General features: G+C 35.5%; 1 protein-coding gene across 2 annotated transcripts; it reads right to left on the bottom strand.

Annotated features, from left to right (window-relative positions):
- Positions 1 to 21,813: 21,813 nt before the first annotated feature.
- Positions 21,814 to 48,621, bottom strand: LOC108708445 (short stature homeobox protein). 2 transcript variants are annotated; one of them, XM_018247154.2, is made up of 5 exons: positions 47,872 to 48,621; positions 44,831 to 45,039; positions 38,086 to 38,152; positions 37,110 to 37,198; positions 21,814 to 24,131 (listed from the first exon to the last, which is right to left on the bottom strand). In XM_018247154.2, the coding sequence occupies exons 1-5, from the start codon at positions 48,155 to 48,157 to the stop codon at positions 23,886 to 23,888; spliced, it is 897 nt and encodes a 298-aa protein (XP_018102643.1). In that variant the 5' UTR covers positions 48,158 to 48,621; the 3' UTR covers positions 21,814 to 23,885. The 2 variants fall into 2 exon arrangements, with proteins under 2 accessions (XP_018102643.1, XP_018102644.1); XM_018247155.2 differs by having other exon boundaries at positions 38,095 to 38,152.
- Between the last annotated feature and the right edge of the window lie 23,468 nt (positions 48,622 to 72,089).

Below are 72,089 nucleotides of genomic sequence, written 5' to 3'. Positions count from 1 at the left end.
CCTTGAACTTGTTCTTTTCTTTGTTACTAGAAACCCTGTATTAATATTAAGCTGGATTAGATTGCTTTCGATTTTTAAAATATTTACTCTCCTGTCTCCCATTGGGGGTTTAATACAATAACAAGCCAAGAGTCTCCACATTTGTTTTCACTTTCCATTAAAGAATTAAGAAGTTGTGTTCTGTACCGATCACTGACAAAAGATTATGCATGAAAAATAAAGACATGAAAGTAAATATTACTGTCTTCAGCCGTTATTTACTGAAACAGAGAAATGTCCAGCTTTTGGTGTTAGGCTGGATATTATGTAGCATAGAATGAATCAGGGATACCTAATGCAGCAGTTTAGTTTTAAAATGAAAGTTCAAAGGGACATGTATGATTATGTGCTTTTTTCTTACTTTGCTTCATCCCTTCATAACTATAGTTTAATGAATTTTTATTAGAAAGGCATGGTAGCTCTTATGAAAAAATACATTTTCTTTGAAACCAGAAGGAGACCATGTTTTCCCTGGCATAAGCCTGTTAGTTTTTAATATTAAGTTTGCACTAAAGCTGACTCTTAAATGATTTTTCGAAGCATAAGCCAACAAGGTGGAAGCTAATAGCAAAACGATAATGTGTCCATATGGAGAAAGGAAAGATATAAAGAAATTGAACTACAGTAACACATATCTGTATGCTCTTTAACATCTGGGTTTAGATCATTTCTTTGTTTTCAGCCCAATGTGAAAAAAGAACTTGAATACATAAATATATATATATATATATATATATATATATATATATATATATATATATGTATATATATAGATATATATATTTATATTTATATATATATATTTATATATATCTATATATATATATATATATATATATATATATATATATATATATAGATAGATAGATAGATATAGATATATATATATATTTATATATATATACAAATGTTCAGAACGTACCTGCACTCAATCCTTCTGATTCGTGGTGGGTGCTGGGTCAAGTTTATGACATACAATCTTCAAAATGGATCTGCACTCCAAATAGTTCAATCAAAGTGAATTTTATTGAATCATCACTCACATGTCCAACGTTTCGGCCCACATTAGGCCCTAATGTGGGCCGAAACGTTGGACACGTGAGTGATGATTCAATAAAATTCACTTTGATTGAACTATTTGGAGTGCGGATCGATTTTGAAGATTATATATATATATATATATATATATATATATATATATATATACATGTGTCAATATCCTTTTAAAGATATCTCTTACTACTTACATACTTAAATCCCAAGTGCCTAAATATACGCTTGACATTGAATCATATCTGCCACTTAGAAACCTAGATCCCCAGATTGTTAAAATCTCCCTTTAAATGTGACATTTGCTAACTATAATTAAGTTATCATTTGCATAAAAATAAATCATTTGTATAGTATACAATTATTAGAAGTCATTATAATCTTGTTTATTGTCCCTAATATACAAACATCTAGAGGCACATTTATCAAGAGTTTTTTAAAACTCCCTTAAATTCAATTCTCAGCGGCGGCACTGAGATCTATCACTCCTCCAAATTGTTAATCCCCTAAAATTAAGGAATTTTGGGCCGGATTCAATTCATTAAAAAAAAAGGTATTTTATGGTTTATCACATATTAAGAAAATCATTTTCTTGCCTATGGTCAATAAAGTATAAATAAAACAAAAATAAGTTGTATACAGTGTGCAATTATGCACTTTTAAACCCTATCAACTAAAGAACTTGCAGCAATACATGCACCTCAACAACTTGTGCATTGCATCAATTCCCCAGTTCAGTTAACTACTGATGAATTGGGCCTGACTGGGTAAAAGGTGCAAAGTGCACCTGATGTTATCATCTGCCTTGAGTAGGTTTTACTATTATTATTATACTATTAGCATTCACCTAAACCTTCAAGTGACTTACATCTAATGAATTGCAGCTAACATTGTTTTTAATGCATCAGTCATCAGTGCATTAGAACTGACATCTCTGGATGATGTTAGTATACATAACCAAACTTCTTTAGAATTTGTCAATAAAGGATGGTTCTGAAATGATGACCAGGAACAATGTTCCCATGTAATTAGCCGAGAATCTAAAACTATTTTCCAAGATAAAGTAAAAATCTGATGAAGATTTAAAAGGAAAAGACCTACATTTCTGCAACATTGTCATGTTTATACAGGCAGAAATGAGGATGGAAATATAAATATGTAGGGATACATGAATATTATTTTTTCATTTACCACCTTTTCACATAAGGCTGCAATATGGCAAGATTACAATTAGGGGTGCATTTAAATGGGGTTACCAAAGGTGGCAAATTTATAAAGGTGTGTGAAAAAAGGGTTAAATACACAGTGCCATGGTATGCCATGTAACGTTGCATTTTTATGCAAATGTGTAGCTGAATGTAAAATTGTATCATAAAAATAGGTGGTATCAATCATACATAAAACAGGTAGAAAACTGACATAGGGCACTGTTTATTGTTGCACAGCATTTTAAACCATATATAACCATATATTCTTCACTCAACATGGGTTATACCACATCTAGAGTGATTACTCACTCCTTGTTTCGAACTTCGAGCTGGTCAAGTGGGGGCCACATTACTAGTACAGTGAGAGCTATTGAACTCTAGGTGCTAGCAGAGCTGAATTTCCATTTTAAAAACTGCAAATTCATATTTTTTCCCACCTTTGGTGGCTGGCTGCTCAATGCTGCATGGGGCAAGGTTCTCATGGCAGGAGTGGCCCTGTGAGGGATAGCATACAGTATAAAGTATAAATCATTATAAATATAAGCATTATAAATATCAACTAACATAGTAGGGCTGATTTATGTATGTAAGTGCAAGTGCAAAGTGACAGTCTGGATGCAAAAATCTAGAGCACATTGAGTCTATTCACAAAATGTTCTTGTATCCATACATGCTCCTTGCAACTTGTGGCTACTTGTGAGGATCCCCAATTTGCCCATCAACCCTGTTCTGATGAATAGTGGCAAATAAATACAGTCTGGCTGTGAATACCAACAAAACCAAAACGGTGTAAATATTATGATAGTACTAACAAAAGTATTGCTTCTCTTGTATTTACATCCCCACTTTAAGATAAATAAATAAAAAAGAAACCCTCAATTAAGTCACTCAAGTAAAACACACATCAAACAATATGCTAATGCAAAGAACCACTTTAAATCTATTAAAAATCACAAAAAAACTGGCATCACGTGACTCAGGCACTAATGCTGTTTCAACACAAATACAAAGGAAATAGTGTACTACACAACCTACTTAGGATCTATCATAACAGACATTACTTTGCATCTGTATTTGTGCATTGCATGCAAGTTGCAAGTTTTCCAACAAATGTGCTGCATTGCTTGGAAATAATGTTGCATTGTGGGTACAAATGTGTTGATTTGTGTTGGAGAATTTATGCTGTATTCATAAATATTTATTAAAAAATTTTCATTTAAAACCTGACCGGCCAGGAACCCAACATATAACAATATAAATACATAAAACGATTTTTCAAAATGATTAAGGTTGGTGGTCACTTAAAATCCCAATAATAGGAATTTTCCAAATCTCCTAGGTTGTATTGAATGATTCACCCATTTGGGAAAATTACCCCTTACTTGATCACTTGATCACTCACACCATAATACTCCCAAATTGGATTATGGTAACTCACACCAAATTTTGCTCTACATAATTGTTGTTGCAAGACTGGGGGGAATCATGAAAAAATTTTAAAGTTAAATTAAATACAGATTGATTTGGTTTCCAAATACACCTTTTAATTAATTTATTACTGTTTGTTATCCTCAAAAGGACCATGGGGATTTAAGGTGTGTTCCAGACCAATCAAATAGACTTCTCCTTAATACCACATTACCTCTATTAATTCATAAATATATATCAATATCTATTAATATCATTAAATAACCTATGTTTTAATTATATACAGTATCATTTGCTTTTATACGGGATGCTGTTTCAATTGCTTCTTTCCATGATATATACGCCACAACAAATGGCATAAATCAATTTACAAAATCCTAATGTATGAATAAATGCGGAAAAAAAATGTGTGTGCCGTTTCAGCTGCACATGGGAGCTTTTGCAGTAACGCTGAATGGCTTATAAAAATGGCTTAAAGATCAACTCAAATTCAAGTCATGTTTTTCTAGGGAAAAGTACAAATTGGAAAGCATGAGAAGCTAAACTGCTCTTTCACGCTGAATTACAGATAGAGGCAAAATAGTTTCCATTTTACTGGTTTAATGAAACTCTTCCTCCTTGCTCTTAGAAGGAAAGCATGTAAAGTGATGTGTTTAAAAAGATGTGAAGGGTTTTGCATGCCTTTAGGAAAAGAAAAGTTATTTCAACACAGTCACTAAAAACTTCACAAAGCAGCTGGTAACCATTAATAGTCCAGCACAAATACTAGCCAAAAACACAGGCACCTAAGTGGATCTTTTTTGGCTTGTTTGTAGAGAAACTTTCTTGATGTCTCAATTTAGTTAGATTTTGCATTATATTGAAGACTCGGGTAAAACTCTTTGAAAGAGTGTTCATTCAAGTCAGTCTGATCCATCTGCCTCTTGTTTATGTCAAAGTCAATCTATTAAAGCAAAAACAGCATGGAAACCATTAAGTACACCTGCCAACATAAGAAGATGTGAATTAAAACAATGTGTTTAATATTCTGGAAACAATAATTAATTTAACAATAATATCAATAGATGACCAAAAAAAAAGTGATTGCGAACCAAAAAAAAAAAAAAAAGAAAAAGGAAAATAGCATTCATTCCTTAGGATTTGATTTTTGCCCACAGAAACACACACACACATAAAATCTGTCCACCTGAAATGCAAAGCAGATTCAGCCTCCAGCTTTCTTCAAGCCCAAAATGCAAAAACCATGTGTATAGGGCAGAGCAGCATAAAATGCCAAATTCAGTAACTCATATTTACAGGAAAGACAACACCAAATGTTTGAAACAGAATTGAACAATAAAACGATTTTTAAATGAGCCATGTATAATCAATTTATTTTCCACTTTCAAATGTTAAATGATATTAATTGTATAAAGATTTCAACCACAATGTCTACACATGGGGAAGTTAAGCAACATTTCATGGCAACAACTTTGTAATTAGCTTTAATAAGTGTAATAAGATAAAATAGCAGTGTTGAGGGTGACTGTTTTTGTATATAGTTGCTCCTGTTTTTTGAATTCTGAATTCACCCCAGCTCATGAATCCAATATACTTCTCTCTTCCAGAATGCTATCAGCTTACATAAGCCTTTCTGGAATTTATTTTAATAGAAGATAGAAATGTATGAATTGTAATTTCGGATGCCTTGAAAAGCAGTGTGGTAAAGTACTAAACTGTAGTAAACAAAGATACTGAAAGCACTTTCTTTTACAGTCCCTTTTATAATTAAATCATATGTAAGCCTGCAATAGAGGAAGTAGTAGGGTTCATTTATTTAGTAGTAAAGTGTCGGGACCATTTAGGAGTTTATTATAGTTCTAATGAACTATACCAACTAGGGTGTAAAGGTGTGGTTGGTGGTAAGTAGTGATGAGCGAATCTTTCCTGTTTCGCTTCACTGAAAAATTCATAAAACAGCAGAAAAAAATCACAAAATGTTGAAATTTTGCAGACCATTTGGCCAATACGTTGGTCAACAGGTGTGTTTTCTTGTATTTTTTCCAGTGCAAAATAATGTAATTTGTACCAGTGTAGTGTAACACTACATTACATTTTCATTACTTTGAAACATTTACATTTTTTGGTGTTACTGTTTCTTTAACAGACCACTGGGCAGGTAACCATGTGTGTACAAATGCATAGGCTTCAATACGTCAAACTGCCAGTCCTCTCTCTGTGTCACTTTCAGTCAGAGCTCCTAAAAGACTGACCAGCCTGAGTTTTAGGTCTACTGATTAGTCACCTGAGGCTAATCAGAACCAGCTTGTCATCCTGTAGCACTTCACTCTGCTACAGGATCTCTACATGCCCCATAATTTAGTAATCGAATGTATATTTAGCGTCAAAAAGACTCCTGGCAATTCATATATGATATTTCATATACATTTTATTTGTTCTCTGTAGCTAGGGATATGTGACATAAGATGCTGTCAATTGCAAGCAAAAGGTGTTTCTAATATTTAATAAAACACTCAGTCTTAAGCAAAGTTTTGCAATTTGGTACAGAGAAAGAGTAATGTCAGATAGTGACTGTATGATTTATCTGTAACTAATAATAGAATTCAACTCTTCTATTACACAAAGCACATTTATTATTGTTTGCACTCACTTTACTAGCAATGAGCCCCCCCCCCTCAATTGACCTATGTGAATGAGGTAAACATGTAGGATGATGGTGGGTGGTATTGGGGCTGCTACCTCAGGCAACATCCTGGTGGTGATTTTTTTTACAGTTGGCCTGACTTTGCTATGCATATAGCCAGCTAAAAACGAATAGTGTTTGCCCATAGAAGAATACAGATCAAGGGAGGGAACTCCAATAATTGAAATATAAAGAAAATGCTATATGAGGTGCAAGTTACCCAAAAATACTCCCCACAGAGTAACCAGAATACACAATATTGCAAATACTGGATTTGCACACTCCAACAAACTACAAATACAAGGTGGCATCAAGTGTAAAAAATTCTTTATATACAGTATATATAGAGAGAGAGAAAGACAATACACTACATAAAATCCATTAGATTTCTGTCAAATATATATACAGCAATGTCAACAAGTAGAAATACATACCACACAATTGTGAAATCCTGGCAGAAAAAAACAACAATGAGCAATGAAAATGGCCCCAACATTTTGGCGTAATAGCCTTTGTCAAGGGGAAAAGTTGTCAGGAGCGCTCAGCGGCCCTCCTATCCTTTCTGACGCCACATCCAAGATGGCGGCGCCCTGGGGTGCCACATGGGTTTCAGTGCTAGCGTCAGGACATCGGCTCATAGACGCGTGACGTCATGACGCTGCACTTGGTGGGAAGATTTGAAATAAAAGTCGTTCACCATGACAGTTCAATGCCCAATTATAGGTTCATAATTCTGGCGTTCGTGTATGTACTATTATTATTCTGTTTTGATTCTGGACTTTGACCCCTGCCTTTATCCTAACCACGATCCTCTGCTGCCTGCCTTGAACTTCTGCCTGTTTCCTGACGTCGCCTCCTGATTAACCCTTTAGCTACCGCAAACTGAACTCTAGTGCTTCACCCTTGGTCCGGACTGCCCCGTTACTGGAGCCGATAGGCCCCTGACAATAGCCCATACAGAGAAGTACAATAGACTATACCTGGAAGCCATTAATCTGTGCTCAAGCACACGTCATTAAAGGGATCCTGTCATGGGGAAAACATTTTTTTTCAAAATGCATCAGTTAATAGTGCTGCTCCAGCAGAATTCTGCACTGAAATCCATTTCTCAAAAGAGCAAACAGATTTTTTCTATTCAATTTTGAAATCTGTCATGTGACTTGTGCTCTGATAAACTTCAATCACTCTTTACTGCTGTACTGCAAGTTGGAGTGATATCACCCCTCCCTTCCCCCCCCCCCCCCCAGCAGCCAAACAAAAGAAAAATGGGAAGGTGACCAGATAGCAGCTCCCTAACACAAGATAACAGCTGCCTGGTAGATCTAAGAACAATACTAAATAGTAAAAACCCATGTCCCACTGAGACACATTCAGTTACATTGAGAAGGAAAAACAGCAGCCTGCCAGAAAGCATTTCTCTCCTAAAGGGCAGGCACAAGTCACATGACCAGGGGCAACTGGGAAATTGACAAAATGTCTAGCCCCATGTCAGATTTCAAAATTGAATATAAAAATATCTGTTTGCTCTTTTGAGAAATAGATTTCAGTGCAGAATTCTGCTGGAGTAGCACTATTAACGATATGTGTTTTGAAAAAAACATGTTTTCCGATGACAGGATCCCTTTAAGAATATATTAAACAGGAAGTACTGGTTAGTAGACTATTTTACACAGCAGGAAGGTAGGCAACAGACACTGGAAAATATGACCAGACGTTCATAGTTTGGGTCACCATATGGGATTTGCTTTGACACGGTTTGGTGGCATAGCAATTTTTAGTAAACCTTTTTTATTGTATACACTTGGACCAGGCAACATGCATTGATCAACTTCTTTTTGTGTATTGTGGCTATATCAATCCAATCAGCAGCACTTTATACTTTAATTCTAAGTTAGTTAACCTGTAAGTGTTTTGACATCCCCCGTGTTTCAGAATACAGAAGTTTAATATACATTATGATGTGTAAAAATATCTTTCATATATATATATTATATTTTGTGTCTGCTCGTGCATGGTGCATGATAATTAGCTCACATTACTTGTGTTATAGCTCACAGTTGCTATCTTTGTTTCCATGATTGTTTTCAAAGATAACAGATGGTTAATATATAGAACTATAATAGTTTGTTTATGACAGGCTGTTACTTTTACTGCAAAATTCACAACTGATTTTTTTTCTAGCAATAGTAAATACAAATTTCAAGTTGAAGTTGTAAGAAAACATATTCACATTAAAAACCATGTGGTGTATTTTTTTTTCCTGATATCAATAATGGCCACTAATGACCAACATAGTAAAGGGCCCTTAGCTTTGCCCCAAGCCATCAATCCTTCCTGTAGGTCATTAACTTCTAGCTAAAGCACTGCACCGCATGTCATTATTTCTTAAGCAATGTCAAGTTTATATTCTCTCAATATTAATGCTACTGTAGTGTGACCAACAAAGCTGCAAATGCTGTAGATTTTATTATAAGGGTACAATTAAGCATTAAGGAATTTTTGTATAAATATCAATTTTTCTTGTATAGTTTAAATAGTTGACATGTGCTTTATTTTCTTTTTTACATTTATTTATTCCATCATTGTTATGTTTTCTCATCTGTTTTTATTGACTGTTTTGCATTTTATAATCTAAGTTTAAAGTCTGAAAGAAGCATTTTATTATTATCTGTTATTTAGAACAATAACAATAACTAAAAGAGGGTGTGATGTGCCCAACTTCCTAACACCGGTAATGTGTTAGTATGGCTATGTATTTAGCTAGAGTAACCAATTAGCATTCAGCTTTGTTGGCCCCCTGAAGAAAGTTACTATGGGTTCATGCAATGGTGCATGTTTTCCCACCGTTAAAGGGGAGATCCTCCTAAAGTTTTAATTATAATTTAGACATAGACCTAGGTGTAATAAAAACACGTTGGGGATCATTTATTAATGGGATGGCATGGTGTTTATTTTTTTTAAACCAGTACTACATTAAGTATACCTATTTTGAAAACTTCAGCATGCATTTTACTAACCACTAATATGATGATTTTAATTATTTTATACTATTCACCTCACAATTTAAAATGATGTGTTTAAGTGTACCATCCATTATGTGCTGGCAGAAGAACACATTCAGAAGGAACACTGCACAGAAAGCCTTGTAACTACCAGGAGACAGAACTATGCTGGCCTTGGTCTGTATAAATTAATACAGAATTACATTCCCAGCACAAAAGGGAAATTCAACCTCAAAGATACAGGGGCTCATTTATAAACTTTGAGCAGGGCAGAATGATTTGCACAGTGAAAATATTTGCCTTGCGCATGGTTATATTTATAAAGCTGGACAAGAGTGGTGTACTTGATGCTCAAACAGAATTGCGATTTTTATTTATCGTACTGCGAATGTCCATTAGAGCTTTTTAAATATGGCAAAAAAATGCAAATTGTGAATACTTGAGTTACGCCACAACTTTGGTGGCAGAGAAAATATTCACAAAACAGTTTCGCAAATTGCAAATTCAAGTTACTGTCAACGCTATTTTCGTGCACAACAACCTTGCACAATGGGGCTTATTTATAAACCTTGCTCAGGGCAGATTGGTTCGTACAGTGAATATATTTGCCCTGCACATGGTTACATTTATAAAGCTGAATAAGAGTGTGCAAACAGAATTGCGAATTTCTTTTTCACACTGCGAATGTCTGTAAGAGCTTTTTAAATATCACAAATTGTGAAAATTATCTGCACACTCTGCATCTGAATTATGCCACAACTTTGGTGGTGGAGAAAATATTCGCAAAACAGTTTTGCAAATTGTGAATTTAAGTTACCGTCAATGCTATTTTCGTGCACAATAACCATGCACAGTGGGCGCACTCACGCAAACACCTGTCTCATTTGGGAGCAATTTGCGAAAATGTATTCACAATGTGAATTCGAAAAAACAGAAAGACGGGCACAGCAGTGCAATATTTTAGCGTTCAGGAAAAAGCATCGGCAATACAACCATTTGTGAATAAATATGCGCTGTGCAAACTTTATAAATGACCGGCACAATCTATTTAGATATTTATACTCATGTTGATATTACTAGAGACGTGCTCCTTCAGCCTAACTAAGGGGTCCGTTTACTAAAGTGCGTTAAAAATATTCACACAATATATAGACAGAATTTTTGCCAAATATGTTATCGCCAAATATCGGTAAATATAAATTTACAAATTTTCTTGCGCAAGAATAATTGTTCACCAGTTATCGCATTCGCTGAAAATAACGCTACGTACACATTAACGCCTGGTTTACTAAACAGCGAAATGTGCTAAAGACAAAATTAACGCCAGAATATTTGCAAACTTTTACCGCCACCTATGTAGTGGCGTAAAAGTATTTTTTTCGCCAGAAAATTCTCAAGGGGCAGGAAATATCCCATAATACAGTTTTTTTCATTCTTTGCTGACAGGAGAGAGATCTGTAGCTATTGCTGACAGGATGTTTTGGCTTCTGCTTCTATCTGCAACAGCAGCAGTTTCAGCTCAGAGGTGTATTATTGGCAGCGGCATCACAGTCCAAGGATTCGTCAGCCTTTACACTTTTTTGGTTTCATTGTGATTGGCTACATTAAACTGTGCATTTGTATGAAGCAAAGAGATTGACAGGTATAATTTCTTGTTCCTATGATTCTATTGGCAGAAGGGTTTATATGATGCAGACATGTTTGATTGGTGTTACTCTGGTGATGTTGTTGGATGGTATAATCATCAGTCAATAAAGTTTATGAGTTTTGAAGATGCATTTCTGGCCATAAATGTCACAGTAAAAATTGCCATAATAACCGCCATAAAACAAGACTATGTTATAGCATAAATATTCGCAAAAACTTAATTTTTCGCCAGAAAATTCGCAACTCGCTAAAATTACCGCTAACGTAAGCTGGTTCCCTAACGTAGTTACCGCAAGTGAACGCAATGACTTCTGAGCGCATCGCTGTTTAGTAAACTTAGTCGCTGCTAATATTCTGGCGTAAAAATATTCTCAGCGATAACATGCGGAAACTTAAAGTCAGATTTACCGCACTTTAGTAAACGGACCTCCAAGGGTTTATTGACTGCATTAAGTTTTGTATATCAAAGGTACACTGCCCTAACTGGTTTCTGATACATGTTTCTGTACGATATAGATAGTGACACCCTATTGCACCTTCTGTGCCTGATGTGAAGATTGCTATTAACAGCCTTGTTAGGGCAACCCAGTTTTATTCATACAGTACATGTTACTGGCCAAGCCCTCTTTTTGTTATGTAATTGTAACACAAAAGGACACCTATTTCATAACTGATAGGGAGGTTTGCTACCATTCAGGCCCAGTCACTTAACCCACCATCAGCCACTAAAGCTCTATGCGACCATTGTTGCTGTTTGGATCATCAGCACTGTTCCATTTGCAGGCTGTGGATATATTGCCAAATCAACCATGGGTTGGGTCCACTTTGTAGGCCTATAATACTCTTCTATTCTATTCCATTTTTATAAGGTGCTAAGAAGAAATGCAAATACCCCTACGAGTTTGGGAATACAATGTGCCTTAAAGTGATACTGGCACTACTTTTTAAAATACGAATGTACATTAAAAGTTACCTATAGGTCATGCTGATTGTTTTTTGCTAAGAGGTCTGTTTTTGCATACCTTGCAACATTTTGGAAATCAAAACGGAACAAAAAAGTTGCTGCACGCAGCGGGGCGACTTTTTTTTTGACCGTGACCATTTTTGTGGCCACACCCCCTAATTACCATGTTCATTTTATAGAATTTGGCAGGTTATGAAAGTCTGAACATATTTCTGTGGGTTTTTTTCAGTTATTACAGTTTTGCTAATGAAAGTGAATTGCCCTTTAAGCTGTGAGTCTAACTTCTCCCAAGGAACCTGTTATCTTATATTGTTACAATTACTTAATTGCTTATCTCGAAATTGTTACAAAAGTATCTTATCTGCAGCTGTGTCTGTTCTGGGCTCTCTGCCAAAAGCCAATTAAGTTAGAAACACTGGGGGTCATTTATCAACACTGGGCAAATTTTCCCATGGGCAGTAACCCATGGCAACCAATCAGATTGATGCATACGTTGTTCTACTTGCAGCTGGCTTTAAAAAGCTAATCACTGATTGGTTGCTATAGGTAACTGCCCATGGGCAAATTTGCCCAGTGTTGATAAATGAGCCCCATTGTTTCTTTTTCTGGCTGTTCAGTGCAGAGAAAATAGTCGCTTTCCAGTACAAATGAGGGACTGCAGGTTGAACTGTTAAAAGAGGGACTGTCCCTCTGAAAAAGTTGGACAGTTGGGAGGTGAGGTTTTTGTAAATAATTGTTAGTTGAAGTTCCTAAACCTGATGTTTTGCCAACCTGACTGTCCCTTGTAAACCTGTCAGTTAGAGTTTCTAATGACTCCTCCTGCACAAATATGGCTCACAGATAGTCAGATAGGTAATGTTAAAGCATTGGGCAAATACTTTATGGCAAAATTATAAGAAGCATGCAAAGTCAATTTCATGGTAGATGTAAAAAAGGCTCAATTTCTGGTGTCTCTTTAAGGGAAAATTATACCCCCCAGAATGAATACTTTAACCAACAGATCATTTATATGCTAATAAGTGACCTATTAAATAATCTTACCACAGGAAGAAGTGTGGGAACAAATGGTAGAAAGTATATTTTTATTAATATTTATTCATGTAACTTAGTTACTATACAAGATTCTGTTTTAAGAGTGTTTAAGAGCTTTATTTATATTAGGTTTCTAGATAAGAATTTCCATGCTTGTAAAGGGACTTCAATAGATGAATTACATCTAACAATCATTAGATGAAAGTTTTATTATTTGTATATTTATCTATATGGAATTTTATGCCACTTATTACATAATCATGGAAAGATCTAAGCTTATTTGTTGTCTATTAAATGCCATACCCTAGAACTTTGTATTTTCTAAGAATGCCATTTTAAGGATCCAAGTCTTTTTTTGGCTTGTCCTGCATTTGGCATTACTCAAAGCTTATGTGCCCTTTGTTGTGACAAAGGCTGCTGTCTCCTTCTCTTCCAGTTCTTTTGATCCAGAATGTGATGACATAAAGAGCCCAAACAGCAACAACACTTTTTGTTATTCTGCCCTGGTTTATTGTCTCTATTTCTCTGTATAATATCGTTTGTTATCTGGTCTTGTATCCTGCATCAACCAGTTATCCAATCTACAGGTTCCAGCCCAGGTGTATTCTTGCAAAAGACTTTTTCTTACATCCATTATACTGCAGAATTAAAAATTGTTCTCTCTTTTCTTTGTTTTATTTGCTGTTCTTGTTTTTTTTATCACTAAAGAATGAATCAATATATTCCCTGCATACATTTTTAATGTACAGTTTTCATGCTGTTTTATCACTTAAAACATCAAGTCATAACAGTAACAATTTCCCCATGAGTATGATCTAATGTCAGAGAGTTTCAGTAAATACAAAATAACTCAACAGTCTATTCATAATGTATTATTTTGTTCTACAGAAATTAATGTATTGCTTATTTCCCAATGTTGTTAGTCATATGCTGACTTATGACACAGCCCTGCTATATAATTTATGTGGTTAGGTTCTAGATTCAACTATGGATTTCTTTGTCTTGTTTTTTACATTTGTTTCATTTTACAAGATTTTTTAAATATTTATAACTTTATTCAGATAATTTTGTGGTCCGAATAGTTTGATTTTGTTGTAACCTAAGATATATGTTTTGTATTTTTCCTTGAAAACTTAAACACATTTTGTAATTGCAAACTTAAAAGTTTTAAGCCTATTAAATTCTGTAATTGAAAATAAACTGCATTTAAGAATTAGTTGATTTCATACATGTAGCTATGCACTTACCTCATGTTTGAAGGAGTAAAAAGACTATTCACCCCAAATTTTCCATAAAATACTTGTTTACTTTTATTGCTCTTTGTACATTTTTTTTAAATTTTTTGGAGAATTTCCCATAATATAATGTTTTGGATTTGCTTGAATTGGCATCAAAGACAATTACATTTTTAAAGACAGTTACTAAACCATATCCCATGATGTTACACCGTGTGATAAGTGAATATATATACTTTATGAATTTAACATATTAAGTAATATTATAAGTAGTACATAACATGTTTAAAAGTGTGCATTATATGGAATATCAAACAACCTTAATAGCTTGTGACAACGCTATCTGAAAGAAATAGAATCTTGCAAATTAGAGAAAGAAAACTTAGATAAACAAAACTTAATATGTATCGCAAGAATTTGTCAATTTAATTATTCCTTGTTCTACCCTAATTCATACTGTAAGATATATATATGCTCATTGCTCCTTAGAAATTTCTTATGCTTGTGGTGCTAATCACAGTATCTCAGTCAACAGAAGAGGAATAGAACTATGCATACAAACAGAGGGTGTAAAGGCATTAAGCAAACTAGCCAACAACATTTATAATGTCATGAATATTAATAACCCCAATTGTAGTTGTGCTGCATGACTTATAGGCTTATTTAATAAAAATTGAATTTGTGAATTTTAGAAGTTTTTTTCAATTCAAATAACTTACATTTTAATAAAACTCAATTGTTTGCTTATTTTTTTAAACATTTAAGAATAAAGAAAACTGATCTAAATAAACCTTGAAATAAACCTTGAATGCATCTGATTGGTTGCCATGGGTTATTGCCCAGATGCTAATTTGCCCAGTCTTTATAAATAACCCCCACTGAATTCTATATGGACTTGATCTATATGGACTTTTATGTTTGATTTACTAGATTGGATGCAAGTTTTGGTTGCATAAAAAACAGGTGTACTGCCAAACAGAACCTTCAATATGCTGCCAGTGGCAGCCCATATTTGACATCCCAAGAAATTTTCATGCATGTGTTGCTCCCCAACTCTTTTATATTTGTGGCTTGTAGGTAAAAAAGTTTGGGGACCCCTGCTGTAAGCTAATTTAAAAAAAAACATTGATAGGCTTCTAGGTGACAGAACAACAGTGCAACAGTTTACCTGCATAGCAAACTCAATTAAACGATAAACCCGTTTTCATTTACAATCTACATTTTTACTTAACTTCATGTCCTCTCTAAGAGCAGATATTTTTGCAATTATTCCTCCATTTTCATCACAATGCATGCTGTGAAATTGCATGTTAAGCAGCAGCAGCCACTGCACTCAATCCATAAAAGGGTTGCTGTCCTGTCACTTTAAAACTGAGCACATATGGAATCCACTTGTTTGCAAGCTTAATCAGCACAGGTGAATGCTTTACTGCAGTCACCACATGCTTAAAAAAGTCGTGTGGAAAAGACACTGGAAGCACTCCAGTCTTCCATTAAACCTGCCTGTGTTTAGATACATTGCAAGATGCACAATGAGCACCTTCATGTGTGAAGCTTAACACACTTCAAATAACTTAAAATCCTTTACAGTTAAAGATATGATGCAAACATGTGGTTACATATGAAAATTGTCTTTTTAAATGTTTCAGTGCTAGATCTTCCAAATGTTAATGGTATGCTAAGTGCATTAAAAGAGGAGAAATATGTGTTTTTAGGTATTTAATATATGTTGAGTTTTTCTCACTTATTTCACTTTTCTCCCTTTGGACAATTGAAATATACACTATAAAAAAGCCTTTTTTTATGGAAGACAGTATTGTGAGCCAGTGACTTTCTCTGGTACAGGATAACACTAGGAGAGCACACCCTGAATTAAAGATGATAAACCAAGATGTGAGTACAATTTAAAAGTTGTCATGTTTTTCATATTCCTACAAGTAGCTAATATACTGTGTGGCTAACTAGAAATGGGTACAGTTTCCAGCATGAATCTAAAATTCTATTTTCTTTGATAATTACAGTATCTTTGCAGCACATGGATTATTTTAATGTGTTTTATGTATTATCTGTTATTTGTATAGTGCAACACATTTACACGGCTTATACATTGTTCATATTAGCCCCAGTGGAGCTTACAATCTACGGTGCCTATCTTATTCACACACACTAGGGTGTATTGTAATCATTTTATAACTAGATCAGATGTTAAGAGTGATCTAGTAACCTTGTGAGGCAACTTGGGGCGACTTTGGAAAACGAAGCCCCGCTTGTGCTTTAGTGCAGGCAAATTTTTATTATAGCGGACGGGAGGACACGCGAAGGCAATTCAGGGATATTGTCGCCCAGAAGAAGAGGCGATTAGTTGACAGGCGACTAAATCTCCCCGAATCTGACCGTGTGTCACAAGCCTAACTTGACAAGATTTAGAACAAGACTTGACAAGGTTTCACATGTCTTCATTGCTGAATAGTAATATTGGGAAGTATCGTAAAGTAAATACAGTATAGACAGTTACCCTACAAACATAGATGCTTAGGGGCTATTATCAAAGTCCAAATTTATCTCAATATTTTTTGCTACAAACTCCAATCAAATCCGCTCGGGTTTTTTACGGTTATTTATTATTCAATTTTCCTGAAAATTTGCATTGTGGGAAAAAATCAAATTTTTCTGTTTTTTTCATCTGATTTTCACGAATTTCAAAATTTTTTCAAAATTTTCACCCGAAACTATTGCATGAAACCCAGCGCACATCAAAAAATCATTGGGACTTCTCCCATTGACTTATATACAACCTCGACAGGTCTGAGTTGCCGGACTTTCAGATTCAGACTTTTCCATCCTCGGGGTTTAATAAATTCCAAAAAATGATGCCTTTGTGTGCTCAAATGTATTGGAGAATAAGAAATCAGAGGGTTAATTATAGGGTTCTATTTCATATTTATAGAAACTGAATATATACAGCACCAAACAGTCATCTGGTCTTCAAACCTGAAATGCTTAATTCAGATTTTTAACAAAAATAAAGGAATTACCTTCAGATCTTCTATTAGCCTTTCTTCTTTTAATAATCAGGCAGGGGCTGACAGAACCCCCACTGAGTCAAGGGACCATGATGTTCATGATTAAGCCCCCAGAACTTTGTCCACTATGGTAGTGAGTCAATGCGAGAAAACAAAATCACATTTTTTTAATAGGCTGTTAATTATGGGGCACTTTTTCAGTTTAGAACAACCAAGGGGCAGGTAGGGAAAGAGGAAGCAATATTTTTATTTATATTGGAATTCCAACCTGGGAGCACATATGAGTGGAGGTATAGGTAGGGCTGATAATACTTATATTACAAAGGCCCCAATCGCAACAGTCAGGGTTAGGGGAGCTAGTTAAATTAAATCATCCATCAAGGTACCAAGCTTTTCTTTCTCCTCTGTTTTTCACTATATTCCACTACATGCATATTTAAAATGGAGTATGGTTGACTTCTACTTTTTACATATGCTTTTCCCTACCCTGTTTATGCCTAATTTTAATATTGACTTTGCCAAAAATATCACTGATATCACTCTGCTAGTTCAGACCTAGTAAAAAAAATCTCATTACTGAAAATAATTAAGAGTATTCCATTTTTTTACTACTTTGACAAAATCTCTACCATAACAGGAAACCATCACTCAAGGTACTTTCTTTTAATTATTATAAATGGCCAAATTCCCAAATCAATTCTAGGGCTTTAGTATACATTCAGTGAACTTTACTACAAGGGGAAGTTGTGTTTTCTTATATTTACTAGAAAGACAGCCAACAACAAATTTGAAGCCATACCAACAAATCACCTAATACTACATAACTAGTCAATGTCATTACATGGCAGGCTGTATAGTAAAGAATGTATTTTTGTGCTAATAAAAGCATTATTTCTTACAGTATCAACACGTTTCTTCTTGTCACCTGCACCATCTGCTGGACTGTAATTTGAGGAACAGGAAAATATATCCCTGGAAAATCGAAAGGTGATAAAACACTTTTTTTTTTAAAGTATTTTGCTTATGTATTTCCCCTCTTCAGAAAATACATCCCCCAGGTTCTTCTCTTCAGATTATCCTGGTATTATGTTGTTTATCTGTCTTTGTTTTTGGTTTTTACTTATCCTGTTGTTTTCCATGCAGTAAAGCAGTAGCACTTACACTGCAAATAATTCAGTCTGCCAACAAGTGTATTTTTTGTTGTTGTAATATTGGTTTGTAGGCAGCCATCTCAGGTCATTTTGCCTGGTCATGTGCTTTCAGAAAGAGCCAGTGCTGCACTATGGAACTGCTTTCTGACAGGCTATTGTTTCTCCCTCTTAATGTAACTGAATGGAATCACAGTGGGATATGGGTTTTTACTATTGAGTGCTTTTCTTGTATGTACCAGGGAGTTGTTATCTGGTTACCTCCCTATTGTTCTGTTGATCGACTGCGGGGGGGGAGCAGGGTGATATCACTCCGACTTACATGACTAGGGGCACCTGGGAAACTGACAATATGTCTAGCCCCATGTCAGATTTTAAAATTAAATATTAAAAAAATTAATTTACTCTTTTGAAAAATGGATTTCAGTGCAGGCGTCTGCTGGAGCAGCACTATTAACTGATGCATTTAAAAAAAAAAAAAGCATGGGTTATTTTTTGGTCAAAATCTATTTTTCAAGTTACTCAAATTTTTCAAGATTTATTATACCCCTGATCTGGAGATAGCTTGAATCTGAAAATACACCATCTGAAACGTGTCTATGTCATGTAGAAGTCAATGGCAGAGGTTCCTTGAACCATTGAAGATGTTAGTCTTCATGATGTTCGACTTTTTTTTGGTGGGTTTTACCCGAAAACTCAATCAATTTTATTTCGTGCTGAAAACTTGATCGATTCAAGTTTTCCGGTTTCTCAACGTGAATTCACTTATTCCAGTTTTTAGATTAGAAACTATTCGAGATGTGAGTTCATCCGAGATCTTAAAAAGCTCACAAAGCTCTAGAATTCGACCTTTGATTAATAGCCCCCTAAAAGCTTACAACAAGGCCGTTTCGACAAATGGATGGTGTCATTTAGCTTTCTAATAAATGGCTGAATATATGATTGTTTGATACAAACATACATATCCTCTAACTTTATAAATAGCCTTCAATCACCACAGGTCATTTGACATTGCTGGCACCAATAAACCAAGCTAGACCATGTGAGAATATGTTGGAATTGAGGCTGAAATAATATGTATTTGTTGGCCTTAAATTGGTTCATTCCATATTATGTTAAACAAGTGCCCTGCTAATTAACATCTATATGTCACTTATATGTCAGTATACAAATATACAAATACAGTATAACAGTATTTTTAATAATTAAATGCCTAGGGAGACAAATGTTATTGGATTTCCACTATATTTCCATTTTCCATTTCCAAGTGCCAATTTTCCTCTGTTTGGATCTAACTTATATTTCTCATCTCTAGTAAATAACTATTCCACCCACCCTTTGTGTATTTATGTTCTTGTAAAAAATGTGTATTAGCATTATATGATTATAATCTCTAGAAACTGGTGTGCAGTAATAGCACATTTCTATAAATTGACCACCTCCTAACAATGACAGCTCAAGTCTATTAGTCAACTTATTGCCTACACTTACACTTGCTGAATTCAGGATATAAAATAATGCATTTGCCTGCCCCAAGAGCAGCACCTTAGGGGATTGATAGGTTAATGAATGACCTAGAATTTCTGCTTCTCAGGACTGGAGAGGCTAAATGTGACACAGATGTTTTGCATGTGGCAGGGGATTTCTTGTTGTTTTACTCACTAGTTATTTTTATGATAGCTGTAGCTTAGTGTCACCATGATTGCCTTTTTTTAGCTCCTTATGGCAAAAGGTAAGTATGCGAATTTAATGTTTTATATGACCAAGATAAAGCATATTAACTGACCCTTAAACAAGCAAAACCAGCTCCTCGTTATTATCATTTTAGCTTATCTTATCATAACCTTTATAGCAAAGAGCTTCTGACACCAAGCATTTGATTGTAAACTTTATTTTATAGATTGGGGGGCTAGCTGTGCCTGAAAAAAATGGGTGTATTATGTTATTAAATGAGAAAAAAACAATTAGTAATGATTATTATTAGTTTTATGCAATATATGTATTATGCTTTAAAATTCAGTTTTGACTGTAAAGCACAACAGTATAATTTAGTAATGTGCGGGTCAGGAAAAATGAAACCGTACCTGACCCTAACCCACAATGTTTGGCCAAATTTCAACCTGAATCCACCAACTGGAGGTCAACCCACGTCACCCCATGTTCTGTGTCAACTTGCACATCACTAGTTTAAGAATTTATGGAAATGATAATAATCAATGTTTACTTCAACAGAATGGCTATGTTACATCTTGTCAGTCAGGAACCTTCATTGGCAGTTGGCACTCTAGATGCACCCCTAGTACCCCTGCGAATTCCAGTGTTCACCGACACCCTTTTGTGCTTTCTGCTGCGGAACCAACAGAGGATTGTGCTCTTTGGAGAGTGAAAGTTGGTAAACGGTACCGGCAAGAATCAGAGTCAGGAGTCAAAAAAACAGGAATCAATCAAAGTAGTATGCTTTAGGCAGGATATGTAAACAGAAGGCAGCTTGGGCACTGTTACCAGAAAGAACAGGGCTTTCAAAGGAGAGTTGGCGCCAATTTAGAATCTTGCGTCACCTGATAACGTCATGACACTCGACGACAAATGTGAGCGTCATGACGCGCGAACGGCGGACGCCCGCAATGACTGGGACCACGCATCGAACGCGCATGCATCGTGGGACCCGAGGACGGATGAGCCAGTAGGTAAGAGAACCCGCCGATCTCCGTGTTACAGGCTATAAATTTATAGACATTGCACAAGTACCCTCATAGCTTTCTCATGCTACATATCTACAAAAATAAGATGTACATTAAATTATATAAACTATATTGAAATTATGACAAAAAATAAGTAAAATTCTAAAGAATATGACATCAAATTTGCTTATGCATTTTATGACGGGTTTTCACCACTATCACGGCAACATATTATATTTATTAACCAGAATGCTTGGACATGAAGTTCTCCAGATAAGGGGTATTTCGGTAATTTGGCTCTACCTTAAGTCTGATGAAAAAAATGTAAACCCAGTAGAATTGTTTTGCCACCAATATAGATTCTTGCAGATTAGTTTCCATACTAATATTACAAGGTACTGTTTTATTATTACAATTTTTAAAAAAATTTAATTATTTGCTTAAAATGCACTATATGGGAGATAACTAGTAGATTTCTGAAACACAGGTATATGTATAAGGGATCCCATATGAGCAGATACTGGATCATTGTCACTTTAAAATGCCACCACATATACCTGACACGCCACATTGACACATTTGATTTTTATTTTTGGTGTCTCCCCACAAAGTCATGAAATTACATATTTTATGAACATAATGGTTGGACCACTAAAATATTAGGTAAGTCATCTTTGCAAATATTTATAGGTTTATTCATATTCCACTTGCTGTACGGGATGTACATTCATACAATGCGATTTAACAAAATACACTCTCAAACTGAAGGTAATGTTCCGTGAACCTGTGTAAAAGCATGCTGGCATGGCATTATGGCAAGGAAAATAAAAAAATAAATGACAATTGGGTAGAAATGTTAATAGCATTTAGATTTTGACAGGCTGTTCAAATCCTTAATCCCTGAAACGCCTGTTTATTCATAAACGCTATGCAAACAGATGTAGCCTAGGTTATGACAACTTGAATATGGAAATTCTTAATGTACCTTTTTATTCAGCTGGGCCATTTCTGCATTTGTGTGAAACCAAAAAAAAAAATTAATTTTGCAACCAAGGCTGAGCCTATAACTTTCCTTTTTTGTTATTTTTTTTTTTGCAAAAGCAATGGGCTTCCAAAATATAAAAATAAATGCAAAGCATCGTAAAATTTACACTCAACATAATTAAAATATTACACATTTATAAAATTTCAAACAAAATAATAAATAAAATTTCCACATACAGCTTTACAGAGGAACAGAAAGATTTGCCTTGTCTTTTATGTACTAAATGCAAATGCCAAACTCATGATGATGAAATACTGTATTTGTGTCTATAGAGGTATACAGGACCAAGATGTTGGTTTTACCAATAACGAAATCATAACATGAATAATGGGACAAAAAATATAAAAAACCCACTTTGGTATCTGTTTTAACAGGGTCGGTTTCTACTTTTTCCCATAAAAACGTACAGTTCTGTTCTGCACTGCAGTCGTATAGCAATGATTAAATAAAAGGGCACACCTCAAAGTTGTATTTCAGTTTGTGTATTGTTTTGTCTGGTCAAATTAAAAAGGTCATCATGACGGATACTTTAGCTTAATTCTGAATTTTATGGCACATATTCACTGCACTAAAATCATGGCATCATTTTTTTTCATCCATTATAGAAGACATTAGACTATTTTATCCGTTCCTAGGCAATACACTCATTTGGCAATGTACTGCATCACACACATGAAGCACAAAGTGCTAAATCTTGGTGAATGCAAATGTATTTATCAACAGCGTCATTTTCCATTTTCAACCTTTAAATCTATAATATTTACAGTATTGCACTTTACTGCGCTTCATTGCATTTACCAACACAAATGCTATATCAATATTATTTCCTAACACCAGAGTCACATCTTCATCTCGGTATGTTGCAGGGTTGGGGCCAATTTAGCACATATGATCTGGGGGTGGTAACACATACAGGTAATTTTACAGAATGTGGTATTTTCTGATACAAAAAGTTTACATTTACTATGGAAAATCATGGATATGTTCTGTTTTCAAACCACCACTAAACGTATTGTAGCATAATTTTTCTTCAAATAAAAAAACAGTTGGAGGCCAAAATAAAATTATTGCTGCCTGCTTTTGCAAAATGTTTAATACATATAACACAGGATGTGTCTGTAACTCCTCCTGCTCTTGTGATGGAAGATTCTCGTGGCAGAGAAATAATACTATTGGCAACAAAGAAATGCCAGTTTAGAGGGGAACCAGCCCCAGAAATCTATTATTTACCATATACGCATATATATATTTATATGATTTTTCCAAATTTGTTTGCTTAGACACATGCACAGGATTTTAAAACTGAAAGCAGCTGATGATGCATTGCTGAAGTTAGAAAAAACTTTTCAGGGTATTAAAAAATTTCCACATGTCTGTCCGCAGCTGGGGTAAAGTATCTGAATCACTTTCAACTGAAATTTCCGATTCAGAAATACCATGGCCAAAAACTTGCAACAAAAATAATTCTTGATAGGTTTAACTTCAAGCTTTCAGCTTCTCTGAACCAGTTCAAATGATGCCCTGCGTAGTGAATCCTCCATGATTCTTGGTCTTCTAAAGAAACAGGTATAGCCTTATTAATGTCTGTGTATCATTTGCATACATTTGCAAAGCATTATACCAACAGATTTGGTGCTTGGAGAGTCTCTTAGAGGTCTAAAAGGGAATTCAGTACATTGGTTTTTCAATGGCTATAAGTGTCAAAGACCCAAAGCCTCAGCATGTTTCCTGGCTTTGAGTCGTAAGTCAGCAATACTAGAGTTTTTGCTGTTACTTTTGGCAGCTGCTGCTACCACAGCCGCAGCAGATGCTGTGTCTGCCAAAGATGCAATTGGAAGTCCAAAGGGTGGAGGGGGGAACATCAGGTACGGAGCATGGGCAGCCAGATGTGGGTGGAGGTGATGATGTGCATGGGCTACTCCTTCCAACTGTAACTGGGCTTGTACCTAAAATTTGAAGAAGAAAAAAAAAGCGTTAAATTTATTTTCTCTTTTTGTGTTGTTTTGTTCTATAAACTGCAACTTGCTGTAAAATTAAGGGGCCCATTTGCTTAGCTCGAGTGAAGGAATAGAAGAAAAATAGTTCGAATTTTGAATGGTTTTTTTGGCTACTTCAACCATTGAATGGGTTGCTTCGACTTTCAACTACGACCTTCGACTTCGAATCGAACGATTCGAACTAAAAATTGTTCGACTATTCGATAGTCTAAGTACTGTCTCTTTAAAAAAAATTTCGACCCCCTAGTTCGCCACCTAAAACCTACCGAGGCCGATGTTAGCCTATGGGGAAGGTCCCCATAGGCTTCCTAAGAATTTTCTGATCGAAGGAATATCCTTCGATCAATGGATTAAAATCCTTCGAATTGTTCAATTTGAAGGATTTAATCGTTCGATCGTACGATTATTCCTTCTATCGTTCAATCGTAGGAATAGCGGTAAATCCTTCGACTTCGATATTCGACCCTAGGTAAATGTGCCCCTAAGTGTTTTTTTTCTAAGGAAATATAAAATATAGAATGCGAAAACTTTAAGACATAAATGCAGGTGTTAAGGAAAAGGTCACTCCTATGCCAAATAGATTTGCTGCCATTTAGGTCAAGTAGTCCAAGGATTTTTTTTATTCTTTCATTCATTCTTTTTTGTCACAAATTGCTGGCCATTGTAGTGACTTACTATTTATATGGTCATGTACACTGGTAAAAATGTATGAGGGTGCTAAGATGTATAGATACAGTAATCATGCCAAAATGCCACTGTCTTCAAGAGAAGTCAGGAGTAAAATATCGCACAGTACTAACCAAACCCTCCTACTAAGAACAGTGAAACCTCAATTTTACATACACTGATTTTAAATTTTCTGTAATTTTACACCATTTTTTGTGGTCCAACCAATATATAATGCATAATGCAGTTCCCTTATTTTACATATCCCTGATTTTACACTATTGTTTCTAGTCCCTGAACAGTGTAAATTGAGGGTTCTACTGTATAGCATTAAATAATGGATTAATGTAAAAAAAAAAAAAGTATGGAAGGCCATTTACAAAAGGCAAATTTTAGTGGCATTAGAGCTTTTTGAAACCACTAATTTGCTCTAAATTCATAAATGCAATGAAAGTTATTAAAGTTATTAAAAAGTACAAATGAAAAGAAAAATATGAACAAGAGAAAAAAATATCAGAAAACTGCTAAAAGTCTAAATGGCTAAAGAAAGGTTTAGTAGTATCGGTGCAGCTCCCATTGAGTCCATTGACTCTCATGAACTCGAAATTTGACCCTTGATAAATCTGCCCCTTAATGATTTGGTAAAACAACCCTCATTTATTTATTATTCCTAATTGTTACAGTTTTGTTGATGGATACAGAGTAACTGAAAACTGACTTTAATTTTTGAGGTTAAATTGATACCCAATGAAAATGTGTGCATATGTAAACACCAAAAATAGTTCACAATTCCAGTTTCTAAAAATAGCCATGAACTGCATCCAGAACTACATAGAGCGACATGATAAAATAAATAATTGTGCTGAAATGAAAGATGCTTGTGCATTGTTTGATATTTAGAGAAAGTTTAAAGAAAGAAATTTTGATGTGAGTATTTACTCATCTGTAAGTTATCTCACACTGATGGAGTGGAAATACAACATATTTTGCAAGTTCCATCACCAGCTGTACATACATACTTTACACTTTAGCTTTTCACATTTTTTTTAGCCTTAGTACATAAGGTTATCATCTGACAATTCTATTACAATCTCGATCTGAAAAGTCACAGAAAATTTTTCTACATATTGAGGTTATTTATCAAAGGTCGAATTTTAGAGGTTTGTGAGGATTTTTGAACAAACTCACAACTCAAATGTTCTCTAATTTAAGAACAAACTTAAATGGAAAAAACTCGAATTAGTGAATTCCAGGAGAAAAACCTGAAAAACCTGAAAACTGAAATTAATCGAGTTTTCCCCGGAAAAAAACTTGAATCGTTTAAACGAATCTAGTGTTTGAGTAAAATCCACCGAAAAAAACCTCATGAAGGTTATTAACATCTTCAAATGGTTGAAAGGACCTCTGCCATTGACTTATACATGACCTCAACAAGGTTTTAGCTGGGGTATTTTATTTTTGGATTCAAGCTATTTCCAGCTTTGGGGAATAATAAATATAAAAACATTTGAGTTTTTATAAAAACCCGAAAATTAAAAAAAGTTTAACCCGAAGATTAAAGGTTTGAAAACTGCCCTCGAAAAACTCGGATTTTTCATGAAAACACAACTTGACCTTTTTATAAATAACCCCTAAGGCCTCTTTATCAAAATTCAAATTCGTTTTTTTTATAAAAAGCACAAATGTGCTTTTCATGGAAAAATAAAAACTCATATGTTTAGAGATTTATCATACCCCAAAGCTGCTAAATATCTGAATCTGAAAATATGCCATCTCAGATCTGTCAAGGTCATGTTGAAGTCAATGGCAGAAGTCCCTGAAGTTGTTTCTTGACATCGTGATCTGCGCTGTATTATCTGAAAAAATTTGGTGTTTTCATTCAAGAAGAGTTTTCAAGACAGAAACTAGAAAAATTGAGATTTTGGTTGGATTTGTTTTCCAAAAAATTTGATTTATTTGAGTTTCAATGTGCCCCTTAATGATTATTGAAATTTTTATGTTTTAATACCATTCTTCACATGCAAAATTTTTAGCACTAAAAAGTTTGAATTGTGAAAAAAATACGTTAATAAATCATCCAATAAATTATAACTATTTATTATGTTGCCAAAAGTATTTGATATGCTTTCTTGTCCTAAAGAAATAATGACCACCATAGCTTTTCTGGAAAATTAGAGGGGTCAGGAGAAGGGAATGTAAGGGAAAAACTATGTTTAATTATTTGAATAAATCAAATTATCAATATGATTTTGGTCATTTGCTAAAATATATTCAAATCTGATTTTCAAATTAGAATTTCTGATTCTAAGTACAAAAAACGGAAAAATTAGAATGTAAAACTTCAGAATCTAAAAGCTTTCGAGTTAATTTAGAAGTCAATAGGAGTTGTTCTAACACCATTTAAGCAATTAAGAACATTTTTTCGATGCTTTAAAACATTTTTGGAAAATCTATTGACCCATTGCAAATAATGTGTAGTATGCAAATTTGGCTACATTAGAGTTTTTTTCATGGTTTTGTGTGATTTAAGTTTTTTTAAGATTCTAATTTTTTAAATAAATAAGCACAGATTCAAGTTTATGTTTTGAACTTATTCAAATTTTAAGAAAAATTCACAAAGTCAGAATTTGATAAATTGGCCTTCCCAATTCTCTGCTTTCTGGCATTTATTAGCACATAAATCGAATTTTGTTGGTGGAGGTTTTATGGGGAAAAAACTAATTTTTAGAGGGAAAAAACTAAATTTTTTCAAGATGTATTATACCCCGAACCTGCAAAATGTTTTAATCCAAACATTTGCCATCTCAAACCTGTTAAGGCCATGTATAAGTCAATGGCAGATGTCTCTTTTATGGTTTGAAGATGTCATGGTTTGCACTGGGTTTCATCTGATAATCCGAAAAAATCTGTTTTTGTAGGGAGATAACCCGAAAAAATCAAGCAATTCAAAAGATTTTTTGAGTTATTTTATTGATAAATTAGATAAAATAATGGATGGGAGTTTGGTCAAGCTTGGTTTAATAAAATTATGATATAAATTTGAGATTTAGTAAATTACCCCAAAAGTGTTATGAATGCTCAAGCAAGATTTTTATAGATGCATAGTTTTTCTTATAAATAGATTAATAGAATAAGAATGCATGGAAAATAAATATATATTTCTTTTTTCCTTTAGTTAAATATGCAGAAAGGGAGGGGCGTGCTTTTAGTTCCTATACATTATGAAGAGTATTAACATCTTCAAATGGTTCAAGGGACCTCTGCCATTGACTTCTACATGACCTTGACAGGTTTTATATGGTGTATTTTTGGATTTGAGCTATTTCTAGGGTCGGGGTATAAAAACTATAAAAAAATTTGAGGATTTTTTTCTTAACCCGAAAAATCGATTTTTGACTCAAAAATAACCTCAAAAGCTTATATTTTTCGTGGAAAACACGACCCTCAATAAATCTGCCCCTTAATGTTTGGTGGTGTAAATATTTTCCTAGCCTTGCCTTCAAGATACATTGTGTACAGGTGTAATATATATACACATCCTGTAGCTTTCATTGCTGAGTTACCTGTGTATGTTAAAAGACAGAAAGAGTATTTTCTTAAATAAATAATTGGCATCTGATCATACCTTGTAGTACAAACATGAATCTCCTCAAATGCCTAAATGTGAGCACATACTAGTCACCTAATAAGTATTAGGCTTTTGATAATTGTTTAAAAGTGTTTTGAAAAAGATAGTTTGGAAAATACATTTAATACAATTCTCCTTTTTTTAATTAAAATCTCAGAATTAGAAAAACTGTGGGAGAAATATCATTGGTTTGATTTAAGAACAACCTTTCCTTCACATCTAAAGCACCACTGTAACTCACTTTAAATGATAAGAAAATTAAAGGAAGCAATAATTAAAGTTCAGTTGATTTAAAATAGACTGCAAAAATATTATCATCAATATTTGAAGTAGCGAAAAAATAAAATGTACTGAAGACTAGTTAGTGATGGGCGAATTTATTTGCGCGAAACGCCCGCGAAAATTTGCGGCAAAAATTCGCCGGCGTCAAGAAAAATTTTTCCGAAAAAACGGACGCCGGCGTCAAAAATGGGTAGCGGTGTCAAAAACGAGACGACGGCGCCGTTTAGCGAATTTTTCGTAATTTTGCGCGACATTTGCAAATTTTTCGGCGAAACGCCGCAAATTCGCCCATCACTACTGAAGACTGATATGAAGTCTAATTCTAAATTCAAATAAAAATATATATAATTTTTTAAATCAAATTTTCCAACAGTTCAGTAAGCAACAAGTACAAAGGCCTGTTTTCTTGGTATGTTTAAGAAAAAATATTTGGAGGGTTAAGAATTATTTAAGATCATTTTTCTAATTTAAAAAAACAATGAATTTTCACATACTTTTGGAAATTAAATACATTTAATCATCACTTTATCTTAAGAATTCTATTTACTTTTTAATGCATCATAAATTAGCACAGTGGTGAGTGAAATGCAATGGTTGTTTTATTCCATGTTTTGTAAACCAAATGTATTAAAAATATTATTTTAATATTATAATATATTTTTCTTTAGAAATGTCAAACTTTTTTATTGTGGCAGAGAATTATGCCAGAAAAGCTGGACATATATAGTACATTTTAGTTGCATTTTTATACATATGGTTTAACAAAGTTACCTGAATATTTTTACTGACATTTAGGGGCTGATTCACTAAGCTCGAGTGAAGGATTCGAATGAAAAATACTTCGAATTTCGAAGTATTTTTTGGGTACTTCGACCATCGAATGGGCTACTTCAACCTTCGACTACGACCTTCGACTTCGATTCGAACGTTTCGAACGAAAAATCGTTCGACTATTCGACCATTCGATAGTCGAAGTACTTTCCCTTTAAAAAAAACTTCGACCCCCTACTTCGGCAGATAAAACCTACCGAAGTCAATGTTAGCCTATGGGGAAGGTCCCCATAGGTTTGCTAACCTTTTTTTGATCGAAGGATTTTCCTTCGATCGTTGGATTCAAATCCTTCGAATCGTTCGATTCGAAGGATTTAATCGTTCGATCGAACGAAAAATCCTTCGATCGATCGAACGAACTTTTAGCGCTAAATCCTTCAACTTCGATATTCGAAGTCGAAGGATTTCAATTCGAGGGTCGAATTTCGAAGTATTTTTAACTTCGAAATTCGACCCTTAGTGAATCTGCCCCTTAGTGTTTTATTTACTGTCTTTGTTAGATTTCCTTCATCAAAATGTATAAAATAAATCTGTTATACTGAAGGGAATATAGACACCCCAAGACCAGTAAGTACATTTATATTTCAGCATAATCAAAATATAATATAAATATAAAATATAAACTTAAATATATATATATATATATATATATATATATATATATATATATATATATATATATATATATATATATATATATATATATATATATATACATATATATATATATATATATATATATATATATAAACTTCAGATTTTAAATTGATCCCTAATTGTTAAGAACCTTTATTTTTTTACCAAATTTTCCATACTACAGTCTATTTAAGTTATAGGGGTTATTTATTAAAGGTGGAGTTTATGAGGTTTGTGAGGTCTTTTCTATTATGAATAAACTCACAATTTAAACAAACTCTGATGTTTGCTTATCTATGAAAAATATCTGAATGTAAAAAACTCAATTGAATGCAATCGGGAATCAAACTTTTTTGGATTGAGTTTTTTAGGGAAGCTAACCTCTAAAAACTGGAATTTTTTGAGAAAACACTACTCAACCTTTAATTAATAACCCACATAGTGTTGTTTTGGCTTTAACCCCTTAAGTACCATAGAATGTACAATCTAAGGCACTTGCTCTAAAGCTACATTGGTTCTGGCAACACAATATCCCCCATATTAGGAAATGGGCACCACTCAAAGGGTTCGATATGATTTACTGTAATGTAACAAATTAAGTTACTAATCAAAATCTAATTGAATTCAAAAGATCATTCTGCCAAAATCATCGAGTACCGTTTACAGAAAGCAAACACATGATTGGTTCATTTGCTTCACTAGAAGAAAACACTGGGCCTGTCATTACATTTTTTATTCTGACATCCATTCAAACTGAATAGGCAAAATGTTATGCTGTAGTAACCCATTACAACCAGTGGGTATAATTTAATGGTCTACAGTTGGAAATAAAATATATAATGCGTAGCTCTATGTTACTAGACCAAGAACATACTGCACACTTTAAAGACATTTATCAATGTGTAGTGCATGATTAAATGATCACCAAAAACATTTTCTCTAGCTCCATATCTCCATTTGGAGACCTAGCACCAATCAGGAACTACAGTAGTTGTGGCAAGAATGTAAGTGTGCCAGAACATTCAGCTGCAATAATGGCATTTGCACGCAATACAGTTGGCACAACAAAAGGGTTACCTGTAATAACCTCCTGCTCAAGACAGGTTTAAAGTACAGTGTGTGTTTGCACCCTATTCGGCAAAGCAGGTTAAATCAGCATATTGACAAACACATTGCAAAGTATATACAAGAAGCCAGAAATACTTTACTGGATGGTGTTTGGTACAATTCTGTACCCATATTGGTGCATTGTGATCACCAATATGGGTACATTGTGATGCTATTTCATAATGCTTTGTTATAGAACTATTTAATCATATGCACTTGTTCTATCTTGTCTCTGTCATATTTCTTCTTTTGTTTATTACTAAACAAAAAGTGCAAATTGAAATATTCATCTAGCCTTGTTTTTGTTTGATATTCTTGCATTCTGTATATGCTGCTTACTGTGCTTACACTTATGAACATGTAAGTGCTTAGACTGTATTCAGAATGTATCATAGTTTAACCAAAATTCTTCCCTTTGTTTCACAATGTGTACCTAGGTCTCTACTTGAGCTTCTGACTTCATGAACATGCCACAATGATATGCTAACATCTAGCCACACAAGCAGAGAAATATTTGACCAGCTGCCCCTTGGGATGACTGGCCTAATGTAAGTTAAAGGGATACTGTCATGGGAAAACAAGTTTTTTTTCTCAAAACGCATCAGTTAATAGTGCTGCTCCAGCAGACTTAAGCACTGAAATCTGTTTTTCAAAAGAGCAAACTCTTTTTTTTATATCTAAATTTGAAATCTGACATTGGGGTAGGCATATGGTCAGTTTCCCAGGAGCCCCCAGTCATGTGACTTTTGTTCTGACGAACTTTAGTCACTCTTTACTGCTGTACTGCAAGTTTGGATGATATCACCCCTCCCCCCCGAAGCCGAACAACAGAACAATGGGAGGGTAACCAGACAGCAGGTCACTGACACAAGATAACAGCTCCCTGGTAGATCTAAGAACAGCACTCTCAATAGTACAAATCCAGGTCCCACTGCAACACCTTCCGTTACACTGAGTATGAGAAACAGCAGCCTGCCAGAAAGCAGTTCCATAGTGCAACACTGGCTCTTTCTGAAAGTACATGACCAGGCAAAATATACCTGAGATGGCTGCCTACACACCAATATTACAGCTAAAAAATACACTTACATTTTCTATGGTAGAGTGAATTATTTGCAGTGTAAACAGTGTAATTTAGAAATAAAAATGACACCATAAATATCATGACAGAATCCCTTTAAAGTTGGCCATACAACCTGAATGGACAGATTCCACTGATCCAGACAGCACTAAAAGTGGTTGTGCTTTACCAGTCACTGTTTTCCCATCCAATTAACTTTTTGAATTAATTTTGCTAATATAATTTACTTGATAAAATATGAAATATTTAGTTTAAGTTTTGCCTTTTCACCAGATTTCTAGTTAACATGAAATAGGACATATGAATGCACTATATACTAGAATATGCGAAAGGGCTTATCTTCCCTAAACCTGACCTTTTGTGCAAGAACTGACGCTTTTACTTTAGTGAAGCTAAAGTTTTATGTATCAAGAAATCATAAATGCAGACAAGTCTCAACTGTATATTATCCGCATATAGCTATACTTAGTCTTTAATTTATTACTGCTGTTTCAGTGCTTATTAGAGGTTTTTATTTGATAAATTGTTAATTGTTGGTGATACAACTAATAAAATAGAATCATCAATACAAATCATAAATTAATTCATTTTATTGATGGTGATCTTTTCTTATTTGTGTTTGATAAGTTAAAATGGAAATTATGTGTTTCAAAATTGTGTGCAAATGCATCATAATACTTTATCATTTACATTTCATAGTTGGTTAAATTATATTATTGCAGACTAGCTATTATTATTGTTATTAGAACTCTATTGTGTTGTAATAACATTTTGGTTCTATGACTTTTGCCATGCATGCACAATATGTTTAATGGCTTTGCACTGGTGTTCATCATTAATAACAGGCCTTTAAGATAACATTAGCATTGTAAATAATGACAGTTAGCTGTGACAGTAAATGAGCATGTGTAAAATAATCTGATGTACTGAGTTGATATCATTGCTAGCTGATGGACTAAGTTACCTATACTCATTAAAATTTATCAATGAAATCTATAGCTACAGCACACCACAAACAGCTGCAGCACTAATTTTAAGTAGGAAAAAATTAACATTCTATTTGAAGAGTCTGACATTTAATTATAAGGCCAGGTTATGGGTCAGAAGAGGTTTTAGAAGCATCTGTATTTGTATTTAAAAATATTATTTTAACTCATTACTGAAAGAAAATGGTAAATTATCAATCAAAATGAATTAAGCAAATCCAGGTGAATAAGTATCCTTTAGAAAAAGTGACAAATTATATTTTACTCTTGTTCATATAACCATTTCCTGCATTTATCACTGAGTATTACATTCACATTTATTGGGCTAGATTATGTTGGTAAAGGTAATTAATTGAAGGAATTGCTCATCATTACTTAAGGAAGAAACTAAAACTACTATCCAAGGCTGATGATTCCTTACTAAATAGTGTAAAATAAAAGGAAAACTATATTGTGAAATATATGACCGATAATAATATACTAATGCACTACGCAGTTTCTCTTTGACTTTTTCTAGGTTCCCTAAACGCTCTCAATAAAATGTATAGGTAAAGACAAATCACAAAATTGCCAGTTGTTCATAGCAGTTCGTTCCCAATAGCCAATGCCAAAGAAAACTTCTACATCATACGGAAAAGTAAACTAACACCCCTGCATTTAACTGTTCAAGTCCTTGCTGCTGTACAGTGAAAATGCTATAATAATATATTCCGCACAGAATACACAATATAGCATAGGGTTAAGATGTTGAGGAATTTTGCTTCCCCTTGACATAAAATATAAAAATTTAATTTTCCAAGTCTACATATGAGAAAGGCAATTAACCTCGTCTGACCACGTATAACAGTCTGGGTGGTCTGAGTTTAAAAATCGTTGATGTTTCCCAAAAACATACATGCTAAAAAAGGAATGTATGGAACTACAAGGTACAGAACTACCGTTTTACCCCTTTCCTTAGAATTATAGCTTTTTACAGTAGCTGTTATATTCTGTACTTGAAATTACCAAGGTGTAGCTCAAATGCTTTATATTTTTATTAGGTTTTTTGAACATTGAAATACTGGTATCAGTCAAATTTTTTAATTTATTTGAAAAAAAAATCTCACCTTGTGCTACATTTTATGATTTTTAGATGGAAATGTATTTTTTGTCTAACCTACTGTACTTTATTGTACCACTACTGTTTGATAAAAAATAAGTACCTTCAATTCCATTCAATAGATAACAAATTATTACTCTCCTTTCCATCGATGTGACCATTTTCCAGCAGTAAAACTTTAGTAATTCTTTCCATTCAATATAAACAATGTTTTCCCTTTTTGTAATCAATATTATTTTTAAAATCTTTTATGCCATAAATATAATCTTTAAAAATTGTATACTTATTAAGACTTTTCTAGTTGAAAGTAGTTGTTGTATTGCCTATAATAGTTAATTAAAAAACATGATAGCGCACAAAATTTTGCAAGATTTATTGCTTTTTAAGCATTTTGAAGGCCACAAAATGTAAAAGCACTACTATATATTTAATTAAAAACATGAATGGTTACAACATTTGCATCATCTTTTTGAATTGATTAGTAGCAGAAGTAGCAGAAGTATAATACTTCCCTAATAGCATTCAAATAATACCTGCACCATACAGTTGCTAATATTACAGGTGAATATGAATTAAAAAAAAGGCAAGGTATTCCTTGTCTATTAAAACAGATCTCTGACTTTATTCCTGCTCCTAAAATTAGTCATTTAAATTTAATACAAAATACATGCTTCCTTCAGCAAAAACATGTTTTATAAGAAAACAAAGTTATAAAAGGAATTTAAATGTCACCTTACAGTTCAGAGATGTTCAAAATTACTTTGATGGTGACTCCATAGAATAGCTGACACATTCCCACTAGATTTATTCAGACATGTTATTTTATGCAAGATAACATTCTCATTTAGATTATTTACATGGACTGTATATGTTATAAAACCCTTACAGTATTCTCCACCGTTTTTATTTTTTTTTTTAAAGTAAATTTATCCTACTTGTATGTGGTTAGTAACACAGCAGGGTGCAATAATTAGTATCTCACTATCACTAGCCTCTTAATAAATACATATTTTATGGTTTTATTTACTGAACAGTATCAAACATCATTAACAGTAGTTTATGAAAATTTCAACACAAAATTTCAGTATATTGGGGTTTATCTCATCATGGGTGAACATTTATAGAACGACTATAAACAGGGTGTGTTCTGTAATATTTGTAGGGAGGGATTTCTTATTGCGACCTGTTAGACATCCCTGCCTGGCAATAGGTAAAATACTCTGTGGTTTCAGGCATATCCAAAGGGACCACTAACAGGGAAGAATATTCTGTGTGAGCACATTATTCAAATGCTTGATAAGTTTGGCTCACTGGCAAAACAAAATAAATGAATAGAAATCTTTCCTCATTTCCCTGTTGGAGAATATGTTACATGCATTCAGTTATGGCAACCTTCTCCTTTATGGTGAGGAATTCTGGGAGTTGTAGTTCCATAACAACTTCAAAATATGAGAGACGATACAAAAGCCCAGTAGAAGATATCTACCTATTCATTTAAGTAAGAACTTTAAATATAAGACGTTGTAAAGCAAACATATTCACATTGTAAATATAAGCTAGCAATAACTATTTTAAGCACTAAAATATGAAAATAAGCAATGAAATATCGATCAAATGTCCATATGGCAAGAGGGGGATGTTAGATTTGTATATTCCAGCTGAAATGGACATCTGTCCAGAGACCACATGCACACTAGCTCTCTGCTTCCTCCATAGCACGGTGCGTTTAGGGCTAACAAGCAAGAGATTTATGGCCTCATTTCGGTTCACCCACAGGTCCTTCTCCTCGCAATACATTTGTGATCATTTCCATATTGAATCAGAGAGCATCTACAAAATAAAGCCTAAAGCTCTGTAGATTTCCAAATGCACTGCAATTTCACTACAGCCAGAATAACAAAATCTAATAAGAATCGAACAGTTGTCATATTATAAATAAAAATATATATAATGATTGTAATACAGCTTATCACAGAAGTGCGTTAGTATTTATCAACACATTTGTATTGCATTAAAAGTCACTTGTTCAGACCACGTTAATAATCACTTTAAAATGGAAGCTCAAAACCACAGGAAATGCATTCAATCTATTTCATGCCATTGGTCTCTCAAATACCTCTATTAGTTTCAGCACTGGCAAATGCACAAGGTCACATCCAAATAAAAAATCTTTTCATGGGCATTTTATACCAATGCAAGGCCTTGTTTACTATTAGGGATATAGATGAATGATAATAAGTTATGATAGATAGATGATAGATAGATAGATAGATAGATAGATAGATAGATAGATAGATAGATAGATAGATAGATAGATAGAAAGAAAGAAATGTACAGTATTGTACAAGTCAGTTGCTAGCATCAGACATTACTTACATGGTTTAACAAGTTGAATGTATTAACTTTCTTCCATAAAGTGCCAAATTTCACACATATTTTGTTACTGGCCCTTTTGCATTTGGCAGAGGCATTTTGACATTTGTTATGGGTCTAACATTGTGAACATACTTTTGATTAGCTACAAATTGTTTCCCCCCACCCACATCAATGCCAGTCATAAGTGGACAGAAAGAGCAAGAACATAAAGTAGTTGTTGTATGAAAATCATCACCTGCTGGAAAGGCATCCTCAGGGCTCCCATGTTCACATATGGAGCAACTCTGCAGGTTTCTAAGTGACTTCCCGTTCCCAAAATCACACCTGCAAAAGCACAAACATGTGTTATAAAAGGTTTATTTTAAAGCCATCTAGCTTTAATTAAAGTGGAAAACTAGAACTCCGCATGCATGCTTATAATACCAGCATCCTCAGTCAGTCTGTGGCTAGCTAATATTGTATTGCTCCACGGCTGCAAGTCAAAATATTCAACATCTTAGCAGTTTTGAAAATTTGCACATGCAGTCCTTGAGAGACAAAGGAACACATTTGTCCCATAATGTTCACTATTAGCGTATTATACTACTAATACTATCATGTGTCCTTCAGATAAAGTGATATATGACATCTCAACATTATAATTCCTTGTTCTAACATTACCACTCAAATACTATAAGGAATAAAGTACATTTAATAAAATGTGTAAGCATATTTTTGTTTTTTGTGCTTCATAAAAGCAAAAGGCTTGTAGGCTGGCGCAAATTTGCCACCAACTCCTTGGACACTTCATATATTTATATATATATATATATATATATATATATATATATATATATATATATATATATATATATATATATATAGATATATATACTTTGAATTTACAGCACTGTGCTAGATACTTGCAAATATAAGGGACATCTCTCATTTATAAGGACATTGTCACACTTCCCATTGGGAAGCAAAAGCTAAGACTGGTGTTAGGTTGTGTTTCATAAATATTTTGCTAGTGAGTGTCTCCTTCTGCAGCATTTAGCAAGTCGCAATGCAGTAGTGAGGCTTCACTTACTCCTTGTTTTTAAGGAATAACTATTGTCATAAATCCTCTTTTCCATATGCCCACATACGGATTAGTATCATACATCCAACATATACAGTACAGTATAAGATAATAACAAAATTGTACCTGGGTCATGTTTGGAAGTACTCACCATACCCACCTTTGTGCATTTGGTTTTCTTGCTTTCTGCATTTTGCTCTCCTATTTTGGAACCAAACCTGAAAAAAGATGGAGATTGATATACTGCATGACAGTTAAAATTTTAAAAAAATATAATCTTACATGCAATTACAATTTAAAAAAAAATTAACTGCTTTGCTTGCACATAGAAATAGTTTCTGTTAGGAACTCTTGGTGATGTCTGATGCAAGGGTTTATACATTTCAAGTCTCAACTGTCTGGAAAAGATGAGTAAGTGTGGTCTGTGGCTTAGTTTCTCTACTTGTTACATGCTAATAGTTTCATGTGGAGGATATGCATATGCTTTCTCAATGAGATACATGACAGACTGATACATAAAGAAAGAGAGAGAGAGATAGATAGATAGATAGATAGATGGATGGATGGATGGATGGATGGATGGATGGATGGATGGATGGATGGATGGATGGATGGATGGATGGATGGATGGATGGATGGATGGATGGATGGATGGATAGATAGATAGATAGATAGATAGATAGATAGATAGATAGATAGATAGATAGATAGATAGATGATAGTAGATAGATCCCAATTATGTTCATTTTATTTTAAAAAAAATAATGAAAAAAACTTAGGGCCTCTAAAATTACATTTTCAGATAAAAAGAACATGTGCAACTTTTTACTAATATATAATATATGTATTTGAAGAAATGCTGTTCTAGAGATTTAGCTTGTATGGTGATTGTGGACCCCCATGGCAATGCTTTGCAGTATAATGATCCAACTAGTCAAATGGACAGATTCCACTCCTACTTGTCAGATCTATAGCAAATGCGTGGCACAGATATGTGTGAGGCCTTAAAAAACACTCTAGCCTCAAAATGTAATTTGCTTAACTGTGCCTATATACTTAAGGTATGAAGTTTATGTTAACTGTGCAAGCAAGAATCGGGCTTCTGACTGTCTGCCTCCTCTCTATCATTATCTGCCCCACTAGTCCTGGAGACATCCCTACTGACGTTAGTCTGGGTGCCTGACACATACCACCAATCCATCTTATAAGAATAAAAATACCATACATAAATTACAATACCAGAAACGCATGGGAGAAAATAGCAAGAAATATAAGGATAAAGAACTAAATAATGTTTTTAGAAGTGCATAATACAGGAATGGGAGATTGTCTGATTCATGTCCAACTTGTCCAGCCCTTCAGCTGTTATTGAACTCCCAGTAACCCACTGACAAATGAAGGGCAGCATAATGCATTGGAAAATCTAGTTTAACAACAGCTGGGGAAATATAGGATGGGCATCCCTGCCCTATATAATTAAAAACAGAAGGCTCTTTTGCTGCATAACATGTATTTTTTCTTTGTATTAACATTTGGATCGGGAATAAAATTACAGTTGCTTTCGGACTCCTTGTTCAGTGTATGAATAGAACAGGGCAAAACAGGAGAACAGGATCCATAGTAACCAAACAATAGTAAAATTGACTAATCACCTGAAAGCAAATATACCATTGGTTGTTATGGGTTACTAGACCTAGTACCAACTTTGCCACTCTCATCTACCAACTGATGTCTCACATAGCAGAGAATTGAAGGGGTCTAACAATGTTGGTAACAGACCTGTTGGGGTACATAGATGTATAGGGGTCCTGACCTATAAAATATCTGTACAAAACAAATCATTACACACTGTTAACAAGCACAAGAAGATTTGCTTAGACAGTAATCTGCCTTTACCAAAAGGGTTAATACGAGGTTATGAACCACTAGACATGTCCCTATCGTCATCTCAAGTATCCTTACAGCCACTGTGTGCTGTGATGGGAGTCAGTGATCCTTTTTGGGCATAGGTTCTAATAGACTGAATTCATTAATGAATATTTCAGCTTTGTCTGGTGCCTTGCTGTGTAAGGAACAACTTACCCAACCAGTATTTGTTTCCACACACGTTTAAGTGCCTTGTGTGAATTGGCAGTGTCAGAGCTCACTTGAAGCAAGAAATTGCTTCCCCGTGTTGTATGTCAGATAAGCAACTTTTCCAAAGAAGTCACCCTGAACGTGGTCAGTTGACCTCTGTGGCACCAGGCATATAAAAAGGGGAAACTTAGACAACCGTGAGTCACAGGAAAGATTTGGGCAGCTCAGAAGGGTATTTGGAAACAACAGCTAAACATGCCAGGTTACTAAATACAACTGAATGTTTGGAAATTATTTAATAAAAGAAAATTGCAAATATTCACATCTTATGGGTTACTGAGATTGCCCTTCACCTGTCTGATTTTAGTGACCGCAATAGAATCACATCTGGCTGCAAACATTGCCCTGTAACACCAGCCCTGGGGTGAAACAATAGATCTAACAGATTCAGCAATTAATGGGTGGGTGTGCAGGAGTACTGGCAGGAGTACAGGCACGAGTACTGGGGGGGGCTTTCTGATGCACAAGATTCATATATAGCAGGGGATCATTATTAGGAAGTCCTAAAACTGTTTTTGTAGAACCAAGTAACTGCTAGTTATGTTACCAGTTAATATCTGAACTTTGGTTTGTCTTTTCAAACTGCTGTTTTAATCAGTGTCTGCAGGACAAGCAAAGACTACTCAGTGCTTCGGTGTGCTAGTTCTACAGAGCATGAGGGTTCTGATAGAGAGGGGAGACCTGATGGAATCATTTCCAAGAAATCCTTCCTATTGGTACACACACAATATCAGTAAGTATGTTAGTAAATGTGACACCACAGTAGAGATGTTAAATGTACAAAGTTTTGTAGGGAAATATGTAATTATTCTGCAGTCTTAATTCCTGTCATTATTATGTCAATTAACCAATTTGCATTTTGGCTTTTGAACTGCTATCTAGTTGCTACCGTCAGTGACCCTTAGCAACCCAGCCGGGTTCTGAATTATAGGCAGCTGGAACATGAATAGCAGACGACCTTCATAGAAAGTTGAATAATTTCATACAATCGCATAATAATATTGAAAAATTAACATCACAATCAATCAAACTGGTGCTTAGCAACGACCAATCCATCATTTACAAAAGAGATTAGAGAAAGGTAAATAACTTAATACATTTACAGAGTCACAAGCAATATAAACATATAAAAGTGATCTAACTTATTTCTGCCTAATAATTTTCTAGTCTCCCTGAAAATACAGAGAATCCCTGAGGTGAAGGGAAAGTACTGTGGTTCAATGATCTGATAATAAAATATGTTTGAAGTTTTTGAACAACAATTTGTTTACAGTTAAATGGGTTGGCCATGATGCTTTTTTTTTCTGGGGGTTGTGATCCACATTAAATGTATTAATATGGCAACAGAAGAGAATCCTTGGTACAAACTTGCAATAAGCCTGCCCCTTCCTCGCTCTCATGAAAGACTGAAAACAAAAAATAGAAGGGCTGCTGACTGCATGTTATTTTCATAGTACAGACATATTACCTGTTTTGTTAGAAGCAATGTGCAGTGCCTTTAAGAATCCAATTGCACATGTCTTAACTCAGTTCTCATTGAAGGGAAATGTATGCCCAAATCTATATTTTTGCTACTATAGCAACTTTGCAATAAATGTTCATTAAAGATTTCCATTGGCTCTGCAGTTATTCATTAATTAAATATGCAGGTTTTGTGACTTTTAAAATAAAGTAGCATAAGCCAGCTACTCTAAGCTTGTCTATGGGAGAGCTGCCCTGCTCCACATTTAGGCATATTATTAAATTTAATATGAATATATATACATAGATATGAAACAAGCAACACTATGAGCCTCACTGCTGATGGTGGAATGATTCACAGTCCCAGCCTTTCACATAAAGCTAAAATTATCAGTCTTTCTCTCTCTCTCTCAAGAATAATGAGGATTTGCAAACCTGCAGTTAAACAAACATCCCTAACCTTTGATTATGTTTTGCAAGTGATCACAGTTCATTTATACTAGTTCCACGTTCTCCACTGCATTTTTCCTCCCAGCCTTTCTTCCCTTGCCCCTAATGATGCTCATTTACAACGGAGTAATTAGTAGAGGAGAATTAAAAAGCATTGTGGGACATTCATCACTCCCAGCACTGTGACAGTCTCTTTGCAGCCTAATGTCACGCTATGTTGTGTCACTGAATGCCATGAATATTTCGTTTCAACTCGAAAATAATTATTGAAAGGTGGGACCTTTTACAATTCCCAGTTGGGGCAGTGATCGCACAGATTTTCGGCGCATTTATCGTCATGTTTTTCGCTCCTCTGCAGAGATGAAACTGAGCAAAATGCGCAGGGATCTTGCTGTACTGCATAATATACTCTGGGCACGTTGATATGATAAGTCATCTTATTTAGAATGTAATGCAATTATGTGATATTAGTGTATCATCATCATGTGTGTCCCTTACATCGCTCACGGTTGAAAAGACTAAAAGGCCCTCTGAACTATAAAAAAAAATAAAATAAAAGTTTAGCCTTCAGTGATGGGGGGGAAAAAACGAATAAATCGGGTTATGAGAACTAGAAGTGATGAATTAGCCAGCGAGTTAAGCAATAATAAATCAGGCTTTGGCGCTATTCGCGATCAATTCCAATTAGGCAGGAATATGCTAAGTGCAGCGCAGTACACTGGTTTAGACAGTTATTTCTTCATTAAGCGTCACTCAGTGATTTCTTTCACAAATACTCTAATCGGATTTTCTTTTGATTTCCATTAGAGACAGTGAATAATGACATTTAATTTAGCCCCTGCGCCATAAACCAAGAGATATTTCTTGTAATTGAATTACTGCCTGCTCCTCACTATGGTCTCATAACTTTCAATTACATCCCTGACAGCTGGCTGGTTTGGGGTTCCAGGACAAGCTAAAAATAAAAGGTTAATAAGGACCAGGCAGCAGAGGAACATCAATTTATTTCCAGCGAATTTCCCCACTCTAAATTGAAACTCTATCCACTCACAACAAGGACAGTGTGCTGATAGAATGGATATTAAAGTAACCAGAATGTATTAAAATATAACTGCCTGCTGCTCTCACTGATTTTATTATTTTTTTTTTACCCAGAATAGATTGCCATTTGGAAGACTGCTATTTTCTCTCAGATTATGCGCTTCCTTTTCTACAAACGACCTCCAAATATTTTTTCAGCTTTTTTTTTTTTTCCTAAAAATCCCCACCTGAATCAATAGGGCACTTTTTTTTTTGGAGCTAAGATTTCCAAGATCTGAAAGCAGTTTAAGGAGCAATTTTCTGCAACTTTGAACATCCTGTTAAGGTGCTACTCTGTAATAACGCACTGAAAGGGGGGAGAGCGGAATGAAATTATGGGTAATTTGTTTTTATAGGAAGACTACATCAAGGCACTGGAAGATATTACACATCCAGACAATCAGAGGTGGAAATTGGAGCAAAGTTGATGCCCTCAAGCAAAAATTGTTTTTTTTTTTTTTCTCCTTTTTTTTCATCAATAATCTGGATGGTATGGCTCAAATGTCCAAGTATATAGAAGTGAATTCGTTTAAAATATATTCTTATTACACGTTTAAGAGTCTGCTAATGTGAGGCTTAAAGTGGATTGGATAATTTAACAAAGAAGTGAAAGCAAATTCAATTTCAGTTGTTGTTGTTTGCGTTAAATGGTTATGGTATAACATATTTGTTTAAATACACAGCATGCAATTTCTGGTTTGTGGAAGGTGGAAGGGGGGCGTCTGTTGAATCTTTTAATAGCTTTAATCGTTGTTTATTGATTATTTTTAGATGATGTGTAACAGAGATTTAATACAATTCGTCCTGCCATAAACGCTGAAGGTTCCGCTAAAAGCTCGTAAATACATTTTACTGACTAAAGAATCATTTTCAGGATTGTGTTTCTCGCACTGTGAAAAGCAAGGAGTGAGCAGATGGGCCAGACTTTGGATACTATAAATCCATATGCCTGTCAGTAGGTCAGCTGGGGCCCCTCTACCCCCCGGCTCATGGTAATCCAGCCCCAAAGCAGCCAAGGAACCTTTAAAGAGCCCTGTTTTATTCGGAGCTGGCAGGGCCAGAAGGTGGGAAAGTGTGCTCAGATATAATCCCACTGCTGAGGGGATCTGGTGCCAGAATGGAGTAATAGCCAGTAGGATCTATTTTATTTATGAGCATCCATCTGTATGAATATGTATATTTCAGCTTTATATTCATATTGTCGGATGTGCAACGATGTATATATTTATATTTATATCTATCTATATAAATTCATACAAGCACACACACACACACATATATATACACATAGAGAGAGAGCAGAGATATACATATCTATTAAATAAAATTGCTTAGAAATTGCTACTTCCATTAAGATAAAGCCACATGTATGCAGTTACCCGTGTGTAAAATGCTGAGATTTCTACATACTAAAAAAGTATATTATCATTTATGTTATTGCATATGTCCTCAGTCCCATACCTAAGAATTTTTTTTTTTTTCCTTTTTTTATACTGACAATTTGTATTAGTTTTCAACAGTACAATTATTTTATGGTATATAATGGTTTAAAACATTGCATACTCATTACATTAGCCAAAATAATATGCACACAAACAAACAAACAAACAAACCTAAGAATCTTTAAACCTTTCAGAAATCCCTATCCCTGTTCTCCTATTGGTGCATGAATTCCAACCAACGAGGGGCCATTATGAGCTTAGTGTCACTGCTGGTGGAATGGGGTGACAATGTCACAAGCTGTCAGTGCCATTAACAGGTGGCCTTACCTGGACCCTGGCTTCAGACAGTCCCAGTCTCTGGCTCAGCTCTTCTCTCATGAAGGCATCAGGATAGTGGGTCTCATCAAACAGCCTTTCAAGCTCATTTAACTGCTCTAGTGTAAAATTAGTTCTGCTTCTCCTCTGCTTCAGCTTAGTCTGCCCATCTTCATCCTCTGACTTCACATCATCCCTCTTCTCTTTGCACTCATAGATCCCTGCCGGGGGGTAAGAAAGACAGACTTGTTAATGGCAAAGAAGCTCAGTGGGTACCGGTAAGAAAAAAACTTCCCTGGCACAGCTTTAGGCCCACAAACATTCTCATGGAATTAAAATCTCTCCTACTGCCTTATTTCTATCATGAACCAGGCTCACTTTTTTCTTCTCCTTGTGCAATAATTGCAGAGACCCTTTGATAAATGACTGCAGATATGAACTTCAATTAACAAGGTCTATTTGTCATTTATTTCCCTTCAAAGAAAAAAAAAAATGATCGATGCCATTTTGGTGTTTTACTTTAATAGGACGAAATCAGTGATCTTAATAATCACTCTTCATCCGCCATGTATTTCATGAACTACACCACTCTTAACAGATACGTCCTAATATAGCCCAAATCGATTCCTATTAGTTTCCTATTAGTCCAATGGCGGTCACACAGTGAATGCTAATATCATCTGGGTAAGATGCTGAACATTTCATCATGAGGATAAAAAGGCAATGTAATGTATTTAAAAAATTGGCATTCGGGATTTGCTTGATATATACCTCTATAGGAGTGCAGGGTCAATAAACACAATATTTTAAAAATACTCCAGCACTCGCAAATACCTGTCAAATGAATTTGCACTCAACGTTTCGGTCCACATGGGGCCTTGATAAAAAAAAGCTAATTTATTTCACAAATATTAATGGTTGCTGGTATATATATATATATATATATATATATATATATATATATATATATATATATATATATATATATATATATATATATATATATATATATATATATATATATATATCCTTGATAATAATATATGTATATAAATCATGTCATGAAGAAGTAACCACATCTATTTTATCAATTGGATTTAAAAGGATCTAGGATATAACAGCACGATGCTTATAAAATGTAATGGAAAAATAATTTTGCCATGCACTGGCTACAGTATACAGTGAACAATCAACAGCTTTTATTGATGGCTCTTCAATCAACAAAGCTAAAATGTCACTCTGGAAGTGGTTAATGGAGCCTCAATTAGGAACCCGATAGCTAAGAGCCTGTCCTTTCTCTTAATATATGAACACTCAGGTTGTTGAAGTCCATAAATATCATTTAGGAAACGCTCCTATTTATTTATAAATCACTAAACCAGAACTGCGAAGGGGGAAGAAAATATCTTTCTTTAAAACATGGTTTCATGTTGCCTTTTTTTTTTTTTAATTATAATTGCGGTTTTTAGATATGGCAATCTCTGGATAAAATGTATGCAAATTGTAAGTCTCAGCAAATTACATTTTTAACTGTTCATTATTGAAAACGCATGGGGCAAACCCCTCTCGAGTTGGTGTAATCCATTATATAAAATTAACTTTGCAAAGGTTGTAAAGAAAATGGATGGGTAATTGTTTCCATGTGTTTATAGAGTACTTCTATGAAGTTTTAATCATCGTATAATCCTTTTGTTCTTCCAGTAGACTTAACGTTTACTGCGTTTGCAGTTGGGCTGAACAGCATGTAAGGGGCTTTATGGGCCAAGACTTGCAAATGGCAGCGCACAGACAACTGGGAAATTCTGAAATTTTATTTTCTTACTCCCACCCCCTCCAAAAAAAAAAAAAAAAAAGAATTTGAAATAGGGGATCGTGTAGACAAGCTAAAAAAATGGGGTATAATTCTAGGGAACTTACATTAGATATTACAGTATTAAAAACAAGAACTATAATAGTCAGTATAGTAAAAGAGGCTGGAGATGAATTGCACCTTTCCATACGCCTAGTAACACATGTTGAGACGTTTGAGGGGTTATGTATGTAATCTCTAAACAAATACCATTGTTATTTTCAAGAAAGAGGGATAAAATTAGAACCAGAAAGACAGACAGACAGACAGATATAGGGGGTGGGGGCACATAGCACTGGTGGGTTCCCTATTCAGCTCTCACATGTTGTTATGTTTTCAGTTTAATTTCTCCTTGAGTCTGACCAGATGAAACCGTTTTGTGCAGCGCTCCCCCAGCCACATGTTGGCTCAGGCTGTTTGCAATATGTATTTTTCCCTGTTAGAACGCCTTGAAGTCAGAACAACGGTGTGAAAGAGAGAACACCTGTTTGTCCTGTTTAGAAATGGCTTGGGACTGGAGTCCTTGCCATGCGACTGGCCTTACCATGATGTGAGAGAGAGAGAGAGGGATGGGAAGAGAGTTCAGGGCACAGAGAAGAGTGCAGCATCTTTGCACTGCCAGTAGCCCTCATACCCCAGCAGTGTCCAGATAAATACATGCGCTACTAGTGCACTGCACTCATTTGCTCTGCGGCTCAATATTAAACACAGCGCGCGCACAAATAAGGCCAAGTCCTAATTTGGAGGAAGGAGGAGGGGGATGTAAATCATTTTCACCACTATTTAATTTTAGCTGTTTCATTCTAGAGCTATATTTAGAAGAATCGCACTACCTGAAATATTGAATCCGCCACCATACACAACTAGAAATGATTTGCAAGAATGAAATACAAAGATGTACAAAAGGCGAATCCTAACTGATCCGCGTAATTCGTCTATAATTACAGATAGAGAATATGATAGAATGGATTCTTTGCCTGTCCTTGGGCATCGCGGTATCGTGTCCTGAATGAGAAATCGTTTAGACAAATGAATAAAGAGGGAAGTATGAATATATATGTAAAGTTGTCACCAGACAGCAGTGTGTGTGTATATATAGTATGTGTGTATGTATGTGTATATGTGTGTATATGTGTGAGTACCAGTGTGTCTTTGGCCCTGTGTGGATTCTAAGTACCCCTGTGGTCAGCAGCAGATAACCCACCTTCCGAGACTCTGGCCGAACCGTAGTCTTTGAGTTTGTCCTTGTCGCTGTCGGCGCCGTGCTCTTTATAGAGGTGCAGCGGGCAGTGGTTGCTGGTGTCGGTGATGTCCTGGAGGTTAGTCTCAGAGTTTCCCAGCTCCCTCACCCGAGCCAAACCAGTTTCCAAAACTTCCCTGTAGGTAATTGTCTCCTTCTTGCTGCTGCCGCCGCCGCCGCCGCCTCCGCCGTTACTTTCTTTGCTTTTTTGGTCAAACGATTTGGATACAAAAGCGGTAAGTTCTTCCATAGCTGCCCAGCAGGACCGTCACACTTCCTATCCACACTGATCCCTGCGCCTTGCTGCACTGGGAGAGCGAAACGTCCCTTGGAAGCTTTTTGTTGTTTTTTTTTTCACGCCGAGGATGAACTGCATAGGGTTAGATCACTCCTGCTGTTATTTATGCCTTTCAATTTGAGATCACACTATTTATACATGGGAACCTCAGCCCAGCCCCCCAGCTCCCTGTCTCCAGCAATTACTGAGTGCTCCACACTTGCAGGCGGATTCCTAGCAGCTATCCCCCACCTCGGCCAGCAATTGGCTTCCTTCAGCATTTCATCACTCTTTGGCATCATTGCACCTTGTCTTGGGGGGAAATAAAACGCTACAAAGCAGGCAAAAAGACAGCAAAAGACAAACAGGTATCTGCTTTCTTTTTAACTCTACACAACATGTGAACAATAAACAAGCCAAAGTCAAGGAAAAACGTGTTTTCATTGTCAGGAGGGGTCTGAGCGACGCTGTGAGTAACTGGGGGTCTCAGTCTTGTGTCCTTTCATTTGGAATGGTGCGTGAGTCATGCAGGGCGATGCAGAGCTGTTGCTTAGGGGGATCTGATAGTGACCAGGGCACTTATTGACAGGGGTTGGATTAGGTGGTGCTGTCTGGGACACAGGTAGAGATCTGGCTAATTGTTTTGATGTATTCTAGTGAAGTATAGGAGTTGGTTGGACAGATTCATATTTAAGCTGTAAAGTCATTTACTTGCGGCCACTTGTCTGCACACAGTGCACTGATAATTACATATCTATTCAACCAAATGAACTAGAAATCATTTTGTGCATCTGATAAGACTGTCATTTTCACAATGATTAGCCAAACAATGACACCCTCCAGTCCACTAGTTATTCAGCTAGGATGAATATTGTTATTAGTATTATTTGTATTTATTATTATCTGCTAGCTATTGTTGTTCCTGTTCTCGTCCTAGTAAAGAGAATGGAACAGCCCTGCCTGTAGCAGTTGCTTGTGATCTCACTTGTTCCAAGACAGTGTGTGTTGTTGCCGTGATGTAACACGGTTTAATCTCCATAATCATTATTTAATCAGATGCCACCCTGTTCAGTCGCCTGCTGGAGAACAAGATGCAATTCTTTCTTTTCCTCCTTCCATGCTACAAACCAGATCAACAGTCTTGTAGTCTTGTACAATTTGTTGTTTTCCCTATTTCCCAGGGAGACCAAGAGACTGTCCAGGAGTCAATGATTTATTTAGCCAGTCACTTCTACATTTCATTTATTAATAATGAATGAGGCATTATTGATATACATGTTGATTGGACAGCTGACTCCTATCGTGTAGCTTGACTTTCAGAAAGAGCAGTTAAATCTCATTTGTTTCTTTTTTTTTGTTTTGTTTTTTGGTCCCTGAGTTTGGCTTGCTGTCATCAATGTATCTTTTGTTTGTGAAAGGGGCATACATGGCAACAATATAATCCTCTAAAAGAACGATACCAGAGTAGATAAATGTATATGACTATAATATTTTATACTTTAACATTTTATACAGCAAACGCGATTTCTTGGTGTGAAGCGACTTGGTGGCTTTATCAAGTGGCCTGTAAATGAGATGTCTACTGTAGCTCACCCCATTTCTATGCAAAGCTTGAATCCTAATCTACTACCAACACTGCACTATCATTTCCAACGTCTCTACCTAGTGAAAAATGCCGGTTGGGAATAGACGATTGTGTCGTCAATCCATTCATTGATCTGTTTCATTCAGTCAGACACTTCCCCGTACGATTTACCATACCAGGGGAAGGAGAAAGTTCATGTGATACAAACACTTCCCAAGGTGAAATCTGGCTTGGAGCAGCTCCCTATGAAAGCAAGTTTTTTATTATACATTGTGATCTCTACTATCCTTTTAGCAGATAAGGGAATACCTAGCCAGAAGCAGGAGACAAAATGACAAGGATCAAATGCTTGGATTTATGTTATATTTTATGAGATTCACAATAGCTAGGTACCAGGTTAGTGTGCATAGGAAAAACGAATGTGCATTGCTATTCAGCAATCTCTCTGAAACACGTTCTGTCGAAAATATGTCTCGATTGTGACCCTGCTGACACACATTTCTGAAAATGAATGGGGGGGATGGAAATTGACAATAAATGCCGTAGAAGTTGGTCAATATTTCTCAAGTTGCAAATTCAATTTCCCTATAGAATGATAAGCACACAATGTAAAAATCTACTAAAGTCCCATTTTTAAAAAAAAAAAATTACTAGAATTTGCGCTTAAATAAGTATATTTGTTTAATCACCAGTTGCATGTAGCGAATATTACATAATCAATCGTTTCTGTATACAAAAAAGTCTAGTATTTCATCTGAAATTGTTTCTAACATAGAAGGGATGTTTACATGTATGGAATGCTGGCATATAAATAATATATTTTAGTTTAAGGAAAGCTCAAATGTAAAGGTGGAATGTGTAATGCTTAGGTTGTATTAAAATAACCTGACACTTTCACTAACAGATTTAGGATCTGTATCAGACGTGCAACTAGTAGCAAATCTAATATAAAACTACTTCTACAGAACTTGAGGGGTACACAGACCTGTACTCTGTTATCATAAAACTGCTGTTTGTATTTAGGAAAGGATGATAATTAATATTGATACATGAAGAATATAGGCATTTGTTTAAGGTAGTCAACTATATATCTCACATAGCATGATAGCTAGTAAGTTAATGATTAACTTAAATAAAAGTATTTAAGGGTGCATGGCAAGTAATTAGTGTTAGTTGGGGATAAAAGGATAACTAGCAGCTGCTATAACCAATACCCAGCATCTAATGAAGCCTAACATATAAGGATTTGTAACAAATAACAGGTATTTGCAGTAAGGAAGTACAGACACAACCACCAATCTAACTCTTGCTTTCTCTTTGCAGCAGACTCATTAAAACTAACTGCTGATTGGTTACTATGGGCAACAACACTGTTGCAATTTAGCATCCTTGTTAGTAAATGACTGTAGCTTCCCTAATATGGCCTGCCCATTACAGTGCCCTCTAGCCTGGTCTTTGTATATAGTTAGCTGATGTGGGGTATAATCTATTTTCTGGGTAAAACGATCCAGCTATATAGATAAGTCTATGAGCATAGAGGGGGACACACAATGAGACACAACATATACAGAGCTGACAAATGCAGGGTAACTGGATGCAATATCATTTGTTGCTACCCACTGGGGCCAACATGAACTTGAGGGATCTGAATCACCCTCAGCCCCAAAGAGGGAGGGACAGGAATCCAGTCCAGGACTTATTTCTGATTGGCTTCAGTTTAATCATAAATATTAACTCATAATTGAAATATGGAGACAAACTTACCCTTTCATTAAGCATCTCTCTCTATCTAAAACCTGCCATCGATTTCCCTCAATCCACTGATTTCACTTCCAATTAATCAACTTTCTTGCTCCGCCTATGAGACAAAACCAAAGTAGTCAGATGAGTGCAATTCAGTGGGACATATAATCCCCTAAAAATTCTAATAAGTGAGAGTTGTGGTTTCAGAAGCTGTTTTTTGGTAAAACATGAGCCGTGAGACCGGTATGGATCAGTTGCAGATTTTACATATTTACTTTACAAAATAAATCACATTTATTCTGGATTGTTACTTACCTGCTGTAAGAAGAAGAGAACACATAAAGAAGCAATAGAAACAGATCACTATGAGAGCCCACCGCTAACTAGAGAATATATGTTTATTCCACTTCAAGGTGATTAGGTGGGAAATTTACTTTATTAATGAGTCCCTGAGTGGGACCATGCCTAACTTTTGAAAAAAGCAAATAGACACTGCAGTAGCAATGAAAGCAATGAGCAATGCATGGCACCTTTTATCAAAGGGGTGGTTCACCTTTAAGTAAACTTTTAGTATGTTATAGAATGGACAATTGTTAGCAACTTACTCATCTTTTATTCCTTTCCTATTGGTGTGCCATCTCTTACTCAAATCAATGCATAGTTGCTAGGGTTATTTGGACCCTGACAACCAGAGTGCTGAAACTGCAAACTGGAAAGCTGCTAAATAAAAAGCCAAAAAATCAAAAAATAAAACCAATTGCACATTTTTTTAGAATATTACTCTCTACTAGGTTAACTCAAAGGTGAACAATCCGTTTTAGTTAATTTTGCCTCAGTGCAGTAATCCACAGCAACCAGCCACTCTTTAATCACAAATGCAGATGCATGATTGGCTATTATTAAATATAGAACTGTGGGAAAGATATACCCTTTTATGAATTGTTACATTATGTTTTCATATAGTTCTAATGCAGGTGCCATCAACTTTAGGAGCCCAGTGCCATTTTTTCCAGATATGGAACCTCAAGTTCAGGCTGCCTGGTACTTTGTCCCTGCCACCCAGACTGGTTCCTACTAGGGATGCACCGAATTCACTATTTTGGATTCGGCCGAAACCCCAAATCCTTTGTGAAAGATTCGGCCAAATACCGAACCAAATCCTAATTTGCATATGCAAATTATGGATGGGAAGGGGAAAACATTTTTTACTTCCTTGCTTTGTGACAAAAAGTCACGTGATTTCCCTCCCCGCCTCTAATTTGCATAGGCAAATTAGGATTAGGTTTGGCCAGGCAGAAGGATTCGGCCGAATCCGAATCCTGCTGAAAAGGCAGAATCAGTGCCGAATCCTGAACCGAATCCTGGATTTGGTGCATCCATAGTTTCTACACATTCCAATAAGCTTGAAAGCTTGGATAGAAATATAATATGGCTTGTTTGTACTGTAAGGGACAATTGATAAAATAAAAAACAGTATTCCGGTTATTGCAGAACTGCAACCCAGAATCCAAAGACATCATGTTTATAATACTAATGGTTGTCTTTCCCTTAGGCACAGAGTTACAGACTGCCAGGATACTTAAAGGGGTTGTTCACCTTTAAGGTATCTTTGAGTATGGTGTAGAGAGTGATATTCTGACACAATTTGCAATTTGTTTTCACTTTTTATTATTGACGGTTATTGAGTTATTTAGCTTTTTATTCAGCGGCTCTTCAATTTGCATCTTAACCAATATGGTAACTACGGTCCAAATTACGCTAGCAACCATGCATTGATTTGAATAAGAGACTGGAATATGAATAGGAGAGGCCTGAATAGAAGGATCAGTAATAAAAAGTAACAATAACAATACATTTGTAGATTTACAGAGCATTTGTTTTTTAGAAGGGAGTCAGCGACACCCATTTGAAAGCTGCAAAGAGTCAGAAGAAAAAGGCAAATAACTATAAAACTATAAAAAATAAATAATGAAAACCAATTTAAAAGTTGCTTAGAATTGGCCATTCTATAACATAATAAAAGTTACCTTAAAGGTGAACCAATAATGAATAGTAATGAATATGCGTGAATAGAAGGACTGGTCTGTAATTCCAAATAGGTCCTGTCATTTCAAGTACACAAAGGCCCAAACAGCTCCCACCCAGTGTCGGACTGGACCACCGGGATACCAGGAAAACTCCCGGTGGGCCCAGGTGTCAGTGGACCTCTTGCTTCTAACCATTTAGCATATTTCATGGTCATTCCCTATTTATGGGAACAAAGAGGCTTAATAATGGAAGAATAGAGTATAGTACAGTATGTAGGGAAAAGAGAGTAGGAGAACATAGAGATTGAATGAGGAGAGGCAGTATAATAGTTTGAAAAGTGGGCCCTAAGGCCTAAGGCTTTCTGGTGGGCCTCTGGGATCCCAGTCCGACACTGCTCCCACCAGTGACTGTCAATGGGAACTTATTGCAGCCCCTCTGGCATTTGCCAGAATCCACAGATTGCCAGTCTGGGCCTGGGAATAGTAATTGGTTTCTGTAAAAGTAAATCCTTGAAAGTATGTGGCCCTTGAATGGAATCAATGGAATGGAATCAATTCAGCAGCATATCCGACTATCATTCTGCCATTAGACCCCCACCCCCATACACACACATGTAACTACATCAAGAAAATAATCCTCCATGTGGGTGGCTTGAATGAAGGAAAGGCCAGAGGGAGATTTAAAGGAACAGTAACACCAAAAATGTACTGTTTCCCTGCACTGGTAAAACTGGTGTGTTTGCTTTAGAAACATTACAAGCAAGCTGCTGTGTAGCCATGGGATCAGCCATTTAAAGCACAGGTTAAATAGCAGATAGCAGACGTATTCTGTAGAATCCCATTGTATTCTATTACAGAGCTTATTTGTCATCTGCTAAGTAACCTATGCCTTTTCTCCCTGTTTAGCTTGAATGGCAGTCCCCATGGCTACACTGTAGCCTATTTACATAAACTATAGTTGTCTTTCTAAAGTAAACACATCCATTTCACCAATGCATAGCAACAGTACATTATATTTGAATTACTTAAAAACTTTTAAAACTTTTAGTAAAAATTAAGTTCCTTTAAAGTGTTCCAGATCAATCCTTTCATAAAATCTGCATCTCTTGGTATATCCAGCCATGTTTTTGTGCACTGGATGTGCTCAGAAGTGGTTCATATCATCTAACTTTTATCCACTAAAAGTTCAATTTTCCTCCTTTTTAAACCCTAATTTTACAGTTTCTGAAAAAGAAAGAAATATCTAGATTAAGTTGGGTCTGATCCACTTTATAGGACAGACAATCACCCTCCTTCAGAATCCATCACTTTACAATGGAACAAGGTGAGAGAGGCGTTGCATTATACTGTCAGCCTAAGGGGGATGGGGTCACGGGTGACAGGCTCTATTTAGACTCATTCTGATGGGTTTATGAAAAAAAGGTGCATAACACTGCCATAAATAAATATGTTTTTTAAACAAACACACCTGATTCCATGGATTGAAATGGAACCATAATAGTGATCCTTCCCTCTCAAGGTTCATAGTGCAGCAACACCTCCCTCACCTTCTTCCATTGTGAAGTGATGAATTCTGGGACTTGAAGTCTCTGCTTTCCAGAGAATCTGTGCACTGCACTCTATGGGTTGGCATTTCCTTATTTTAAATTTTTTGAGACTTTATTTTACCAATTCTTAAAAGTGCTCAAAATAGGCTTTCTTCATTTGACAAAATTCCATAATTATACATTATGTTATGTTGTACCCATTTATTGCACTGGAAATATAGTCTGATAGAAAAAAAAAACTGGTCACTAGAGACCAGTGAATCTGTCCAGTTTCTCTTTGCCAAAAAATTAGCAAAACTGCTGGCAAATTTATAAAACACATTTCTGACTTTTTTTTTTTTTTACATCAACGGGGGTTTTCTCCCTGCTGCTTTTTTTTGCACAAAATACATTGAGTAACATACTTTTCCAATGGTTTGTCACAAACCAATGCTTGTCAAAAATATTTTGCTTATCACTACTGCTCGCCTTGTTGGTAAACTGGTCAATGTATTCACATTTTTAAGAAATGTTAAAATTATACATTTATAATGAAGAAATACTGACTTTGAATAAATCTTGACCATTAACTCTAGGATGCAAACTTCCAATTCACCTCCACAATTATATTAGTTCTCACTATTGACTGGTTGTTAGACTTTTTCCTGTTCCAACCCCTTGGAGGTCAAACATTTGGTCAGGGACCCCCTTAGCACAATAAAATATTAGATATATAGTTAAACATATGTCAGCCTTGAGACCATAACTTGTATAATATAAATGTATATATAGGCACCCATGGGCCCATGCCTAGAGTGGCAGATTTAGCCATCTGTCAGTTGTGACTTGGACAGCAGTGGATGAAGATGCATTTCTTATTTCAGCCAAAAACCCATTCATACCCCCTCACACTGCTTTAGCCTCATTTCCACAGCAATCCCCACACTTGGGACAAATCCACTAATCTTAAAAACAAGGTTTAAAATGTAGAAGAAAAAATTACTAATGGTTTAGCATTTATAACTGTGAGTGATAATCTGTGTGATAATAAATCCCACTTTACTTCTAAAACTGATATCATTCTATTACAAAAGGTTGCTCACCTTTGAGTTAACTTTTAGTATGATGTAGAAGTTGCAACTGATTTTCATTTTTTATTATTTGTGGTTTTTGAGTTATTTAGCTTTTTATTTTACAGCTCTCCAGTTTGCAATTTCAGCAACCTGGGTCCAAAATGACCTTAACAACCATGGATATGTTTGAATAGGAGACTGGAATATGAATAGGAGAGGACATGAATAGAAAGATCAGAAATAAAAAGTAATGATAACAATACATTTGTAACCTTCCAGAGCAGTTGACTTTTAGATGGGTTCAGTGACCTCCATTTGAAAGCTGGAAAGAGTCAGAAGAAGAAGGCAAATAATTCAAAAACTATAAAAAATAAATAAGGAAGATCAATTGAAAAGTTGCTTAGAATGCACCATTCTATAACATACTACTTGATGCCATTTATTACAGGTATTTGCATCTAAACACTCTCCTTGAGCTTCCATATAGTCACACTAAGCACCAATTTGCCTGCCCAGTCTGATCTGAAATTATGTGTATATTGAGGCTGGGGAAACTTGGAACTACCATAGTTACAAGGTTCCCACATTGGGTACATCAGCAGAATATTATCTGCAATGTGCACACAGTTTGCAAATTCTGGGGAAAATGCTGCACTGTGGATAAAAATGGCACTTGGAGTCTACAAATTGTATTTTGCACACTGTGTCTTATAAAATGCTCCTTTAGGTATTTAGGTAATATTATATTGAAAAAAAGAAAGTTTCATTATGTATAAGGGACCTAGCTTTCTGAAAGCACATGACCAAGGTGCAATTGCCTTTGACCAATAATGGGTGACTAAATTTCAGGATTCACTAAAGGGTGTTATGGCTGGCTTTAGTTTTTGTTTTTAATCTCACCAAACATAACTGGTAATATACTCCTAGAGATCATTTTAGAGGTAATTTCCTCTCAAAGTCAATTGGGCGCCATTATCCCAGAGATAACAGCTCATAATCTTAAATGAGCAGTCACTAGTGAATCTGGCCCAATTAATGGTTATTAGCAATGAATATATGAGACCATTAGAAACTACTCATTTTTCCTAGTGTGTTTTGTGGATATTTTCTGTATTAAAGGGATAATATCATGGGAAAACATGTTTTTTTTCAAAATGCATCAGTTAAGGGTGCTGCTCCAGCATACTTCTGCACTAAAATCAACCAGTTTTTTTTTATATTTAATTTTGAAATCTTACATGGGGCTAGACATATCGTCAGTTTACCAGGAGCCTTCAGCCATGCAACTTGTGCTCTGAAAATCTTCAGTCATTCTTTACTGCTGCACTGCAAATTGGAGTGATTTCACCCCCCTCCCTTCCCACCAGCAGCAATAATCAGAACAATGGGAAGGTAACCAAATAACAGCTCCTACAAGATAAAAGCTCCTTGGTAAACAACACTCAATAGTAAAAATCCAAGTCCCACTTCAGTTATATTGAATAGGAGAAACAGTAGCCTGTCAGAAAGCAGTTCCATAGTGCAACACTGGCTCTTTCTGAAAGCACATGACCAGGCAAATTACCTGAGATGGCTGCCTACACACAAATATTACAACTACAAGAAAATACACTCATTGGTCAATGAATGAATTTTACATGGTAGAGTAAATTATTTGCAGTGAAAACAGTGTAAAATAGAAATAAAACCTACACCATAAAAATCATGACAGAATCCCTCTAAGTTACAAGTTACAAGAGCAAAGACAGTTTCATATAAAGAAAGGAATAAAAAAGAATAAAGAAGCTCTGATTGTCTCTACCCTTCAATAAACCTGACCCAGCCACAATCTATATTTACACATGGACCCAAGTACACACGACTATAGAAGCAGTTGTTGAATAAAATTCAAGTATCTCAAAATGCACTCTATTGGGGAATTGTAGGTCAAAATAGTTGAAGAGCTACACTTTGGATGCTATTAGATTTTCTTAACCCCAACAATGTTGGCACATCCCTCACCAATTTAAAATATCATCCAATTAAAGATATTTTCTGTTTCAACGCACAGTGAAGGTCGCAAAACAGACCAATACATTATTTAATCGTTTAAATTGTAAATAGTGTATCAATATTAATCAAGTGAGTTAACATTTTTCTCACATGAGCGATTTGTATACTACTGGCAGGCTCCTATCAAAGGGCTAGTGTATCAGGCGGAAAAATCCGCGTAAAAGCGCCACACACACACGCGATTTACATTCACACCAGTCAAACACAACTATCACTTCTAAACTAATATTATTGCAAAAAATCGTTTGGAAATGACATTCTTTCTAAGGTCAAACGGTTCCATTTAGGTTTCTAGAAATGGCAGAGGGGAGGTGTGTGTGTACTGTTTAAGCCACATATTAATATCACAGATGATTTACTGTTTACTTGATATTTCCAGTAAAAATAAAAAAAAGTACAAATAAACTTGCAGTCGAGGCAAAGTCTCTGAATTATTTTATTTTTCTAAAATAGCTCTCCCCACTCCACCAAGAGATTAATTGAATAATCTCAGAAAGAATATATTGTAGTGAATGCGCAAAGGGCTCAACAAGCAATGGATATGACTTCTCTCTTTCTACATGGAATCATTCCGAAGGCGTTTTATATTAATAACAAGAAAGGATGCAATGTTAATGGTTTTCAATTTGTATTTTTTTTTTTTAACCATTAAACATTCATATTCATTGATTTGCCGGCTCAGGCATTTGCAGACGTCTCTTACTCTTAACACATTTTATGGAAAGTATTTTATTTATTTATTTTTAATTTAGCCATTCATGCTTGGCAACTGGCCTCCCTGTTATGCTCCATATTGATTTATGCACAGAATCCGTGTCTGAAACGAGACGCTAATAGATTCCACTGAATAGAAACCTGTTTAATCCCTAATTGAGAATGATTGATTTGTCCTGAACGTTTCCGTCATCCAAATAAATTACATTTTTTTTTCTGACCGGATTCTTTTAATAAGATGCTTCCATGCCCAGTTCGTATTTCTTTTTTTTTTCTCTCTCTCTCCTTTTAATTGGAAACGGGCTTACCCAAAGAAAAAGCCAAATGTTGAGGATAATAAAAAAAAATAATTAAACTAAACGTGTGAGTTTGAAAAATGACACTGGCTGAGATACAATGTTAGAGAAACCAAACAAATGATAGATTTTAGTGACCAGCAACCTTGTAAAATTAATATACAAACCCCAACAACGGTTTGTAGTGATTTACAAGGTGGGAAAATGATTGCGCCAAAAGATTATTACAGCTAACATCAAACGACCAAGGAATAAATCGTTTCTAACGTTTGAAGCGCATTTTTTCACTTCCGATTAGATAAAAAAAAATTTTGCAATCTTTTTTTTTTCCTGAATCTGTTTCATCCATAAAAAGACGTGTAATTGAGGCAATTGGCAACTAGGGACGTTGCAAACTGCGACACCAGTATTGGTTTTAATTAGGTTAGGCGTTTGAATCATTTAGTAGCATCATTTAAACATAGATGGTTCTGTGCATCAGCCAAATAAACAAATAGCGTGATAATGTTTCTTTTTTTTTTTTTTTGCCTCTTCCCATGGAATGTGCAACCCGAGGGAATTTTCATGTACAAGGAAAAAGTTAAAACGAACAGAATTAGCAACAGGCGATTGGGAACAGAAACGAATTATTATCAAGTGATCGAATCACTGAACTGCTGCTTAGTCCCAACTCACAAGCAGGACGCAGTGCTGGAGACTTGGTTGCGATTTAGCGTTAGTATTTACATTGTTTTATCTCTGTTTCTCTTCTTCAATTTATTTCGTTCTGACTGTAACATTATGTGGAATCTCCCCAAGAATTGACACGGATATTTGTTTAACCAGTTCTAGCTGATGAGAGTCCTCTTTGTCCCTGTATACAAATTCATTAAAATCTGCTATCAAAAAAAAACGTTTCATTTGCGCATAGGTCAAAGAGATTTTTTTTGTAAGTAATTTACCATTAAATCCCTAGTTCATTTCCTTAACTTTCATTAAAAGTCCTTATCAGGTCATACATCACTAACAGGAGACTGAGTGACCTGCAGACGAATTGATTACCACTGCCTGGATGTAAAGTAAGTGAGGGGGCATGAGAAAAAAAAAAACCTACATCGCAAAAAATGTAGCGACGGCGATGGGACTGGATTGCGACAGAACTATATTGAAGTCGTGGAATCCGTTCATTTTCTTACTACACCAACATCGGTGATAATTTCAGTAAGAGCATGACAAAGGAAAATTGGCTGAATGGTTTCTTTATACAGATGTTTCTTGAAAGAAATAGCGGCCAAAGCAAAAGTGTCTAAATCTTAAAACAATTGGAAAGCAAAAAAAAAATGCCTTTATGCAGCAATCAATTGTTTTTTAACCTGCTCAGTAGACATAAGATGATGGAGATTGAAAAAGAATAGGACTGGGGCTTATTCTGGCCAATTCAACCCACTGCTTAGCTATTTAGCCCGAGGCGAGGCTCAGAGCTAAGAACAACTTGGACATGGCTAGGCAAAATCCAGCCTTCCACCTTGCAACACCTCAAGCACAACTGCCATCCAAATCAGGAGGGGGCACAGATTCTAATTAGCTCCAGTTCCTTCCACACTGCGCTCTGGACTGGGCCCCTTGCACTTTGTCCACTTTGCACGCGCGCTATTAGGCAGCCCCAGATTTCCTCATAACGATCTGCCCTAATTAGACTTCTGCCTGATGCTTGTAGGCAAACTCTAGTCCCTATTTAAATATGCAGATGAAGTAGATAGTCATGCCTTCATTTCTTCTGCAAAATTGTTAACTTTTAAATCAGGTGTATGTATACACACTGAAAAAAAAAATATATATATATCTCAAAGCCATTCTTAACACAAATCTATCATATATATATATATATATATATATATATATATATATATATATATATATATATATATATATATATATATATATATATATATATATAAAAATATATATATATATGATAGATTTGTATTAAGAATGGCTTCACTAACAGTTATTCTAGTGCTGCAGACCTAACACAGAAGAAAGGGCAAGCAATTGAGGCGCTGAGCCTGGATATAAAGTTGTTAGGACATGAGCCCGACTTGTAGCACTTTGTTGGTGTCAGTGACTGGTGTGACCTCTCAGTGATCTCAGGCATATTCTTTCTCTGCTGTGTGTCCCCCTGTCACTGAGATGAGATTTAGAAAAGGAACTTGCAAGGAAAAAAAAAACCCCTCTACATGATTTACACGATTTTAATTATCCAAAGAGCCCAGTTCTCTCTTCTTGTCTTCATTTCCCATTCGTGTTTTTAATCACGAAAGCAAATCGATTCCATTAGCCTGTAGTGACATCCAATGAGATTATATTAGGCAGGGCCTCTGCGCCCTCTCTGTCCTGGCGCTGCTGCTCAGCTGCGACTGCCGCACGCGTGGACTGAATGTCTGAACTGCTGCTTGAGCATCTGCATTTACAATACGTTCATCTATGCATCTATGTATGTCTGTTTATCTTTATTATGTCATAGTGATGTAAAACTGCAGAAAACCTTCTACCACATACGCGTTGCCTTTTCTGAAGTCAGAATTGTAAGAGGGGGAATGAGCTGGGCGCTGTGATGTGCTGGCAGTGTGCTGTGTGCTTGCTGCTGTCTAACACCGATCTTAAAGTATCACTATGTAAAACACATGCCAATTCATTCTAAATGGACTTTTTCCCCTGACTGAGTAAATGAAATGCCCATGTAAACAAATCCCTTGCCACACCGCAGGCTCGTGGGAGTGCATCTGGGCTCCCCTAATAACAGCGAGCTTCATTACAGACTCAAATGGCCTGAAGATTTAAAATCAATTATTGTGAGCAGTAAAATGCATTTTACTACCTCCGAATTAGTTCCAACAGAAGGGAACAGTCGTATTTTCACAGAGGGGGTGATCCTCTGAACAGACATTTACTGCTGAGGACAAATGCACATATCAGTTCTGGGATCCAAATAATCACTTTCCCCTCATTATCACCAGGGAGAGAGAGCAGGGCACTACCAGGGGGACAAAGGGGTGCTGTAAAAAATGGGGTGATAATTATGGGGATTAAAGCAAAGTCAATGGGAGTTGGCCTCTATGGTATCCAAGCTTTACCAGGTTACAAGAAGCTCTGAACTAACATGGCATGCTTTAAATATTTACATTTTCTCACTTATGAATAGGAATATTACTGTTTTTTTTAAAAAATGTGGATAGATCAATATCTACTTAGGTATGAAAATATCAATGTTAATCTGCTGATAGTGTCTTAGAAATACCATTGGCATTCATTACATACACTATGCATTGTGTGTACCAAAAGTTTCAAGACAAAAATTTACTAAAAATAGACATTTTTAGACTCTCTCTCTCTCTCTCTCTCTCTCTCTCTCTCTCTCTCTCTCTCTCTCTCTCTCTCTCTATATGTGTGTGTGTGCCAATTATATCTGTGTCAATTAATAAAACCCCTTTTCCCATCTAATGCTTGGTCTAACCTGTCATCATATTTTTTGTGTTAGTATCGCTTAGAAAATATGTTTAAACTTAATGACTAGTGTGGTAACATTAATTTTAGAGGCAAGAATACAGATTCTTAGCACTTTTACAATTTCAAGTCATATTAACACAAAACAGTCAATTTAGTAAATAGGAAGTTATCTCAGAATTAAAAAACTCAAAATTCTATGCAATATACAAGTGGCGATTCTTCCTGTTCTTTAGAAAATATGCCCAGTCTATCTCTTAGATGCACATACCACCCTCAATCAAAGAGAATTGGCAGTGGTTTATGAAGTTATCAAAACTCTTCAGGAAAGTTTTAACAAGCTGACCCATTAAACATAACTAACTCCAGGGCCAAACTGGGATTCAGAATACTCCCTGACATTCCAAGTACAGAGAGGCCCGAACAGCCCCAACAAGCAGAATAAATAGTGACTGTCTATGGGAACTTAGAGCAGCCCCTCTGGCATTTGCCAGGATCAACAGATCGCAAGTCTGGTCCTGACACTATCAGCAAATCAGATGTATTAAACATTTATTACAGTTTGGGCTCATTTATATATCAATGTATAACAATGATTCTTTTTCTTAAAAACAGTATTTTAAAATGCAAAGACTTTCAGTATATTTTTCTGTATGTTCTGCAAATCTTAGAGAGGTGAGTGGAGGGAATGCAGCAATGAAGGGTTTGGGGGTAGAACTGAAAGTGATCATGTCATTAGAATTGGGAAGCTCCAGTTTGGCAGGGAAGACAGAAAACACTGTGGGACAATAAGATTTTCCTTATTCCTTATAAGGACTGGAGTTGATCCAGTAATGTAGGTTTGACAAAAACTTATAAACCATAATTTGGATCTTCATATGTGAAGTCTACCAAAAATCATTAGATAATAGTTAAACCCAGCAGGATTGCTTTGCATCTAATAAGGATTAATTAAATCTTAGTTGGGATTAACTACAAGGTACTTTTTTGTTATTACAGAGAAAAAAAGAAACTTTTTAAAACATGTGAATCATTTGATTAAAATGGGAGATCGCCTCCCTGTAATTTGGAGCTGGTTTCTGGATCACATACCTGTATATATGTATAGTGCTGTTCTGTATGAAACCTTGATAAAATGTTTAATTTCCAATATGGAGTGCTAAAATATTTTAGACATTTTAGAGAGCAGCACACTTGCCATATCTTTCAGATAGAATGGTATTTCTGTGCTCAGAGCAGTCCAACACATTCTAAGGGAACTGACACATGAAATTGCTCAGGATGTTTCAGTTTAAATGTTCATAAAATGGCCACAATTAGTCTGAATTGTATCAGACTGGCATAGGAACCAGGGAAGGGGCTAGCTATTGCTTCAAAGTATAAACTATACTAAGGGTTTACATTAGCTCAGAGAAAGATACAGTTTGAAACAAAGGAATTTTCTGGTCATTTTTGCTGGTTTTATTATATTTAAGTCATTCTAGTATCTTTTGCTTTGTTCTTTTGTGTGCCATCTCTTATCAGCCATCCTTACTCATTCCCTTCTTCATGGCTGTACTCCCATGTTTTGCTCACTGTAACCTTGCCCTCCTTAACCAGTTTTCCTCTTCCATTTTTCTTTTCTCTTACATAGGGAGTGACTGAAAAGTCAGTATGGATGCCTTTATATGCATGTAATAGAGCGAAACCTTGAATTCCACTTCACAGTCAGTTGCAGTTGACTTGCTCTGTATTTAGATCTGAACGTCTAGAACTGAAGATCTGTAAGGTGTTACTTCTGCTTTAGAGATCAGCAAAGGGCTTTTATGCAGTGACTTTATTACATTTAAAAAATGCTCGGTGTAGTTAATAAGAAGGTAGCTAAGATCAATGCTGCACGTGAATGTGCCAGAGATTATGATCTATGATGAACTAAGAATGCAGGGTGATTTCCCTTATTTTACACCCACATGGTGTTGCTCAAATATATGAGGACTGCATAAGTAGGCTTGGCACTCTAAAAAGCACTGGTTAGTCATCTGGGCTGGTGATCTGAGCAGCTACTCATGTTTCTTAGTCTGCTGTGCTGTCTTCCCTTCAACAATTTGTCTAGACTTCAAAAACCCTTTGTGAAAATGCAGATTTCAAATGTTTACAGAAAACCTCAATGGGACAGGCATGTCTGACCATATTTCACTTTGCTTATTGGTAAATTAAAGCCACAACCATACCTCCCAACTGTCCCTTTTTCAGAGGGACAGTCCCTCTTTTGTCAGCTCAACCCGCAGTCCCTCATTTGTACTGGAAAGTCCCTCTTTTCTATGCACTGAACAGCCAGAAAAAGAAACAAAGTTTCTCACTTAATTGGCTTTTAGCAGTGAGCCCAGAACAGCTAACAGGTGCAAATAAGATACTTTGTAACAATTTTGAGACACAAAAACACAGTTTAGATAAGGAGAAATATTTTCAAGCTTTCATAACCTGCCAAATTTTGTAAAACAAACATGGTAATTAGGTGGTGTGGCCACAGAAAGGGGTGTTGTCAACAAAATTGCTGTGCTACGTGCAAAAAAAAAATTTTTGTCCCTCTTTTTACTTCCAAAATGTTGGGAGGTATGCCACAACATGTATGACATGAAGAAGTAAACAAGCAGCTATACAAACGGAACATGAGATATGTCAACTGTGGGTTAACACATATAGGTTACATGTACTCCAGAAATACCTACTGCAGGACCAAAACATGCAGATTATTTATCCTCATTGCTCAGCACAATAAAACGCTGGGGTGACTAAATTCTGCAAATCTCCCTGTGTGCCATTAGCCTAAATCCTTAGCCTGTCATTGAAAATGGATTTCACGTATTCATGTATTTATAATTTGCTACTCTTGGCACTTCAGTTAATGCATTAGATGATGAAAACTAGTAAAAAAAGAAAAGCAACAAAATAATGTACAAGCTCTTCCCTACAAGATTTGAAACTTTTAATACGCTTATAATGTCCTCACAACATCATTAAGCACATATTTATAAACAGAAAGTCCAAGACCCTTATATTTAAAGAAAACTATTTTAATGAGCTTCATTAGAGTTGTAATAAGGGAAGATCTTCTCCTCCTACAGCATTGCTCTATTAGGGTTCCGGATATATCTCTTAAGGCATTACTGCACTTAAATGTCCAAATATCACCATAATTAAAGTCTATATAAATTACCCAGATCTCTGTGTGCCTAAGAAGATTTTCCCAGCCAGCTTCATAACGATCAAAAACATCCAAAAACCCTGCTAAGGGAATAATAAGTACAAATTACAGCCGCACTGGTCTGGATGATTTATTGTCTTGATAGCCTAGTGGTTATGGATAGCCTTGAAAAACTTAAGTGTTCTTGTTATTGTGAGTCAGTATCAGTACATCTAATATATTATTGATGGATAATGTACTTATTACTTTCTAGTACAATGAATTGGAAGTAGCAGGGGGATCAAGCACTTATTTTTACAATTGAGACGTGGAATGAGAAAATCCATTTAGTATTCCTTTAGTAACAACATCAAACCAGCCTCTATTAAAATGAAGAGCTTTGTCTAAATGTATTCAGAGCTTTTAGTTATGGCTGATCACCTACTCCTAATGCAAGCACTAGCATTATGCAAGAGACCCAATATACAGTAGGCAAACTGATTAAACCAGCATTTTGGTAACCATGGTGTACTGTTTTAAAAGAAATTTAGTTGAAATGACATTAATATGTGTAAACAATATTATTGTTGGAGTCAATGGGAAGGTGAAATTACATTGCAGTTATTGCATTTTTAGCTCAACAATCAGGGCCTTTTCCAAGTCAGGAGTTGTCTGAGGCGGCTTCGGCAATACTGCCCTCCAGTGCTTACCTTTCCTACTCCAGAGGGGGGCCTGGGGGGCACATTGCTAGTGCAGAGAGCACAGAGAGCTGCATTTACAGTTTAAAAATTCGCTTCATGGCAGTGGTGCTCCATTCACCAATAGCATATACATTGCTTAGCTTGTTAAAGGGATCCTGTCATCGGAAAACATGTTTTTTTTTTAAACGCATCAGTTAATAGTTCTACTCCAGCAGAATTCTGCACTGAAATCCATTTCTCAAAAGAGCAAACAGATTTTTTTATATTCAATTTTGAAATGTGACATGGGGCTAGACATTTTGTCAATTTCCCAGCTGCCCCCAGTCATGTGACTTGTGCCTGCACCTTAGGAGAGAAATGCTTTCTGGCAAGCTGCTGTTTTTCCTTCTCAATGTAACTGAATGTGTCTCAGTGGGACATGGGTTTTTACTATTGAGTGCTGTTCTTAGATCTACCAGGCAGCTGTTATCTTGTGTTAGGGAGCTGCTATCTGGTTACCTTCCCATTGTTCTTTTGTTTGGCTGCTGGGGGGGAAAAGGGAGGGGATGATATCACTCTAACTTGCAGTACAGCAGTAAAGAGTGATTGAAGTTTATCAGAACACAAGTCACATGACTTGGGGCAGCTGGGAAATTGACAATATGTCTAGCCCCATGTCAGATTTCAAAATTGAATATAAAAAAATCTGTTTGCTCCTTTGAGAAATGAATTTCAGTGCAGAATTCTGCTGGAGCAGCACTATTAACTGATTCATTTAGAATTTTTTTTTTCCCCATGACAGTATCCCTTTAAAGAAACTCCTTTCCACATTTCTGCCACTGTTTTGTACTGTCTAGTTATGCTCTCTCTGAATTGCTCAGGTCAGAAATCTTCCAAATAAGGTTGACCAAACCCACTTTTTGATTTCACATTAAATATGTCCTGTAGTGAATGCAACTGTCTCTCCAAACTGCAAAGAAGTAGCAGACATGGAAACAAAGGGCAGATGAATAACATCTGCTGGGAGCAATAATTTTTTCCAACAAAACTGACCACATGAAGAAATTCTAGTGCTGATTTGCAAAAAAAGTTAAATCAATTATCACTGCTGTTCCCCTTTAGAGAACATTTAACTTTAACAGAAAAAGGATGACTTGTAATTTTTAATGCAATGAAATGATCTGCTGGCTTCAGAGTTTCGATTAAGTTTATTTTCAGAATTTGACAATTTTTTTGCATTACTGTATTTTGCCCATATGACCTGCCATAGGGTAGCTGACTTCATAGCCAGGGACATCTTGCCTAAGGCAGGCTTAACAACTCTCATCCACTGAAGAACTGAAGATATATATACTGCATAACATAAGCCCTGTCTGAGACATCAACTTCCTATATATGTGTTTTATTGATTTGATCCATGACACCCTAAACATACTTATACATAAAACACTGTATAAGTCCTTATCAAATGAAAGAAACCTACATTCTCATTTCTATTAAAACATCCATACCTGTTATAAAGGAGTTTTTAAAATTGTAGTTGTCAGTCATATATTGCTTGTCCCTCCTCTATGCCTCAGGCACAGCAATTACTTTCACTTTCATCTCTGCACTTTATATATGCCACTGCACTCCTTGCATTCCACCTCTCTACTCACTGTCTATAATTGTGTAGCCTGTGCATGGGCATCAGGTCTCCCTATTCTGGGGCACACACAAGATGATGCAAAACTTACCTTAATAACAGCATCCACAAAATGGCAACTGTGTATGCTGTGATTGTGAATTCCATGACATAAGAAAATTAGATTTAAATAAATTTTTATAGTTTAATAAAAGCTGGCGACAGACCGAGTCTGCAGCTTATTGGCCCGTGTGTGGGGCCATCCAACGGGCTTTCACAATCTATATCTGGGCGAAAGTTGGGCAGATCTTGATCGGGCGGGTAAAAAAAAAAAAAAAAATATTAAAAACAAAAATTCAATTTTTTATATATATATATATATATATATATATATATATATATATATATATATATATATATATATATATAAATATATATATATTATAATTACTAAAAATCTTTTACAGTTCATAATCAATACAAACAATGATGCTAATTGAAAAAAAAATATCATAATACAAATAAAGCCATTCAGTTAGCTTTATTACAGAAAATGAAAATGCATTTGAACAAAATTCAGATTGCAGTGCAATGTTAGAATCATACACACTGAAGCTGTGTTAATGTTAACAAATATTTGCATAGACATCTGCAATTGTTAAAACATGCTCTTTTATTTAGGGAGATGTAGAATTTCAGGATTTGTGTACATTTAAACACTATGCGTAAATCCCTAATTTTAAACATCTAGCAGCTCAAGCCCAGCTGATTCGCAGATGCATCCACTGGCCAATACAGCATCTGATAAACAGATGGGTGTACTTAGAAAATAGTTCAAACAGCTTAACATGATAGAAAAAAACTGTAACATTTAAGTAAGATTAATTCATTATCTGCATAATTTATGGCATTTGATGACCTTTCAAAAGTTTTCTCAAACTTGAGACCCTATCCACAGAGATACTTATGCATGCTCCTTGTGCTTTATACATGCTCAAACTTGTGCTTTACACCCAGACACCAGTTCAGCCTGCTATGATGAATTGTGCAAGACTGAGTGCAAGTATTAAGTACAGATTGCACAATTGCGCTTTGTTTCTACACATGCAACTGAATGATTAGCATGCTATTACTGCAACTGATGCCGTCCATGGGAAGTGATGCCATTCTCACACAAATCCACAACTTTCACAAGATTTGCTTTCAAATCGTGCGAATGAGGCTGCTATTACAGAAAAGCAAAAAAAAAGGAAAAGTGGAGATAATAAAATTGGCCAATGAGTCAGCCAATCTTGAGCAATAACGACCAAAGTAGAGGGTGATATTATTTGTTTGGGGTCTCTGTACGTTAACCAACAGATGGGCCTGCAGGGTGAATGCTAAATTAGCTATGCTTAAAGGTGGCTTTTATGGTTCAAAATATTGACTTTTCCAGTAAGTAAAATACTTGTTTAGGGTTGCCTAAACAATATATGTGTGCATTCAACTCTCAACCAAGATTCTCCAAATTAAGGGCAGTGCAACCAGTGATGTAACTGTCACAAAGTCTGTGGGTCATACGTATACTCAGCGGTAAACTAATGTACACAATTTGCATGATTTTTTTTTTATAACAAGCCCCAAAACTATATTTATAGGAGAGTAACATGCCATACACTGTCTCCATACATGTTATGTTCAGAACATTATCTACTGTCCATGCATCCATAAAATGGTCTCTCACTGCAAATAATTATGTAACCCGAGGGAAAGTGATACCAGTGGAGGAGCACATTGTTTGCAGTGACTATACCAACAGAATGATTAATGTGTTGCACATATTGTTGTATGTGTGTCTAATTTGTATACAAAATGTGCATCTTGCCTAAATGATTCCACATGTAGGGAGACTGTGACTGTGGCACATTACAGGACATTTTTATAAAGGTTGCTGAAATACACCAAATATCACCACTTATGGTGTCACGGTTTTCTGTGTATATCACATCAATATAAAATACAGTGCAGCTGTTCACTTGAAAAAAAAATCCACATTAAGGGGCCGATTCACTAAGCTCGAGTGAAGGATTCGAATGAAAAATACTTCGAATTTCGAAGTATTTTTTGGGTACTTCGACCATCGAATGGGCTACTTCGACCTTCGACTACGACCTTCGACTTCGATTCGAACGAAAAATCGTTCGACTATTCGACCATTCGATAGTCTAAGTACTTTCCCTTTAAAAAAAACTTCGACCCCCTACTTCGGCAGATAAAACCTACCGAAGTCAATGTTAGCCTATGGGGAAGGTCCCCATAGGCTTGCTAAACTTTTTTTGATCGAAGGATTTTCCTTCGATCGTTGGATTAAAATCCTTCGAATCGTTCGATTCAAAGGATTTAATCGTTCGATCGAACGAAAAATCCTTCGATCGATCGAACGAACGTTTAGCGCTAAATCCTTCGACTTCGATATTCGAAGTCGAAGGATTTCAATTCGAGGGTCGAACTTCGAAGTATTTTTTACTTCGAAATTCGACCCTTAGTGAATCTGCCCCTTAAACAGAAGTTGAACCACACTACTTTGTACAAAGCAATTCATGCTAGAAATCGTCTACCACTTTACTTGTCCCAGTTTATTTAAGGGGGCAGTTCACTTTAAGTTACATTTTAGTATGTTATAGAATGGCCAACATTTCAACTGGTCTTTTTTTTTTTAGAGTTTTTGAATTATTTGCCTTTTTCTTCTGACACTTTCCAGCTTTCAAATGGGAGTCACTGACCCCATCTAAAAAACAAATGCTCTGTAAGGCTACACATTTATTGTTATTGCTACTTTTTATTACTCATCTTTCTATTCAAGGCCTCTCCTGTTCATATTTCAGTCTATTACTTAAATCAATGCTTGGTTGCTTGGGTACTTTTCTGAAATTGCAAACTGGAGAGCTGCTGAATAAAAAGGTAAATAACCCAAAAAACATAAATAATAAAACATTAAATACAATTGCAAATTGTCTCACAATATTCCTCTCATCATCATCCATCATACTAAAAGTTAATTTAAAGGAGAACAACCCCTTTAATGGGTTATATTAGGTCAGAGGTGGTGTAAAATAATTACATTGTTTTTTTACCTTCTTGTACTGTAAGATTACACACTTTTTAAAAACTTGCACTTATCTTTTTGTAATGATTTTGTAACCATTTGTAATGATGGGCGAATAAATTCGTCAGACACAAATTTTGCTGCAAATTTCGGTATTTTGAAGCAGGCGAATGAATTTGCAAAACTGCGGCGACAATTTACAGGCAAAAAAACCAGAGCGTCAGAAAAAAATTAGTTGCACACATAAAAATAGTCGGACACCCATTGATTTAAATGCATTTGGACCAAATAGACGCACGTATAAAAATTGTGGCTCGCATCAAAATAATTTTGATGCCTGTTAAATTCAATGCTTTTTGCAAAATTTTCTGCGTTTTGCACGTTTGCAAATTTGCAAAATAACAAAGATTCACCCATCACTAACCATTTGTTTTACACCATTTTTGACCCCCCTTTGCATAGGGTAAAATACATAAAATTATTTTAAATCATGCCCCAAGCTGTATAGTGCTTCTTTATATGGCTACAAAAGGCACAACGTTTGTGACAAAGCAATGCTAGCTTTTAGATTAGATTTTTATTTTTTCCACTTATTGGAATGGTATCCTTCCTTGGATAATGTAGGTGTTTGCGGAGACAAAACCAGTTACTCCATCTCTTTAAAGCTGTATGCAGATAAATTGCACAATGCACAATTTGTTAGTAATAAGTTCCAGTTTCCTAAAACTTCCAAAACAAATGAGAGTATCTGAACAAATTACTAACCACCAGTGATGCAACATGTCTTATATCATGTCTTATTTATGTTGCAGCTGAGTTAGAATTGCCAGTCTACCATCAACATTGCAGCGAAT

This window comes from Xenopus laevis, chromosome 2L (assembly GCF_017654675.1).
Source record: "Xenopus laevis strain J_2021 chromosome 2L, Xenopus_laevis_v10.1, whole genome shotgun sequence".
Lineage (NCBI taxonomy): Eukaryota > Metazoa > Chordata > Amphibia > Anura > Pipidae > Xenopus > Xenopus laevis.
Note: the sequence above shows the minus strand (reverse complement) of the source record. Positions and strands in the feature narration are given on the sequence as shown.

What these genes read in the sequence shown, in the direction of transcription:
- LOC108708445 (XM_018247154.2), bottom strand. Translation starts at nt 48,157, where the DNA reads ATGGAAGAACTTACCGCTTTTGTATCCAAATCGTTTGACCAAAAAAGC. An exon ending in TGTCTGAAGCCAGGGTCCAG is followed by an intron (nt 38,153 to 44,830) that starts GTAAGGCCACCT and finishes ATCTTTTTTCAG; the next exon opens with GTTTGGTTCCAAAATAGGAG. An exon ending in TGAGGATGCCTTTCCAGCAG is followed by an intron (nt 24,132 to 37,109) that starts GTGATGATTTTC and finishes TTCAAATTTTAG; the next exon opens with GTACAAGCCCAGTTACAGTT.